At 39.2% G+C, this 72,089-nt stretch overlaps 1 pseudogene; it reads right to left on the reverse strand.

The window, feature by feature from the left end:
• Nucleotides 1–25,147: 25,147 nt before the first annotated feature.
• LOC127489628 (oligosaccharyltransferase complex subunit OSTC-like) lies at nucleotides 25,148–25,582 on the reverse strand (annotated as a pseudogene).
• Between the last annotated feature and the right edge of the window lie 46,507 nt (nucleotides 25,583–72,089).

Consider the following 72,089-nt stretch of genomic DNA (forward strand, 5'->3'; position numbering starts at 1 on the left):
TTGAAAGAGACATGGAAATCTAGATACAGGAAGCTCAAAGGAACACAAGCCAACTCAACCAAAAAAGATCTCTAATGCATATTATACTCAAATTGTCATAAGTTAAGGACAATGATAGAATCCTGAAGACAGTAAGAGAAAAGTGTCACATTACATATTAAAGAAAATCAGTTAGACTAAAATCAAACTTCTTAACAGAAACCTACAATTCAGAGAAGATTGTGATGATATATTCAAAGTCTTAAAAGAAATAAACTTCAAAACAAGAATATTATATCCAACTAAGATCTCCTGTAGAAGTTAAGGAGAATTAGCTATTTCCCAGATAAGCAAAACTGAGAGAATTCACTGCCACCAGACCAGCCTTACAAGAAATCCTGAAAGGAATCCATCATTTGACGTAAACATCATGAAAACCCATGACACTCCCAAATTCACTTACAGTGCAGGTACAAACAGTAGCCAGTTAACAAAACGATGGGTGTTAGTTCTTACCAATCAATATTAACCTTGAATGTATATGGATTAAAATCTGAAGCTAAAAGTTTAGGTTGGCTGAATGGAAAAAGGAAACCAAATGCAACTATATGCTTCCTATAAGAAACTCACTTCAGAAACAAGACACATTTAGACTGAAAGAGAAGGGCTGGAGGAAGATATATCCTGCAAGGGGAAACCAAAAACAAGCAGAAGTAGCTATATGTGCAAGAGAGGAAACAGATTTTAAATAAAAAACTGTAAAACAAGGCAAAGAAATACATTATGTATTGATGAAAGTGCTGATTAAGCAAGAATATATTCTAATTGTAAATATATAGGCATCCAACACAAGCCCACCAATTATACACAGAAAACACTATTAGAACTAAAGAGAGTGATGGATCCAATAGAAAGCTAGTGCAGAACTTCAACATCCCACTGTTATCAACAAACAGATCATCCAGACAGAAAATCAACAGAGAGTTGAACCATACTATTGAGCAAATGGACCTAACTGACATTCATAAAACATTTCCCCCAACAGATACAAAATACACATTCTTCTCATTGGCACATGAAACATTCTCTAGAATAGATCATATATTAGGCCACAAATCAAGTCTTAGTAAATTTTCCAAAAGATTGAAATCACACTATGTATCTTTAAGACCACAAAGGAATAAAACTAGAAATGAACAATAAGAAGAATAAAACAATTATGAATGGCCAGTTAGTCAATGAATAAATTAAGAAGGAAATAAAAACTTTCCTGAAATAAATGAAAATGAGAATACATCATATCAAAACCTGTGGAATACAACAAAAGTAGTATTAAGAGGGAAATTTATAGCATTAAATGCTTATATTAAAAATAGAAAGATCTAAAATAAATGATCTGATATTGTATCTTGAGAATTTAGAAAAAACAAGAACAAATCAAACCCAAAATTTGCTGGTAGATTTATTTTGGCAAAAAAAAAAAAAATCCACACAGAATTTCTTCATAATACTTATTTCCATGAACTTGTTGCAGATCCTTCATATACATCACATATTAATCCAGAAGGAAGACGTTTTCACATGTGTGAGGAAACATGAAAATATTATCTTTCTGTTACCGATTTCCAAGCAGATGTTGGGAATCCGCGGTCATCACACTCTCAGTGCGCTCCTTCCATGCATCCGATGCCTCTCCCACGTTCTATTCATGACCTCTAAAAGCAGTGTGCTCAGAAACATTAGACAAGAGCAAGAAAAGGATCACCAGCAGGAGCGTGGGTAGTTTTTAACAAGCCGGCCTAGAACTGACATACATGACTGGCCTCAGTCTATTGGCCTGGAGTCAGTCACCTGATCACGTATTCAAGAGAAACTAGAAGTTCCATTGAGTTAACTGCCCAGAAAGAATTCAAACACCACAATTCATTCAAACTGGATAGTTTATCAAGAAAATAGTAAAATACATCTTATTATCTCCTTATTTATAATATCTTTGTACCTAACACAGGCATAATGAAAAATATTTGTTAATTTTAAAATATTTATATTAAAATTCAAGTATTTTAGCTTAGTCTGGCAGAGCTTTTTGTGTCTAGGTATCCAATGATTATTTCTTGAACTTGTATTATGAGTTCACAAAGAAACTGTTACCATTTTAACAACTGCAATTATACACACTATATGAGCATTCCATGTTATTTTATTTTATTTTTTTTTGTTATTCTAGGGACTAGTCATGCACTAATGTATTAGCTGCTGTATTGTTAAAATACTGGTTTGGAACTTTCTTATGTAAAAGGTTATGTTCTACATTTTCATATAATTGTCATGGTACATAAACTCAGCACTGTCAAACAGCAACAGATCATTGTTGTCACAAAAAGATATTTCATAGAGATGAATTGTATGTAAATATATCCTGTAATTTGTTCTGTCTTAACATGATTTATTTTCAAACTGAAGTTTAAGTCCTGCATTTTTACCAAAGGAATAAATTGCCAAATCATGATAAAAGCCACTTTTTACAGAAAACAAACTTTATATTGCCTTGTAAAGCAAGCTCAAAATGATGGATTTAGATTTTTTTAAAAAAGATTTATTTATTTATTTGAAAAGCAAAGTTACACAGAGGGAGGGAGATACAGAGAGAGAGATTATCTATCTGCTAGTTCACTCTCTAGATGGGTGCAACAGGCAGAGCTGTGCCAGGCCAAAGTCAGGAGCTTAATCCAAGTCTCCCACATGGGTGGAGTCCCAAGCACTTGGGCCATCTACCACTGATTTCCCAGGCTTTACCAGGGAGCTGGATCAGAAGGAGAGCAACTGGACTGTAAAATGGTGCCCATATGGAATGCTGGCAACCTGCTATGTAAAAATGTTGGTCCTTGAATTTAGGCTTTTTTTTTTAATGGTACATGTTTACAAGTTTACTTATAAAAGGCTGTTATTTTTTTATCTAATATTCATTCTATCTGTATTTTGCAATCATTTATGATTTCCATGATATGTTACATATATACTTATTTTCCAACTGAGCTAAGAATTTTACTGACATTTTATATAATAAGCAGTTTATATTTATGTGTAAGGAATGATATTTATACATTCATTTTTCCTTAAAAGATTCTTAAAACAGCAAACTTACTCTACACATAAAACCATTTGAATGTGTATTCAAGTGCTCTGTTCCAAAGGGTTTTTCAATGCCCCCTTTTATTGTGCTTTAAATAGCAACAATGTGAAAAATATTGAAAGGGAGAAATTGACTACTGTTTGTAGTTTTTGTGTTTCTGTGAAAGGAAAATTATTTACAAAGATGTGCTTAATAAGTGAGTAAAAGATGGATTTTATGCAAACATTAGGATAAATTACAAATATGTCCATACACTATATACCCTTTCTGTCTTCCCTATAGTATCCATAAAATTGTTTTCTATTCTCAGAGGAAAACCTTACTGTTTTATTTGCTCTCCTTAAGTGGCACTGATTCAGATAGTAATTATTTAAACTTGTGTTTTTGCAAGTTGGCTCCCTACTCAGTTCAAATATCTTTAATGACATTATAAGTAAAATCCATTGATCTTACCTTGATCTCTGCTCTGCTTTCCAGAGTTCAAACACTACTATTTTCAGATCTTTGATGTAATTTCCACTTGAGAGTCTCTTCTCACAATGCGCAGTGGTTACAAAGCATTCTAAAGCATGATGTTCGACCCCACTATAAGCTCATCATTATGCAGATCGTCATTTGGCCTGAGCTCAGCTATTTGCTTTTCTGTTCTTAGCCACGTTTACTCATGTGCTGCCTTCAGTTGCCAGAGGGCTCCGAGTGTGGCTGATCTGGGCTGGTCTTGGCCAGGATCTATTGTTTTTAACCCATATGGGATGCCAGCATTGCAGGCAGTGGCCCCACCTGCTATGCCACAACGCAAGTCCCAGAAATAGATATCTTTCAATATCTGTATCTATACTTAGATACAAATGTGTAGATACAGGCACAGAAAGATATATCTCTGTAGATAGATATATATAGATATAGATTAATCTATGTATCCAGTTATATATACATATATCTGATATCTGTAGACATAAATTTATATTATAAATAGCTATCTTATGTATACATAATAAATGTAGAGATGTAAATTTATGTTCCCAATGTCTTTTTATTGATATAAGAATGTTTTAGTTGCTGGAGCATCAAACATTCATAATCATACTTTAAACACATTGGAACACCTCTTATTAGTTTTAATATTTTGACATCCTTCTAAAGAAGTAACATAATATTTTCAAACAATGTAACTTCCAGAGGCATGATATTTGTATTATTTAGTTACATCACATCAGAACTCACTGGACTTGGAGGAAAAGGCATCCTTTCCTACAGGAGACGAACGAGACGAACACAGAAATGTTCTGTTGTTAGCAGGTTGCCTCAGTGTGTGCTAAGTTAGGCACAGAAAGGCAAATGTAGCTTGATCACACTCATGTGTGGAATCTAAAGAAGCTTGTCTCATTGAAGCTGAGAGCAGAAAAGTGATTAGCAGAGAATGGGAGAGCAGCTTGAAAGGGCAATGGAAGTGCTGGTCAGTGGGCACAATGTCAGATAGGAGAAATAAGCTCTGATCTTCTTTGGCACCGTAGGGTGAGAATATAATAGCACTGCTCTGTGTGTCTCAAAGTAGCTAGAAGAGAGGATTTTGAATGTAACTGCCATCAAGAAATGACCAAATTTAAACGAACGGATTTACTGATCCCTCCAAAAGTTTTTTTCCCAATGTGAACATGGATCAGAATATCACATTGGACCTCATAAATATGCAAAAATATGCTGTGTCTTTCAAAAATGATTTTATATCTTCCAGAATACCAAGATTGTAACTTTCTGTTAGGAATCCTAGGGAAGTAACACACCATGAAAGTATATATTAAATTTAAATTTCTGTGCGTATAGTCTAGTTTAATATTATTTAAGAATGTAATGTAAGCTGATGCTAAGTTTTTTTAACTTTTATTTAATAAATATAAATTTCCAAAGTACAGCTTTTGGATTACAGTGGCTTTTCCCCCCATAACCTCCCTCACAGCCACAACCCTCCCATCTCCCACTCCCTATCCCATCCCATTCACATCAAGATTCATTTTCAATTATCTTTATATACAGAAGATCAATTTAGTATATAATAAGTAAAGATTTCAACAGTTTGCACCCACACAGAAACACAAAGCATGAAATACTGTTTGAGTACTAGTTATACTGTTAATTCGCATAGTACAACACATTAAGGACAGAGATCCTACGTGGGGAGTAAGTGCACAGTGACTCCTATTGTTGATTTCACAATTGACACTCTTGTTTATGGCATCAGTAATCACCTGAGGCTCTTGTCATGAGTTTCCAGGCTCTGGAAGCCTTTTGAGTTCGCCAACTCTGATCTTATTTAGACAAGGTCATAGTCAAAGTGGAAGTTGTCTCCTCCTGTGGGGAGCAACTCGGACTAGACTAAGTTACTGGAATTAAGACTTATTCTATGCATCTGTGTGGGGAGCAACTCAGACTAGACTAAGTTACTGGAATTAAGACTTATTCTATGCATCTGCTCTCCCACAATATGGCGCTGGGAGAGGAGAAAGCAGCTTCTACGCAGCTGCCTCTTGCCAACTTGAGTGATGACCTCCAGGAGCTGATCCTGCTCCTGATTGGAGGAGAGCAGCGTACTCGGTGTGTGGGCAGCCGAGTTGGGATTGGCGGAGGAGGACTATAAAGGAGGAGAGAGATGGCATGCACCAGGAACATCTAAGGGGAACATCTAGCTGAAGGAACACCTGTGCAGCCCCCGAGAGAGCCGGCCGGCGGTGTGCCACTCCCCTGCGGAAGTGGGGAATGTGGCAGGGGGAACCGCCCTTCCACGGAGGTGGAAGGGATAGTAGCCAACCCGGGAAGAACCAGCAGCAAACCCGGGGAGGGCCGAGCAGATGAAAGAACAGTGCAGGGTCCTGTGTCGTTCCTCCACGAAGAGGGGGAGCGACATAATGGTGCCGTGACTCGGATATGAAGCCTAGGCAGGGTTTGGTGTCATTCCTCCATGAAGAGGGGGAGCGACACCTCCCTTCAGAGAAAGGTACCTCCTTCTTTGATGGCCCATTCTTTCCCCTGGGATCTCACTCACAGAGATCTTTCATTTAGGTTTGTTTTTTTTTTTTTTTTTTTTCCCCAGAGTGTCTTGGCTTTCCATGCCTGAAATACTCTCATGGGCTTTTCAGCCGGATGCACACGCCTTAAGGGCTGATTCTGAGGCCAGAGTACTGTTTAGGACATCTGCCATTCTATGAGTCTGCTGTGCCATGGGAATCAACGCTTCCCATGTTGGAACATTCTCTCCTTTTTTTAATTCTATCAGTATTAGCAGACGCTAGTCTTGTTTATGTGATCCCTTTGGCTCTTAATCAATCATTATGATCAATTATGAACTGAAAATGATCATTTTGACTAGTGAGATGGCAGTGGTACATGCCACCTTGATGGGATTGAATTGGAATCCCTGGTATGTTTGTAACTCTACTGTTTGGGGCAAGTCTGATTGAGCATGTCCCAAATTGTACATCTCTTCCCTCTCTAATTCCCACTGCTATATTTAATGGGGATCACTTTTCAGTTAAATTTAAATACCTAAGAATAATTGTGTGTTAATTACAGAGTTCAACCAATAGTATTAAGTAGAAAAAATACTAAAATGGTTAAAGTATTAAGTTGTTCCTCAACAGTCAGGACAAGAGCTGATCAAATCCTTGTTTCTCATAGTGTCCATTTCACTTCTACAGGTTTCCTTTTAGGTGCTTGGTTAGTTGTCACTGATCAGGGAGAACATATGATATTTGTCCCTCTGGGACTGGCTTAATTCACTCAGCATGATGTTTTCCAGATTCTTCCATTTTGTTGCAAATAACTGGATTGCATTTTTTTTTACTACTGCTGTGTAATATTCTGTAGAGTACATATCCCATAATTTCTTTATCCAGTCTTCAGTTGACAGGCATTTAGGTTGATTCCATGTCTTAGCTATTGTGAATTGAGCTGCAATAAACATTGAGGTGCAGATAGCTTTTTTTATTTGCCAATTTAATTTCCCTTGGGTAAATTCCGAGGAGTAGGTTGGCTGGATCTTGTGGTAGGCTATATTCAGATTTCTGAGGAATCTCCAAACTGTTTTCCGTAGTGGCTTTACCAGTTTGCATTTCCCACGAACAGTAGGTTAGTGTCCCTTTTCCCCCACATCCTCACCAGCATCTGTTGTTGGTAGATTTCTGTATGTCAGCCATTCTAACCAGGGTGAAGTGAAACCACATTGTGGTTTTGATTTGCATTTCCCTGATGGCTAGTGATCCTGAACATTTTTTCAGGTGTCTGTTGGCTATTGGGATTTCCTCTTTTGAAAAATGTCTGTTTAGATCCTTGGCCCATCTCTTAAGTGGGTTGTTTGCTTTGTTGTTGTGGAGTTTTTTGATTTCTTTGTAGATTAATCCTTTATCTGTTGCATAGTTTGCAAATATTTTTTTCCTATTCTGTTGGTTGCCTCTTCACTTTCCTGACAATTTCTTTTGCAGTGAGTTTGATGTAAAGCTACTTGGTATAAAAGTTCATGTAGAGATTATGTAGAGTTCAGTGCAGCTCTGACCGTTGTAGGCATTATGTTAGTGAAAAAGAAGATGAATGATCTGTCTATTCCTTCCTTGTTGTCACTCTGCCTTGCATAAAGAATGAAAATAATTTTTAATTTGTTTACCTTGCTTGAAAGGCAGACACACAAACACACATAAACAGGGAGAGGGAGAGGGAGATAGAGAAGGGGGAGGTAAGGAGGGGAGGAGAGAGAGAGAGAGAGATGTTATCAACTGGTTCACTTCCCAAATGCCTGCAATGGCCAAGGCTGGGCCAAGCTGAAGCCAGGAGCACAGAACTCCATCTAGGTATCCCATGTGGTAGCAGGAGTCTAAGTACTTGAGCTGTCATCTGCTGCATCCCAGGAGGCATTAGCAAGAAGTTGGATCAGAAACAGAGCAGCTAGAAGTTGAATTAGTACTCTGATAGAGGATATAAGTGAACCAAGGGCTGACTAACATGTTGTGCCACAAAACGTATCTTCCAAAAAGTCATTTTCAACTAAAATTATCAAGAAATTAATGAATAATAAAATACATATATAGAAAAACTTTTAATTCCTGGACAGGTAACACAATTGCAGGAAGAATTCTAGATTATTTGCAATCATAATAAAATGACTTAGGAACAGCAAATTTAAAAAGCAGTCATAACCTTCCAATGAACAAAATGTGGGATGCGAAGTTCATTCTAAGTGGCCTTGTAAGAAAAAACCAACGGCAAGTTACTGAATGTGAATGACATTGGCCCTCCTGAAAGATTATCTAAAAAGACACAAATGCAATAAAAATTTATAATCATGCTTTTATGTGCACATATATTCCAGGAGAAGAAAAATGCTAATTCTGTACTCTCATAAATGGAGATATGAAAGTGTGGTAATTAATTCAGATTTACAAATGTCAGTCTCTAAAGAATATTGTACACCCACACTAACATGACTCATGAAAGCATAATGAGTAATCCATTAATTAACATTATCTGTCAATTTATCTTAAATTGATATGTCACATTTTAATTAATGCATTAATTATAGTTAAGTAATTACAAAAAATTATTGAAGAACATATGACTCGATCTTGTGCCAATTTATTTCATTAAGATCAGCCCTAGCCAGGTAAGGCAGATGATTAATAATTAATAATGAGTTTTTTAAACATTTTAAACTTTTTATTATTATAGATCTAATTTTTATGATATGTTCAGGTTTCCAGGGAAGAATTTTGTAGTCTCAGTGAAAAATTAATTTATCCAGCATAGTTAACTCATAATGGGAGATAATCATCTAAAAGATAAACATCATTTTAGACATCAACCCAATATTTCTATTTTTTTCATAAATCTGAATTAGGTTATATCTTAGGATAATGGCTCTCACCCACAGCAATTAAGAAGCATATCAACACGTGCACACTGAACAGTGAAGTTGTTTTGATTGAGGGATGCACATAAAGGACAGGGAAATAAGGAGGCCACATGTAACAAAGTAAGTTACAATTCTGCAGTTGTTTTTACATTTTGGGGGCAGCCTGTGTGGTCCTTGTAGCTTTATGTCAACATCAGATTCTACTCCTTTTTAAGAGGCCACAATGTCAGAACATTGAAGTTTAAGAAAAGTAAAGATCATGTTACTGAGAGCTTACTGCGTGCCAAGGACTAACTAAGTGCCCAGGGTCTCACACACACAGAGACGGGTCTGGGATGTGAAAGCGAGGTTTCTGTTTTTAATTTCAGAACAAATATGACAATATCTTAAATGACAACAGACATGGCAATCCTCACGGTTATTTCTCCAAGGATACTTAAACTGATTACTGATGCAGATGGCTCAGTCTTGGGTTCAGCATCAGTAACACAACTTCTAGATTCCTAAATGAGGGGACAAATCACACAGTCAGGAAACGATTTTCAAATCTGCAAGTTAGCTGAATACCGATTACTTTACATACAGCCAAACAGAGGGCCATAGAAAGCAGTGCTCACTGAAACCTGGGCAATGCTGATGGAGAGGTCTCACTTTTCTGGAAGCAAAACCTGACTTCAGGAGCAGAAATATGTGTTACATAGCTTATGTAGGAAAACAGTGAACAGAAGAGGAAATCCTTGGAAAAACATTTGTTGGAATATGCGGTCATTAGATTTTAAAGAATCAACATCATTTGGAAAATGATGGGAAATTATAAAGAAAATAGGATATAATGAAATAATTGGAAAACATGCAGTCAACTTCGGTAGAACTAAATCCTTGCTCATCTACCCATTACTTTCCTGAAGTGGGGTAAAACAGTATTTCTTGACTCATCCTTAGTTCCTTCACATGAAAAATAAGAACAGCTACATGATTTTACAGTTAAGTGAAAACCTCTCTCCCTCTTCATTTTCATGCCCTATAATGGTTTTTATATATCATCATCATCTTCTCCCCACTCCCCTTTGTCTTCTGTAAATGTCAATTTTTCTGAGGCTAGAATGAGGCTAAGTTAGTGAGATCACCTACGGCCATCTGACCTCTTGTGAAGTGGCTAATACTTACTGTTCACTGACTGCCAGGAATTCTGAAATGTTACTGATTTAATCTTTGTAACAGCCTTACGTGCTATTTCCACCCCTGTGTTGATACTGCAGTCCTCAGTGCATATCAGCAATTATGCTTCAGAAAGACACGTGAAGAAAGAGGAAAGTCTATTTTTGCTTTATAGTTCCTAAGGACCTGTGATTTTCATAATTGGTTTCTAACCAGGTCTTGCCTTCTTGCTCTGTTCTTTGGAGCTTTTTAAAATGGGTAGTTACTTGCTGCTTTCATTCTTTTGACTGTACTGTGTAAGGTTCCCACAGAATCAACCTTCTTTCTCAAGCTCATGTGATCTGAACACACAGAGACACTGAATTTAAAATACAGACTTATATTAATGAATTCAACAAATTACTGTTGAAAACTTATTAGGAGTCAGGCGTTCTGTAGTGTAAATAAATCAGTACTCTGTAGAAGACCACAGGAAGCTTTGTTGAGTGGGTTCTAGCATTGCAGTGATAGTAGACATTAATTACAGAATTGTAAGAGAATCATTTAGTAGTTCAACAATGAAATAAAAATGTATAGGACATGTATATCAGGGCACTGGCTCTATCTTGGGTATTGGGAAGTTTTCCTGTAGAACAATAATAATTTGAGTTTTCGTCTGAAGTTCTAACTAGGTGAAGGGTTTAGAAGCCAAAGTGTTTCAGTTTACAGAGAATAAAACCCCCAGCACTCTGGAGCAGGAAGACACATTAGAGATTTTGTGAAATAATGTCCTGAATGTCAGGAATCATGGAACTAGTGGAAATATGTACAGGAAGAGCCACAGAGGTAGGCTGAGATTACATTGGATCTATTAGATATATTAAAGATTGTGGTCTTTATTTAAGAAAGAAGAGAAACCATTCCTATGTTTTAGAGTTTATTTGTTCAAATATTTTTATTTTTAATAACTTTTTATTTCTGAGTAGTTTAAGTTTAGAAAACAAAAATTGTGAGGTAGTACAAAGAATTCTCATTTACCCCCACCCAACTTTCCCATTGACATCTCATATTAGTATGGCATATTTGTCACAATAAATAAACCACTCCCATTTTCCTTATTTTTAAATCCAATCTCCCTTTATTCCCACCACCCCTTACAACTCCTAGAAAACATGTTCAGATTTAGTTTTTTTTTTTTTTTAAGTTTCCAAATAAGAGGAAGAATTTGCAGTATTTGACCCTCTGTGTCTGGCTTATTTCACTTAACATAACGTCTACGAGTTCCAACCATTTTGCTGCAGACGATAGGATTTCATTTTTTTTCTATAGCTGGATAGTATTCTATTGTGTATATATGCCACAGCTTCTTTACTTCTTTCATGTGATTGTGGTTTTTCTGGTTATTGTGAATAGTGCTGCAATAAATGTGGTAGAGTAGATATTTCTTTGATACAATGATTTCATATTTTTGGATAAATATCAGTAGTGGGATTGCTGGATCCTATGGAAATTCCATTTCTAGTTTTTAAGAAATCTCCATGGTGTTTTTCATAGTGGCTTTACTAACTTACATTTCCACCAACAGTGCGTATCTGTTCCCATCTCTCCACATCCTTCCAGAATGTCTTACTTCCTCGCTCTTTTTTAAAATACCAGTCATCCTAACATGGGCAAAGTGATGTCCCTTTGTGGTTTTGATTTGCATTTCCCTGATGGTAGATACTGAGCATTTTTTTCATATACTTTTTGGTCATTTAAATTTCTTCTTTTCAGAGTTGTCTACTCAAGTCTTTCACCCATTTCTTAAGTTGATTAATTGTTATCTTACTACTGAGTTTTTTGAGTTCTTGATATGTTCTGGATACTAATTCTTGTCAGATAGGTAGCTTGCAAATATTTTCTCCTTTTCTGTACAATATCTTTTAATTACATTGTTTCTTTTGTGGTGCAGAAGCCTCTGAGTCTGATGATAAATAGAAGGAAAAAGACATTGAAAATGTATCAAAAGGAACCATAGTTGAAAATTTCTCAAGTTTTGAAAGAGATGTGGGCATCCAGATACAGGAACTCTAAGGATCTCAACCAGACTCAAACAGAAACCTTCTCCAAGGCATATTACAATCAAGTGGTCTAAAATTAAGGACAAGAAACGAATCTTAATGATAGAATAAAACACCAATCTACACATAAAGGAAAACCCATTAGACTCACAGCCGACTTCTCAGCAGGAACCCTGCAGGCCAGAAGAGAGTGAGATGATATATTCGAGGTCTTGAAAAACCAACTTCCAAACTAGTACACCGTATCTGGAGAAGCTATCCTTTAGCAATGAAAGGGGAAATAAAGTATTTCCCAGACAAGAAAACCAAGAGAATTCATCACCACCAGACCAGCCCTAGACAAAATCCTGAAAGGAGTCCTACATTAGAAAAAATCATCATGAAACCACATGACAGTACAAAATTCACTAACACAGCAGACACACAAAAAAGAAAGAGGATCCAAGCTTACCGTGATGGAAAGATATGGAAACACAAAGATGATAAGAGGCAAAAAGAAATATGTAACACATAAAACAACCAGTATGCTACCAGTAAAATGACAAGAGTTATTTCAAATCTATTATTATCAATCTTGAATGTGAATGGATTAAATTCCCCAGTCAAAAGCTATAGGTTGACCTAATGGATAAAATAGTGAGAGCCAACTGTATGCAAGACTAGACTGTATACAAGAAAGTTATTTGCCAGGTAAAGATGCACACAAACTGAAATTGAGGGGCTGGAAAAAGGTATACTATGCAAGTGGAAACCAAAAATGACTAGCTCCCAGTGTGTGGATGAGGTGTTCGATGCTCCTCTGCCCCTTGCCGGAACACAATGGATGTCTTTGATCTTTCATGCTGGTAAATGATTCCCGTCCAGATGAGATAAAACACCTTTATTGATTATCCATAGGAGCCAGGCTAAATAACAATAATAATAAAATAGTAATAATAATAATGTTTGCATGGCTTCCATGGAATCTCTATATGTAACATTCTGGATGACAATTTCTGCACTTATTTTGGTGAACAAGCAAAATGTCAATCAAATAATGGAGTTAATAGAAAGAAAAAGACTTGATAACATAAGATAGAATCTGCCTCTGTACTTCTAAAATATAGTTTGCAGACAGAATGGAAAATCTCTTCCTCAAATAACTCTCTTTATGTTGTTCATAAGTAACAATTTATTCACTCAGATCTCCTGAGCTTCCCTCTGACCCCACAAACTGTAGACTTCTAACATTTCCAGGATTTGATGATAGGGTGCAAGACAGAGTCCTCTCTACATTCCAGGACCATTTTCATCACTTTAAGGTTAAACTCATTTCATTTCTGTTGCCTTCTCATACCATTCTGCACACTATGCTAAAACACTAGGTCACTCATCTCACTTTCATTATCTTTCCTCATCTCTCAAGGATCAAGAGTGTAAAAGAAAGATAAGTGAGAAGCAAATAAGAGGAAATTGAACTCTTTGGTTCTGTGCAAGATATCAGAAAAAAGGAATCTATTGGCTAGAAGTGGCAGACATATGATTTTTCAGGTGACATAATGACTCAAATTTTATATCAAATTATATATATATTTACTGGGTGTCTGAGTATTAGCCAGTAAGTGTTGCACATATTGCTTCCCATTCTAAAAATCTATTAATTAAATTAAAGGAATGTTAATTGGAAGCCAGTTTGTTTCTAGAGTTAATGCTGCTAACCAGAGTGTTTCTGTCTTCTGTAATGTAAGCTTGAGTTTCTGACACCTCTACTTGTACATACTGGGCAGCTTACAAGGTCCTGCTAATTTCTACATTCCTCATAAGGTGCAGAAGGGTTCTTTTTTCACAGAAAGCAACCTACAGTGTTGTAGCTACTTACATGGGAAGAAGATTTTATTTTTGGATTACCACTCAGTTTATTACATTAAGTAATTCAAGCCCTAAAGTGAATATTTGATCTAAACTTTTTAGTTCATATTTAGTGTATTGCATAAAGGTAGAAGATTAGAGTAGGTTTCTTCCCTTTGGTTATGTGAAACCAGTCTCTGGAAATATCATCTGATAACTTAATTGCCCAGGATTAAGAAATCTTTGTGCTTATGAGATACTTCAGAATATCTGAGATCCTATAACAATTTATTTACCTTTAATTTGTAAATCTGGCAAGTTTCAAAGAAGATAATTTATTTGAATTTACAATGGAAACCTTCAGTAATTTACTTGGTAAGAATCATTACCTTGAAAAGTATATATCGAATCACTCAGATGATAATAAACATTTCAAAAACGCTTTCCAGAGTGTTTTCTTGGTATTAATGGAATTCTTAAGAAGCAAAACTTGCAAAAATATGATTTTAACTTAGTATTATTATTCTAGTATTCTTAGCAAATATCTGTTTAGTTATATAATTATTAAAATGTTTAGCTCTGTTTCTATTATAAGAACTCAAAATAATATGGCATATAGGTTTTGATGCCATTAAAATGACATGACAAAATTTGGGGGCAGTAAATATTAGACTCTGCAAGTACTGGAAGATATAGTCACTTTTTTTAGTTTTATTTCATGATTTTGGAAACTAGGTTCATTTAGACATATTTCTTATTGTTTGAAGCAGGGGTTTTATACTTAATTTGATCTAAGGCAGTGGTTTATATACCTTCTTCAATGCCTCCTTCTTGAGGTTTTTTCCCCCAATATAATCCTTAATATGTGTTACATGAGGTGAACTGTTATTTAAAGCAAATAAATTATGTTTCAAGTTTTTTTTTTTTTTTTTGAGATACATTTTATGTGGTCTGGTTCACTAGTGACCATTTTATTTTTTTGCTTCTTTTTCTAAAAACCTCTGAATTTGTTGCCCAGATAAAAATCTATATAATACTTAATCTTAGACTCATACATAAATTAAGAGTGATAGGTAGAATATAATTTACTTATCAATTTGTCTTTTTAAAAAAAAGTTAATAAAAAATGCTTGTTAACTTTAGTGAGTTTTTCTCTAGGAATATGCTTTGTCTTAGCATTTAAGGTAATTACTATAGCAAAGCAATCAAAGTTAGATAGATACTATTGTAACTAGCCCAGCATGGGAAATCAAAATCCTGTTTTTCCTGCCTAGCAATTTGCTAGCAAAACAGAAATAAGATCTTAAGAAATTAAGGGTTTTTTGTAGTCTCTTATTTTGAGATAATTTTAGATTTATAGAAGTATTGTAAAAAAAACTAGTACATGAAGTTTTTATATCATGTTAATCTTACTCCTATGTTAAAATCATAACTGCAAGACATAAGTAATTAGCCTTGGTACATAAATGTTGACTAAAGTAGAAAGTTTAATTTTGACCATTATTTCTTGTGAAACTCTTGAACATATCTTAATTTTATTGCAAATTTCTTGTCATTATTTAAATCAGAAATTTATAAATAATTAAAATATGAATTGCAATTAATGGATGTTGACAAGTTGATAATACAACTTCTTAGCAGAACTGCATACTGGCAAAGGAGTGTAATGATTCTACTTCATATTTTATTTTAAGAGATTTTAATTCTTGATAAGTATAACTTGTTTGACTTTTCTTTAGACAGTTCTTTAACCATCAAGTGAAGAGAACATTGAAGAGTTCTTGCAAATATTTTAAGAAAACTTTGAGTTATTTTGTCCTCACTGCCTGCTTTTTAAAAAAGGCATTCATTCCTCAGCCTGAAAAATTCTACCATGCATACATCCACAATAAGTAAACATTTGAAAGCTCATTTCTGAAATGCGGTGTCTGTTTTAAGGCATTTGGGTATGTACTCCATAGCTTTATTGTTTTTAACAGCCAGGTACTCTTTAACAAGTTATTGTTTGATGCAAATTATTTTGACCTGACATTCATAATTGGTATTTGCTTTGTATTCTTTTGCTAATATCATAATTCCAGTTGCCATAGTTCCAAAATGCAAGATGTTGAGAACAGCTAACTTTTAGGTTTTGTTGATAAATTATTTTTGTGTTTCATTTCTCTTAATTGGGAAGTGGCAAGTTGGTATCTTTCCTGACTGCTTCTCAACTGTCCTGTTATTTTACCACCTTGAGTTCATTTGGTATTGTGTGACTTACCTTTTCAGTTTAATTTAGATGCCCACAGCTTTCTAATTCTGGCATTATTCATAAAATGCTCAGCTTATAAAGATTTTCTGCATTGTTACTGCTTGATTTTAAATTCTTATGGATTTTTAAATACAGAGTCCCTTCAAGAATAGTTTTCCAAAGACAGTGTTTTCATCAAAACTTTTTGATGACTTCTTAGTTTTCCAGTTTAGTAGACTAATCTACTTCACGTAGATTAAAATTAAACAAAACCAACAGCCTATAACATTTTTACACTTCTTAAAGATTGTATGCTGGGGCAGTATTTGGCACAATGGTCAGATTGCCTCTTGGGACATCCATTCCCCCGTTAGATTGCCTGGTTTGTATACTACTCCCTCAGTTTCTGAATCAGCTTCTGCTGATGGCAAAATAACCTTTTTAAAAATGTTTGCTAATTCAGATTAGTGATCTTGGAAAAGGCAAGCCTCCTTGAACTTGAGGTACTTTCTTCTCCATTAAAGAGATTAAATGAGTGTATTAATGTTATAAAATTCCTTCATTATGCTCATTCCAATTTACAGTTGGATGTTTATTCATTTTTTGTCTGGTTAACTTTTTCGTGTTTGTGTTCCCTTGTATATTAATAGATTCTGTTTTTGACCAACAATGAAATTCATATCTCTGTTAGATAAAACCTGTACCAAAACAAAAACAAAAACAAACAAACAAACAAACAAACAAAAAAACCGCTTTCCACCAGTGCCTTGCTGATAGTTGTTCATAGTTTTGCAATATAGGTAATACAAAATTTCATCTCCATCTTATCCAGAAAAGAAAGTTTTATATTTTCTACTGCCAAGAGTTCTCAAAGGATTAAATATATAATCTTTACGTGTGCTTTATTGAACACAAATGCAGAATTTATTTTTAAGAGCCTTAATTGAATTGAAAGAAATGACTCAGTAGATGCCCCAGCCAGCCTAAAATCCCTGTTGTCCCATGTGGGATTCTCTTCTCGGCTGTGTTTATTTCCCATGAGGTCTGCCCCTGGAAACCAGTGGCCTCCTCATTCTCTCTTATGCAGCTCTTTATCTGCTGATTTAAAACCACACCCCGGAAGCTGCTGTGGGAGGGAAATCGTAGATGGGCTAAATATTTGTTTGAGGGTCAGAAGCTAGACCTTGCCTGTCTGTCAGATTGTTTCATAACGAAAACTGCCTTTTCTCATGCTTTTAAAATTATCAGATAATCAACCTAGAAATTGGTTTTCAATAATCAAACAATAATGATTCATCCCTAAGATTTGTTTTTGATATTTATGATTTCTTGAGTAAGTTTATGGTGCATAGTAATAGCAGAGACAATTAATCTCAGACATGCATTAACTCTTCCAAAATTAGTAAAAATATCAATGAAGGATTTTGTTGTGAAGTTTTCAAGATATGGGTGTCGCTGTTGGCAGTCTATACTAGTCTTTTTTGTGATCACTCTTTTGCTGCTTTGATGTGCATTTCTAAACCAAAATAATCTGATATTAGAGAAATTATATTCTTTGACAGCCCTGAATTTTCTAATAAGGTTCATGTGTCAATAAATTAGAAATTCTTATTTTCTTTTTTTTTAAATAACAATGTCAAATGGATGATAAATACTAGCAGGCTTGAAATTGCTTTGGAAATGGAGTTAAAAATAAATTTATTTTGGTGCAAAAACTTGAAAGTCCACGCATAATTTTTTTATAATGTGCATTTCCAATGAACTTTTTGAAGACTCCTCCTACTAGATATGTGGTGTCATAGAATCCTGTATGATTTGAATGCTCAATTACAGGTCTAAAAGCAAAGTTTCAAAAATCTACCCCTCACTCTATCTAACCAGATTACTTTCTCAATTTTTTTGAGTTTCAATATGGAAAGTAAACCAGGACACAGCAGAAACTCTACTTTTCTGTCCTGGGGGAAGAGTTAATTTTACTTGCTCCAAATCTGAGGGAAATGCTTTCAGTTTTCCCCATTCAGTGTGATATTGGCTGTTTGTTAGTGATATACAGCCTTTACAATTTTGAGGCATGTTCTTTCTTTACATAATTTGTGAAGGGCTTTTCTCTTCAAGGAGTGTTGAATCTTATCAAATGCTTTCTCTGCATGTATTGAGATGACCATGACCATGTGGTTTTTGTTCTTCGTTCCATTGATGTGATGTACGATGTTTATTGATTTGTGAATGTTGAACCACCCTTGCATTTCTGGGGTAAATACCACTTGATAGTGATGTGTGATCTTTTCGAAGTTGTTTTGGATTCCATTTGCTAGTATTTTGTTGAGAATCTTTGCACCTATGTTCATTAAGAATACAGATAGGTGTTTTCTGCTCGTGTCATATTGGTTTTGGTATCAAAGTGATGCTGGCTTCGTAAAAAGAGGTTAGCAGAGTTCCATCTGGTTCAATATTTTGGAATAGCTTGGAGAGTATTGGAGTTACTTCCTCTTTGCATGTTTTTTAGGATTCAGTAGTGAAGCCATCAGGTCCTGGATTTTCTTTAACAGAAGACTTTCTCTCTCTCTCTCTCTCTCTCTCTCTCTCTCTCTCTTTTTTTTTTTTTTTTTTTTGACAGGCAGAGTGGATAGTGAGAGAGAGAGACAGAGAGAAAGGTCTTCCTTTGCTGTTGGTTCACCCTCCAATGGCCGCTGCGGCCGGCACGCTGCGGCCGGCGCACTGCGGCCGGCGCACTGCGCCTATCCAAAGGCAGGAGCCAGGTGCTTATCCTGGTCTCCCATGGGGTGCAGGGCCCAAGCACTTGGGCCATCCTCCACTGCACTCCCTGGCCACAGCAGAGAGCTGGCCTGGAAGAGGGGCAACCGGGACAGAATCCAGCGCCCCGACCAGGACTAGAACCCGGTGTGCCGGCGCCGCAAGGCAGAGGATTAGCCTAGTGAGCCGCGGCACTGGAAGCATATAGTTCTTCATAGTAATTTCTTATGATTTTTGTATTTCAGTGGTTTAGGTTGTAATGTCATCTTTTTCATCTCTAAATTTATTTTTTGAGTTCTCTCTCTTTTTTTCTTTGTGAGCCCAGCAGTTTATTTATTTTATCAAAAGAACACAACTTTTGTTGATCTTTTGTATTTTTTTTATTAGCTTCAATTTCATTTATTTCTGCTCTGAGACTTACTATTTCTCACCTCCTCCTGATTCTGGGTTTGGTTTGTTCTTGTTTTTCTACATTTTTAAGATGCATCATTGGGTATTTACTTTGAGGCATCTTTCTTTTTTTAAAATGTAAGCACTTAATGCTATAAAAATCCCTCTTAATATTGCTTTTTCTGTATCCCACAAGTTTTGATATGTTGTACTTTCATTCATTTATTTCAAGAAAGTTTTTATTTCCTTTTTAATTTCTTCAGTGACCCATTGATCACACAGTAGAATATTGCTTAATTTCCAAGTGTTTATGAGTGTGTTATTGTTCTTCTTATTGTTAATTTCTAGTTTTATTCCTTTATGGTTTGAGAATCTACATGGTATTTCAGTCTTTTTAAATGTGCTGAGACTTGATTTGTGGCCTAATTTGTGGTCTATCCTAGAAAATGTTCCATGTGCTCAGGAGAAGAATGTGTATTCTGTAGCTGTTGGGTGAAGTGTCCTGTAATTGTCTGTTGGGTCCATTTGCTCAATAGTATGTTTTAACTCTGATATGTTTTTATTGACTACTTGTCTGGAACACCTGTCACTTGATGAGAATGGGATGTTGAACTGATGCACTATTATTTTATTGGAGCCTATCTCTCTCTTTAGGTCTAATAGTATTTGTTGTATATATCTAGGTGGTCTTCTGTTAGATGCATATATATATATATATATATATATTTGTAATTGCATGTCTTCTTGCTGAATTGAACCTTTTATCAAAATATAATGTCCTTTATTTCTTTTTACAATTTTTGATTTAAACTCTGTTTTATCTGATACCAAGATGGCTATACCAGCTTGCTTTTGGTTTCTGTTTGCCTGGTATATCTTTTTCCAACTCTTCACTTTCAGTCTGTGTGCATTTTTGTGAACTTCTAGTAGGCAGCATATAGTGGGGTCCTGGTTTTTTATCCATTCAGCCAAACGAAGTCTTTTGGTTGGTGAATTTAACCCATTTACATTCAAGATTGGGACTGATAGATAAGAAGTAAGACCTTTCATTTTATTGATTAGATAATGATTCTACTTGCTCTGTCAAATAATTTGGTGGTGACACTTGTTTTATGTGTACTTCTTTTTTTAAATTTTACTTGAGTCATAGAAGTTTCATTATTTCATATATGCAGACTTAGGAACATAGTGACACTTCTGTCCCCTCCAACCCATAATCTGTCCCCTCCTCATTCTCCCTGTCATATTCCCATTCTTAATTCTTACAAAGATCTACTTTCTGTATACTTAACAGTCATATAGCTTAGTAACCATACACTTAGTAAAAGAGGTCAGCAAATAATCTGAAGAAAAAAAAAAAAACCAACCAAACAAACAAAAAAAACTGTTCCTAAAGGGAAGCGACAAGACCTGTAAACGATCATCAAATCTAGAAATGTCTATTTCACTCTAATATGTTACATTTCAGGCACTCTTTTAGTTACCTCAGATCAGCAAAAACGATTTCTGTCTTTTTGGGATTGGCTTATTTCACTAAGTTAAATGGTTTCCAGTTGTATCCATCTTGTTGCAAATGACAGGATTTCATTTTTTAACAGCTGAGTAGTACTCCATAGTGTATATATACTATAATTTCTATATCTAGTCAGTAGCTGATGTGCATCTGTGTTGGTTCCATATCTCAGTTACTGTGAATTGTGCTGCAGTGAACATGGGATACAAATAACTCTTTAATGTGCTTATTTCTTTTGGTTTGGGTAAATTCTCAGGAGTGGGGTGGCTGGATCATATGGTAGGTCTATATTTAGATTTTTGAGGTATGTCCATACTGTCTTCCACAATAGCTGCATCAGTTTACATTCCCCCAACAGTGGACCAGAGTACTTTTTTCCCTATATCCTTGTCAGTATTTGTCATTCATTGATTTCTGTATGTGAGGCATTCTAATCATAGTGAAGTGAAACCTCACTGTGGTTTTGATTTGCATTTCCCTGATGGCTAGTGAGCCTGAGCATTTTTCAAGTGTCTGTTGGCCATTTGAATTTCCTCTCTTGAAAAATGCCTGTTCAGGCTGGCGCCACGGCTCACTAGGCTAATCCTCCGCCTTGTGGAGCCAGCACACTGGGTTCTAGTCCCGGTCGGGGCGCCGGATTCTGTCCCGGTTGCCCCTCTTCCAGGCCAGTTCTCTGCTGTGACCAGGGAGTGCAGTGGAGGATGGCCCAAGTGCTTGGGCTCTGCACCCCATGGGAGACCAGGATAAGTACCTGGCTCTTGCCATCAGATCAGCGCAGTGCGCTGGCTGCAGTGCGCTGGCAGCGGCAGCCGTTGGAGGGTGAACCAATGGCAAAGGAAAACCTTTCTCTCTGTTTCTCTCTCACTGTCCACTCTGCCAGTCCAAAAAAAAAAAAAAAAAGAAAATAAAAATAAAAATAAAAATGCCTGTTCAAGTCCTTTGCCCATTACTTAATCAGGTTGTTAGTTTTGTTGTATTTCTTGAGCTCTTTATAGATGCTGGATGTTAAGCCTTTATCAGTTATGTAGTTTGCCAATATTTTCTCCCACGCACTTGGTTGCCCCTTCACTTTGCTGAGTGTTTCTTTTGTAGTGAAGAAGCTTCTCAGCTTCATGTAATCCCATTTGTCAATTTTGACTTTGAGTCCCTCTGCTCCTGGATCTTTTCCAGGAAGTTTTTGCCTATGCCAACATCTTGCAGGGTTTCCCCAATGTTCTCTAGTAATTTGAGGGTATCAGGTTGTGGATTTGGGTCTTTCATTCATTTTGAGTGGATATTTTCATAAGGTATAAGTTAGGGATCTACTTTCATACTTCTGCATGTAGAGATCCATTTCCCCAGCACCATTTGTTAAAGAGACAGTCCTTGTGCCAGTGATTGCTTTTAGCTTCTTTGCCAAAGTAAGTTGGTTGTAGATGCATGAATTGATTTCTGGAGTTTCTATTCTGTTCTATTGGTCTACACTTCTGTTTTTGTGCCAGTATCACGCTTTTTTTTTATTATAACTTCCCTGTAATATGTCTTGAAATCAGGTATTGTGATGCTTCCATCTTTGCTTTTGTTGCATAAGATCGCTTTAACTATTTGGGATCTCCTGTGCTTCCACATGAATTTTAACATCATTTTTTCTATATCTGAGAAGAATTTCATTCTATATCTGAGAAAAATTTCAATTGAGAGCACATTGAATCTGTAAGTTGCTTTGATAGTATGGGTATTTTGATGATGCTGATTCTTATGATACATGAACATGAAAGATTTTTCCATTTTTAATGTTCTCTTCTATTTCTTTCTTTAGAGATTTGCAATTTTCATCACAGAGATCTTTGACATCCTTGGTTAAATTTATTCCAAGGTGTTTAATTCTTTTTGGAGCTACTGAGTATGAGACTGGTCTTGAAAGTTCTTTCTCAACCATGACATTGTGTATACAAAGGCTGTTGATTTTCTGTGTTGATTTTATATCATACCATTTTACCTCCCCTATATATAGGATCATGTCATCTGCAAATAGGGACAGTTCAATATCCTCCTTTCCAATTTGTATCCCTTTGATTTCTTTTTCTTGCCTAATGGCTCTGGCTAAAGCTTCCAGGACTATATTAAATAGCAATAGTGAGAGTGGACATTCTTGTCTGGTTTCAGATCTTAGTGGAAATGCTTCCAACTTTCCCGCATTCAATAGGATGCTGGCCATGGGTCTGTCATAAATTGCCTTGATTGTGTTGAGGAATGTTCCTTCTATACCCAGTTTGCTCATGGTTTTAATCATGAAATGATGTTATATTTTATCAAATGCTTTCTCTGCATCTATTGTTATTTTTGAGTTTCTCTTCTTTTGTAAATCTAATATTCTTCCAAAACTGCTTTCTTCCAGGTTGCAAATATTTTCCTAGTCCTAGTCCTTAGATCCATATGTCTGTCTTAACTTTTTTTTGAATGTTTATTTATTTTCATCTACTTGAAAGTTAGAGCAATGGAGAACAAGTGGAAAGTGAAAGAGAAAGAGAGAGAGAGAAAGAGAGAGAGAAAGAGAGGCAGAGAGGAATCTTCCATTGCCTGATTTACTTCCCAAATGTCCACAACAGCAGGAGCTGGATCAGGAAAACTAGGATCCCCAGAACTCCATGTGGGTCTCCTCTATGTGTGGCAAGAGTCCAGGCATTTGAGTGATCTCTTGCTGCCTCCCAGGATACCTCAGCAGGAAACTGGATGAGAGTAGATAGAGTGGGCAGCCATTCTGGTGGGGAATATAGGTATGCTATGTGGTAGCTTAACATTCTGTGCCTGCTGAGAAGTCTTGTTCTCCTTTCATCTTCTCCACTCAGCTTACCAGCTCCTCTTCATATGTGGTTTCTTCTGCATAGTTATTTAAAAGCCACAGATTCAACACCCGCATGTGAAGATCCTTCTGGCCCTCTCATCTGCTCACTGTGTACATGGAGTTCTTGTAAGTCCTCCTATCCACCCTCTTTTCTCTCCCCCTGGTTCTCTTAGGAAAATCTGGCCCTCCCTAGGTTTTGGACCATGGCATGTCTACAGATACCATCTTCCTCCATGCCTTTAGCTGAACATCATAAGGTCCAACACTCAATGTTAAAGCCTCACAGATTATTTTAAGCTGGGTAATTTATTAGTGGTATCTCAATAATTTTTATGCTTCTTTTATATCTACTTAAAAATATCAATACTCCTATTAACTGCTAACCCCCAAATTGCAGAAACCTTAACTTCATCAATTTCAGCTTCCTCTTTTGGATTCATTCCTACATCCAACTGAATAGCAAATCCTCTTATTTCTATTCAGTGATTTTCTTTAATTTTATTCTTCGTATACCTACTTCTTACTTTTAATACCATAATAAAAATACTGTACTCATGGCACTCCAGTATGTTACTTGTTATATGGCCAATTAGTTTTCTTAAAACTATAGTAAAATTTTTATATTGGGCCTTAAAAATAGAAATACAAATTTAAAGACATTGATTTTTTTTCAGATTTATCTTACAAAATGAACATTTGTTTAAAATTATGTATTTACAAATGTTTATGAAAATCAGAAAGCCTCATATTGTAATTTTTAGTAACAAAATGTACTTACAGATTTTACACCACTAGAAAATATTGCCTCTGAAATATCACACAAACTTTTCTCTCATTTTTTAACTAAAAAATTTTTAATTAGAAAAATTATTTATTTCTGATCCTTTCATTCTATTTTCTGTTCAGGAAGTAGTCATGCATACATATCTGAAATAACACATTATCCCAAGTTCTGTTTAAAGACAAAGCAGTGTAAGGAAAGTTGATCAGCTTTCCAGAGTTCTCGATTTATGGGATCTTATTTCCTGATTTCACATGAATTTCTGAAAAACAGCAATGTCATCTTCAAAAAATGATAAGGGGCTATTAAAGAATAATCCCCTCATTCAATATTACAGTTGTTGGAGTAGAGCATATTTTCTTTAAGAAATGAAAAACTAAGAAGCAAATTCCACTTGCCGTCATTGGTGCATCAGTATAGACCAGTGGGGAAAAAGACTGTGATGAACTTGCTTCTCTGATACCAAGGAGAAATTCTAGACTAAGCTTTAGTATTCTTGTGCTTTCACCTGATGCTTCTTTTACTGCTGCTCGTCATTCTTGTCCACATCATTTATGGAGTCCTGGTGCAATCTTTCAAACTGGAGCAAATCCAGTGTCTATTGATTTCTTCTCAAAGGCTCTCTATCCCAGCAGATAACCAGCCAGTTTCATTCTCATGAGTGCTCTAACCATGAAAAAACTCCATAGGTTGAAGACAAATTCAATGAGTGAAGAAGAAATCTATTGAGTTTTGGGATACTTGGTGCATTGGATTGATCTGTGATTATGAAACTTAAACCTCTCATTGCAACCCGGAAGCTGGGTGCTAGTCTTTCCAGTATGTATTATCCACTAACTCTGTCATTGGCCTCTGTTGAGTGTGCTCATCAGTGATAGAGCCAATACTTGGGGGTTCAACAATCACATCATAAATTATTCCTCTGGTAATGAGGAAGTAGACACCACCTCTAGCAGGTACATCATCATGGCCAAAGGCATGTGTACTTGGGGAGGCTCCTTCAGCTTCAGGCTGGGACACTCGAGCACTAGAAATGGGACTGAGTATGAGGTCTCCATGTTGGTGGTGGCTGGGACAGTGTTGGGCTTGGAACCCCATGCACCACCCAGAAACACTGTTAAAAATGTGAACAGTTATACAAATGATACATATTTATGGCATGCTAGGTGATGTTTCAAAGCATGTATATATTATATAATGTCTCCAAAGTTATATATGCACATTAGCATTATTAGTAGTCATCTTATTGTATAATAGAGGCCCAGACAAACTCCCATCTCGCCTTAACTTAATATTTGTAGATCAGCATTACTCCATCCCTTCCCCCTCCCCTCCTCAATCTCTCATAACCAACAGTACACTTTTAACCTCTGTGAGAGGTTATTTTCTGGACTCCATATATGCGTGAGATGATGTGATACTTGTTTTTCTGTATCATATAAACTTTAAAAATTTAACCATTATTTTCTGTGTATTTTAAAAACCAGTTAAAGTCATTTGTCATTATGGTATTCTTCTAAGAACAGGAAGAGGGGTATAGATCTTCAGTAACATTAAATGTGGAAAAATAAACTATAATGAGGCATTTTGATCCATATGCCTAATATCACAATCATCTAGGCGGCTTTAGGTTTTAAAGATACAGAGCCATACAAAGAGAAAAAAGAGAGAGGAAGGGAGGGAGGAAGGACAGAGGGAGGGAGGGAGAGGGAGAGGGAGAGAGAGAGAGAACCATCTGCTTCTTCACTCCCCAAATGCCTGCAATGGCTCTGTGCTGTGGACTCGATTCAGGTTAGGAGGCTACATTTTTAACATTCAGAGTTATTAGAAAATTCTAAAAAAGACAACTGCCATGGTTTTCTATATTATATCTCTGAGGTTATTTAAGAAACTATGCAGTTTATGATGTACTAAAAAGGACAGTAGATATTGCATTAGTCAGCATTCTCCAGGGAACTAGTATCTCCTTAAAATGTAATGTATTGAAATGAAGTGGACATTTTGAGATTCAGTGATTGTTTACAGCCATTGTCTATTCTGTTGAGAAACAGTGTTTTGGTCTTGTTTCTTCACACTATTTGTTGAACCCTTCACATTATTTGTTTAACCCTTAGTGTAGGGTTAACCTGACAATCATTAAGTGAACTGAAAGTAGATCTTTGCAAAAATTAAGAGTGGGAATGGGAGAGGAAAGAGGAAGAAGTGTTGGAGCATGAGCTGGGGGTTGGGGAGGGAAGTATCAGTATGTTCCTAAGGCTGTATATATAAAATGAATGAAACTTGTATAACTTAAATAAAATTAAAAATAACATAAATAACCATTGCAAAAAAGAATATATACTCATACACATGAGTATGGGAGTGGTCAAAAAGTTCAAGAAAACACATGTTATGAAAAAAAAATCATTGCATCAAAATAATCTCACATACTAACTCTATATAACACATGTGAATAGGACCTAATTTGAGACTATGGGTAAGACATCAGTTTGAAAACAGCCCCTATCAGAGCAACATGAACAAACATCAAATCTGGGGTGAAGTATAGGTGGAAGAATGGAGAAATTACTGATGCTTTATGAAAAGCTGATGGCGACAATGTCCTGAATAAACTGGTGGCTTACAAATGGAAAACTCATTTTAAAAAGGAATGGGATGACGTGGAGGATGCAGCCCACAGAGCAACCTGAGAGGAGAAATTAATCTTTTCCATGACTTCATTGAAGAGGACGGAGGAGGAACAACAGAAGCAATGGCCAATGCTATAGATTTCTTAACTGGTTCAGCATATAAAGTTCTGACTGAAAAAGTAAAGTGGAGCAAACTTTCTGCTTGACTGGTGTCAGAACTGTTGGCTCATATCGGCTGCTGTGTTGCACAGAGATTTCCATGGAAACTTTCAAGTGGGACCAAGACATCTGGAAGTATTTCTTCAAAGAACTGTAGCAGGAGATGAAACTTGGCTTAACCAGTACAATCCTGCAAACAAAGCACAACCAAAGCTATGGTTACCTAGACGTGGGAGTGGTCCTGTGAGACTGTGAGAAAGCAAAAGTGAACCAGTCTCAAGCAGAGTTGACCGTATGCTCAAGGTATTTTTGCTTGTTGACTTTCTTTGTGGGTGTCACCATTTAAAAAAATGCCTTGAACTTGATGGAGCTTACATTGAGAGATTTTATATTCATAACTCCTATCTCTTCATTTAATTTCCCATGGGCAGTTTGAAGTCCCCTCATGTGTGGACCTATTGGATTGGTTTGTGAAAGGCTGGAGAGTTCCACAGTAGTCAGCTGTAAGCTTGCAGCCTGGGGATCTGGTGGTGGGGCTCAGTCCAAGAAGCTGGAAGCCCGCCAACTCAGAGAGGGTGATTGTGATGCAGCCCCAACCCCAGGCTGAAGCCTGAGAGCCCCCAGACAGCTGCAAGTACACGGTTCTCAGTCCCAAGGCCATCAGGGCTGTCTGGTCCCCAGAGGGCAGTCACAGCATAAACACATGCCTGTTCCAGAGGGAAGGGCCAGAAAAGGAGTTGTCCTTCCTCCCAGCTTCCTGCTCTGGCACAGCTGCATTCAGCCAGATGCCTACTCTCCTTGCAGGTGGCTCTTCCCCTCCCAGCACTGGGAGCATTTCACAGACACACCCAGAAGTCGTGATTTGCCAATTATGTAGGCATCCCTCAATCACTCCATCACAGATGTTTGTGACTGTGTGTTAATCACGTACCAAACAATAAGGCTTTTCAGGTTCAAAATCAAGGAAGAGACTATTCTGCATATTATCTGGACAAATGATGATTGGTCAACACTGAGAATTTGCTCCAAATTGTTATTTCTGCAGCAGTGCTGTTTCTTCCCAACAAATTATAACTTTGTGTGCCTTTTAAATATGAGTCTTTTGTATTATATGCTTTTGTACAATCAGCATAAACAGTCAAATGTTGCCTTTATCTCAGACTAATAAATATAATAAAAATGAAGTCAAACCAATACAAATAACAAAATTTGAAAATAATTCTGTGATATACTGTGAATAGTTTGCTTGCTTTTTGCTGTTTCCATCTGCATTCTGTAGTCAGAATTATTGCGAAATATTTTTATTAAACTACTCCAGAGAAAGAGGAATGAAACTTCTACAGTTCATGGATTATGAGATATAATTATAGTTTCTTTATTGTAGCTTATGTATTTTGTATTTGAGATCATAAACACATATAACCGAAGACTATATTCTATCTCACGGTCTCTCTCTTTTTCTTTTGATACCTTTCACTATTCCATTGGCTAAGACAATGCATTGCTTATGGTCACTTGACAAATGATTACCAAACCCACAAATTTGGAATTTAAATACTATACTTCCTATAAGTTATCCTTTGTTGATTCTGTTTATTCCAGGTGATGGCAGTATAGGGCCTTTGCTGTAGTTATCAGATTGAAAGGACAACGCTCAACCCTTCAACTTCTTCCATATAAGAAAAGATGACTCCCTTGGCCGGTTGACACATGCACACCTGGAAACAATACACACATGTTTCTCACTCACACTAAAGCAGTGTGCAAAGAGCAAGAAAATTGTTAGGCTGACAATACATTTTGTTAATCTTAGTAAATAACAAGATAAGTGCATGTGTTTTTATTGCATTTATCTGTTTTTGTCTGACAAGTTTTAATATAAATTCAACATATTTGTATAATTTGATAAACTTGTAGAAATAGGCATTTTTCAGTGCACCTGGATTTAAAAAATAAATATTATGTTCAGGGCTAGGTGAGACGTCAATAAAGCTGTTTAGTTCAAATTTGTCACCTAAGGCAGATGGCACCAGTGCTGTGTTATGTCAGTGACAGTTTTCAAATGGAAAACATTGCATCAAGCTTTGAGAATGCCAACTGGAACTGCAGTAGATAGGCAACTGAATAAAGGACTAGGGAAGTACTTACAGTAAAAAATGCAGATTCACAAACAGCACAGAAAATGGATTTTCAGTGATGTTTTTTAATTGCTGACAAATAAATGTATTTTGACTCCTTCTCTGACCAGAGAGGCACCCAGTAGCCCTGAATTTGTGTTCATCCAAGCAAAAATATGTCTGCCATATACGTAGTGGTGATATTTATAAGAAAATGATTATAAATTATTACATATTGATGTTGACTAATATTGCTGCAATTTTCTGTTATGAAAATTCAAGATTCTCTCAGTTGGTTTTATATTATTCATTGTTTCCCACAGCAGTAAAATACTTGAAGACCTCATTATAATACTTCAGAATTTTAATAACTTTTATACATTATCTTATTAATTGCATTTAACTTTTATCCTTCTGTGTTTGCTGTGGAGTATCCAAGACCCAGCAATATTCAGTGTCTTACTTGAAATCATAGCACTTGCTAGCAGAAGACTTGGGGATATAACTCCATTCTTTCTTCTGCATCAGGCCAGTTTTCTTTCACTGTGCTTTAAAAAAAATGACAAACAACAAGCAACAAAATCTGCTCTGTGGCCTGTTGTGGACAGATTGTCCACTGCAATGAGGATTGTGTCTAGATGAGAGGCACCAGTCAACCATTGGTGGGATGCGTGGGCTCTTCCTCCCTCCAGGTTGCTCTTATCCTGACATTTTAAAGCATGCTTGATGTGATTTCCTCTGTCCTGGATGCTAGAAGGAAAACCCGGGGGCCTCTCATAAAACCTGCCCCCTTTTGCTGCATCCCAGCCTCAACCTCATGTATTCACTTCATAGAAGGACAGTTTTTACAACTTATTTTTGAAAAGTTGGCATTTTTCCACATGAGTTAACATCTTTTTTTATTTTTTTTTAAATTTTTGACAGGCAAAGCGGACAGTGAGAGAGAGAGAGACAGAGAGAAAGGTCTTCCTTTACCGTTGGTTCACCCTCCAATGGCCGCTGTGGCCAGTGAGCTGTGGCCAGTGCACCGTACTGATCCGAAGCCAGGAACCAGGTGCTTCTCCGGGTCTCCCATGCGGATGCAGGGCCCAAGCACTTGGGCCATCCTCCACTGCACTCCATGGCACTGGCCCTGAGTTAACATCTTAAGTAAGGGACAACTTAACAAACTAAAACTATTTTTTGTAAGATTTTCCTACAGATAAGATTAAAAGTAAGTATTCGTTTACCAAAACATGAGTATCCTGCATATAAGATAGGCAAAAACTTTGGAAAAGGAATTAACAGATAAATTTACTTTGGAGCAAAATTTATAAATCTATGCATATGAAGGGTCTCCAAAAAGTTTATAGATAATGCACATTTTTGGCAAATATTCACTATTTCATTAGTTTTTAAAGCTTTTTATTTCAGAATAGTTTATTTTATTTTATTTTATTTTATTTATTTGAAAGACAGAGTTACAGAGCGAGGTAGAGCCAAGAGATAGAGAGAAAGAGAGAGAGAGAGAGAGAAAAGAGAGAGAGAGAAAAAAGAGAGAGAGAGGTCTTCTATCTTCTGGTTCACTCCCAAAATGATCACAACAGCCAGAGCTGAGCCGAACTGAAACCAGGAGCAAGGAGCTTCTTCTGGATCTCCCACATGGGTGCAGGTGCCCAAAGAGTTGGGCCATCTTCTCTGCTTTCCCAGGCCACAGCAGGGGGCTGGATCGGAAGTGGAGCAGCCAGGACTCGAACCAGTGTCTATATGGGATGCTGACGCTGCAGGTGGAGGATTAACCTACTGTGCCACAGCACGGCCCCCAGAATAGTTTCAAATTTACAAACCAAAATTGTGAAGTGGAATGAAGAGTTCCCATGTACCCCACACCCAGCTTCTGTTAACGTTAGCACTTATATCATTCTTATCTGTTTGTCACAAATAGATAATAATTTGATATTGCCTAACTGCCTATTAACACATTTAACTCCTCACAGCATCTTAACCATTATACCAAGCATCGAACCCCAATAGATCTCTTTCCACTGCTTGAATCCTGGAAATGTGAAGTGGGAATGGAAATTAGGACATCAATATTAGCAGATGGGAAATTTTCTTTTTTATTTTTTTGTAAAGCTTTTGGGAAATTTTCTTTTGATTGTTTCTTTTTTTTTTTAAGAGCTGAGTCCCTTTCCCAAACTGCTTCCTGTCTAAAGAAGTTTGGGGACTCTAAAGAAGCTTTTTAATTCTGAACTATTTGTCTTTTCTTAAAAAAGATACATTTTTTTTGAAAGTCAGAGTTATACAGAGAGAGGAAGACACACACACACACACACACACACACACACACACAGACTGTCCATCCACTGGTTCACTCCCCAGATGGCCACGGCAGCTAGTGCTGACTCAGGCCGAAGCCAAGAGCCAGAAGCTTCATCTCCAAATTGAATGACAGGTGCCAAACACTTGGGCCCTCGTCTGCTGCTTTTCCCAGGCCATTAGCTGAGAAGTAGGGCAGCTGGCTAATGAACCAGTGCCCAAATGGGATTCCGGCATCACAAGTGATGGCTTCCCCTGCTACACCATAACACTGGCCCCTCAGTTACTATTTTTGAATATGTTAACTGAGAATAATTAATGTTTTCTTCATGGGAGTAATGGTGAGGATAAAATCGTTGCATATGGAGGGTCTATAAGAAGTTCACAGAATTTGTGTGCTATGAAAAAAATATGCATGAATTTCAACATCCTTGTACCAAAGTAAACTTACCTGTTCATCCCATTTTCCATAAACTTTTTTGAAGTACCCTTATGTAGCAGTAAGAAAGATGCCTGATGTATAATAAGCACCTAATAAATAGTAGCCAATACACTTAGACATTATACATTTTGACTCAAGGATTTTAAATATTACACAGTTCCGATTACAGAATTACAAGGAAAAGAACTGAAATGAAAATAAGGAAAGGAACAATAATTTGTGGTGAGAACAACAAAAGAATTTGGCTTCACCCAACAAGCCTTCATTTAATTTAATCAGCTTCTTCGTATCAATGGCTACTGGTGAAAAAAAAATCTCCGGAATATTTCAGAAAGAGAATACGGAATGTGTACTATAATATGATCCAAATTTTTGGAACAAAACGATTCAAGGTTGCAGTCAATATATAGTGCTTGTAAATTGAAAGTGAATATTTTTCAGCACCTGTGCTTTGTCAGGTGCAAACTGAAACCCATCATAGAAAGATGTAGTACCATCTTTCTGATGGTTGTTAAAGGTGACAGGCGAAATGACTTCTGGCAGTTTCACTCAGATCCCTAGAGAACAAGAGTCAAATTCATGATACAAGCAGTAAAAGAATGTTGTATGAAAGGAATACAGAATTTGACAGATTGAAACACAGTCCCAGTGGGATTGAGCGGAGAGAATAAAGCAAGTCAAATCCTATTAAATCTTCTACAGGGCTCAAGGATTATATTATTCAAGTGGCAATAGTGACAGGGCATTGGACACTGGCTTACAACATCTAAAATTCAGTTCATTCTTTTGATGTTGAGCATCTTAGGGTTTCGGCTCTTGCAGCAATTTTGGCAACAGTTAACTGATTGAAGAATATTTAACCATATTAACAAATTGAAGGAAAAATTCCTTACTTCTTTGACTTACCATTTGTGTGTGTGTGTGTGTATGTGTGTGTGGTGTTTGTGCAAAAGTGTACTTCTGAGAACCAGCTTCCTAATAAGAATTTCCTGAGAGAATAAAAGACAAATGTTTTGAGTTAAATAAAGTTCATTTCCTGTGTAGATGATGATGGTGATGATGATGATGATGATGGTGATGATGATGATTTAAGCATCAGAAATTAAATGGAAGAAAATATTCAGTTCTTTTGGATGGGATTTTGTAATTGTATGTATCTGTATAGTTCTAAGCTTTTTTGGTACTTTAATATCTTCTCTCTTCACTACTAAGAGTTTTTTTTTAACATTTATTTATTTATTTGAAAGTCAGAGTTACACATAGAGAGAGGGAGAGGCAGAAAGAGAGAGAGAGGCCTTCCATTCACTGGTTCACTTCCCAGATGGCCACAATGGCCAGAGCTGCACCAATCTGAAGCCAGGAACCAGGAGCTTCTTCTGGGTCTCCCACGTGGGTGCAGGGGCCCAAGGTCTTGGCCATCTTCTGCTTTCCCAGGCCACAACAGAGAGCTGGATGGCAGTGGAGCAGCTGGGACTCAAACTGGTGCCCATATGGGATGCCGGCACTGCAGGTGGCAGCTTTACCCTCTAGGTCACAGCACCAGCCCATTTTGAAGGTGGGGGAAGATGCCACAACTGCCTATGGATTTGCATCAACACAGTAGAATTTACCCAGTTTTAAAGCTGACTCTGCAAAATCCTTGAAACTGATGAGCATGCATTCTCTCACTTGGAAGCCAACAGCAATGTCTTCCTTGTGTCAAAATTTACTAATATATTGTTTCAGAGGAGAAAGTGTGGTTCCATCTCAACATTAGACTCTGCAGTCCAACTCCCATTTACCATTTACTTTATATAGGTCTGTTTTATAGCTATTTTAAACATCTTCAGGGACTGAGAGAGGAGTAGACTACACCACCTAAAGAGGAATTTACCACAGGTGAACACTTAATTAGTCCCTTGTTCAATAGTATTGACCTCCACTATGGATCTACAATAAAAATCTTCCTATAGTAAATCCTGAACTTGATGCTGCTCTAATTTCTCTTGAAGAAGAGCTTCAGAATCTGCACAGTATAATGTGAAGATCAGAGGGAAACAGTCGACAGCCCAATGAATTATTTCTGATACATTGACATTTCTTTTATCAATTACAGTTTCCATGTCCTCAATTAAGATGCTAAGCCCACACATTAAACTACATGAGAGGAACTTTCTTACATGAGATTGGGTGTTAAAAAGTCATAATATTTACTGGAAATGACAACTTATGACAGGGAAAGCTATTTAACTAAGAAACACCACAATAAAGCACATAATCACCAAATGGTTGACATAATCCATTTTTGACTTCACTTTTTCAAACATATACACTATTAACTGAAAATAGCGATAAAAATTGCAAGTGAGCCATACTCAGTTCATTATAATCAACTAAACATTCAATAATGTTGGTGTTGGGATATTACAAGAAAGAGTTTTGAAACCTGGACTTCCTTAGTCATCCTGTTAGTCTGAGTCAGCTGAGAAGCTGATCTCAAGATGTCATTAAATGTATAATTATTTTAGTAAGTAAAATATGGTATGCAAGGAAATAGGTAGTAAGCTGCTATAGGATGGGCAAGGGAACCACATGGAAGCCTGACCCTGAAAAAGGGAGGGTTTGGGGCAACAGACTGTTATGTAAGTCAAGATGAGAATAGAAGAGACACTGGGGGTCCTCATGTCAGTCTGCAGAAGAGACCAGTGTCTTGCAGGAATGGTTCTGCCTTAGCAACTTGCCACACTCAGTCATGTGAGGGAGTGTTCCACTTAGGTCTTCTGGTTGTCAGACATGGGGTCAACTAGATTTCATTACTTTTTCCATAAGTATTATGAGAAGTAGTAGAGAATTATAAAAGGCTGTCAAAAATATTTGTTTTTGAAAAGTTTTGCTTTTAATTTGTTTTATCCTGTACTTTTTATTGCCTTCCTATATTTCATATGACAAGATGTTTCAAAACGTTAATCAGAAATAGAATTTAAAAATAAGTTTATTTGGGTACATAACGCTTTCACATCTGTGCCTACAGATGGTATTCACAAATTTCATGGAAAATGTATTTGTTGAAAAAAACTATGCATGGATTTTTTAAAAAAATTTACAACAAAATGAACTTATTTTCAAATTTGATTTTCTACATAAATTTTGAATTATCTAAGTAGTTAGAACTAGAAGAGACTTTAAAATATCATACAATAATATGGAGGCCAACCTGAGCATACAGTATACTTATGCTTATGTTCCAACCACCGATTGTGAGATCTTGAGTAAATTATAGCTCTCTGTACTGGGTGTTGTATTTATAAGATTAATAAGTTATTTGTTATCTGCTGAACATTCTTGATGCATACATTTCATCTTAACTATTGATCATATATTCTGGGGTCTGGCACTGTGGCATAGCAAGTAAAGCCACTGCCTGCAATGTCAGCATCCCATATTGGTGCCTGTTTATGTCCCGGTTGCCCTACTTCTGATGTGGCTCTCTGCTTTGGCCTGGGAAAGAAGTAGAAAATGGTGCAAGTGCTAAGGCTCCTGCACCTGTATGGTAGACCCAGAAGAAGCTCCTGGCTTCTGGCTTTGACCTGGCCCAGTCCTGGCCATTGATACCATTTGGGGAGTGAACCAGCCGGTGGAAGACCTCTCTCTCTCTCTGCTTCTGCCTCTGTTACTCTGCCTTACAAATCAATAAATAAATCTTTAGAAAAAATCATATGTTGTTATTAAAATTAGCATAGAAAACATGGTAAAGCATCTCAGTAAGAAAGAGCCTGGAATATCTTTTTCCCATTCTTTCACTTTCAGTCTGCATGTCCTTTGCTGATGACGTGTGTTTCTTGTAGAAAACAGATAGATGGGTCTTTTTTAAAAATCCATTTAGCCAGTCTGTATCTTTTAATTGGAGAATTTAGGCCATTTACATTCAAGGTTATCATTGATAAATAATGATTTGGTCAAAAAATTCCTGAAAACAAATGAAGATGATAATAAAATATATCAAGACTTATGGGATACAGCAAAAGTAATGTTAAGAGGCAAGTTTATAATAATTAGTGCCTACAACAAGAAAATGGAAAGTCATCAAATAAATGAGCTGTCAAAGCATCCCAACAACCTAGAAAAATAACAACAAACCAAACTCCAAATTAGCAGGAGGTAAGAAATATTTAAAATTAGAGAAAAAATAAAGAAAATTGAAACAAAAATTACAAAAGATCAATGAAATGTTTTCTTGAAAAAAAAATGAACAAAATTGATGCATCATTGGCCCAACTAACCAAAACAAGAAAGACCCAACTCAATAAAATCAGAGATGAAAAAGAGGAGGAAACAATAGATACCAGAGAAATAAAAAGAATCATCATGATACCACAAACAGCTATATGCCAACACATTGGAAAGTCTAGAAAATAGGCATAGCTATCTGGACACATGAAATCTACTAAAATGGAGGCACAAAGGCATAGAAAACCTAAGACCAACAACCGAGACAGAAATTGAAACAATAATAAAGACTCTCCCAAAAAAGAAAAGTAAAGGACTGGATTGCTTCACTGCTGAATTCTACTAGGCTTTTAATTTTTTTTTTTTTTTTTGACAGGCAGAGTGGACAGTGAGAGAGAGAGACAGAGAGAAAGGTCTTCCTTTGCCGTTGATTCACCCTCCAATGGCCGCCGCAGCCGGCGCCCTGCGGCCGGCGCACCACGCCTATCCAAAGGCAGGAGCCAGGTGCTTATCCTGGTCTCCCATGGGGTGCAGGGCCCAAGCACCTGGGCCATCCTCCACTGCACTCCCTGGCCACAGCAGAGAGCTGGCCTGGAAGAGGGGCAACCGGGACAGAATCCGGCACCCTGACCGGGACTAGAACCCAGTGTGCCGGCACCGCAAGGCGGAGGATTAGGCTTTTAATTTTAATGAAGAACTAATTCCAATTCTTTTCAAGTTATTTGAAACAATTCAAAGAGAGAGAATTCCCAAAAACTCCTTCCATGATGGCAGCATTACCTTAATTCCAAAACAAGAAAAAAGATACAACAAATAAACAGAACTATAGACCAATATCACAGATGAACACAGATATAAAAATCTTCAACAAAACATTAACTAATGAAATAACAACACATCAGAAAGATTATTCACCCAGATCAAGTGGGATTTATCCCTGATATGCAGGGATAGTTCAACATCTACAAATCAGTAAATCAGTAAACTAAAGGATAAAAACCTTACGATTATCTCAATACATGAAGAGAAATCATTTGATAAAATATAACATCCTTTCATATAAAAATCTTAAGCCAATTGGGTATAGAAGGGACATTTCTCAACACCATCAAGGCAATATACAACAAACCCAGAAAATGCCAAGGGTCACTGGCTATTAGGGAAATGCAAATAAAAACCATTATGAAGTTTCACCTCACTACAGTTAGATTGACTCTCATAAAGAAATCTACAAACAATAAATGCTGAAGAGAATGTGGGGAAACCACTACCCTGATCCACTGTTTGTGGGAATATAAACAAGTACAAGCCATTATGGAAAACAGTGTGGAGAGTCCTCAGAAATCTAAAAATATATCTACCGTATGACCCAGCCATCCCACTCTTGGGAACTTACCTGAACAAAATGAAATCAGCACATGAAAGAGTTATTTATACTCCCATGTTTATTGCAGCTCAAGTCACAATAGTTAAGATATGGAATCAACCCAGATGTCCATCAACCACTAACTGGATGAAGAAAATGTTGTACATATACACTATGAAATACTATTCAGCAAACAAGAGAAAAAATCCTGTGTTTTGCGACAAAATGGATACAATTGGAAACCATTATACTTAGTGAAATAAGTCAGTCTTAAAAAGATAAACATCATTTGTTTCCATGATCTGTGGTAATTCATAAAATATAATATTACTAAATTTATAGTATACTATTACTAAAGTTAAAAATGTAGTTTAAATGAATGAAATTGACATTTTTCTAGCTGATGATTGTTTACAGCCCTTGTCTCTACTGTTGAGGAACAGTGCTTTTATCTTCTCACTATTTGTTGAGTTGTTTATTTAGTGTAGGGTTAAGCTTATGATTACGAAATAAACTGAAAATATGTCATTGTAAAAATTAAAAGAAAGAATAAAAATGAAAGAGGAGGAAGGGTGGAATCATGGGTGAGAGGGAGAAAGGGTGGGAAGTGTCACTATGTTCCTAAATCTGTGTCTTCTACATGAAATGTGTTCACCTCATATAAATAAAAAATATTAAAAAAGAGTGCAAAGGAAAGCTTTGCAAGAAGCCAGTGAGAACAGCCTGGCATCAAAACCACTGCATGACTGTCTTGACCCTGCCCCTCACCCTCATCTTCTCATCAACTTCCTGTGAAGTCTGTACAGTAGTCCCTCAGTATCATCAGATTCCACATTTGCAGATCTAATCAACTGTGAGCTGAAAATATTATTTTTTAAAAAGATTTTAAAAATTTATTTGAAAGGCAGAATTACAGACACAGAGAGGGAGAGACAGAGAGAAAGGCTCTCCATCCGCTGGTTTACTCCCCAGATGGCTATAACGGCTGGAGCTGGGCTGATCTGAACCCAGGAGCCAGGAGCTTCATCCAGGTCTCCCACATGGGTGCAAGGGCCCAAGCACTTGGGCCATCTTCCACTGCTCTCCCAGGCCATACGCAGAGAGCTGGATCAGAAGAGGAGTAGCTGGAACATGAATCAGTGCCCACATGGGATGCCAGCCCTGCAGGTGGAGGCTTAACCTACTACATATGCCACAGCGTTGGCCCCAGAAAATATCATTTTATTGTGATTATTCTATAAACAACTATAGCACTTACATTGTACTATAAGTAAGAGATGATTTAAATGTATACAGTAAGATGTGCATGTTTGATAGGCAAATATTATAACATTTTTTCTACGGGATCTGAATATCTGCAGCATTTGGTATCCATGGGGTCATGTTCTCATGGACACTGAGAGATGACTATAATTACTAATTAGTTCACAGGTAGGAGAAGGGTACAAAGGAAGATTGAATTCATAGGTCTCCAATATGGGAAAATGGAAATATTCCTTTAAATAATATAATCCAATAATAACACTTCTTAAAAAACACCTAGTTAAAAATCATAACAGATTCATATTCAAATGGAAGAGCTAATGTAATGTCATCTCTATATAATATATATATATATAATATTACTAAAGTTAAAAAGAACTCATAATTCATAGCAAGCAAAGTGTTGTATGCTATTTTAACATTAGGCTAATTACTGTTAAGTTTTATTTGGGAGGCTTTTGTTGTTGTTGTCCTTATGCTCCACTCATATTTTTGTCCACATTGTGTACACTTCCATTGTATGAGTCAATGGCCATATCGTATGTGGCTTATAAAATCATTTTCTTGGTTGTGTTGTGTTGTGTTGTATTGATTTAGTAGTATTTGCAAGTTTACAAATAATCTTAAACTGTGAATATATAGAGATCTACATACTTCAAAAATTTCACGGAAAATGTAATTGAAAGATAAATTTATTTTTGGTGCAAAAAAGTTTGAAATTCATACATATTTTTCAAAAGAAAATTTATTCTTGTTCCCTCTTGGGATGGCCTCTAGCCACACACAGATTTATCAAAAAAACCTGGGTGTTTGCTAGAGATAGCCCAGAGATGCTCCCTGTCTCCAGTGATACAGAATGAGACCACTTGCTGATTGGACAATACCCTGGCTCCCTGACTGGTTGTTATCCTTGACCTGCTGATTGGTACCAGTTTCTATCCCTGTCTTCCTGAATGTCCCCTAGAGTGGCTTTTAACCCCTACCTATAAAGACCAATCATAAGTGTGTATACCCATGATCCTTTCCACCCCCACTGATTGGACATGACACCTTTTTTTTTTCCAAGCATCTTTTTGTGTGATAAAAAGCCTGCATTTCCAAGCGACAGGGGCAAGTCCTCCCTTGGAGGCTCCCTTCTGACTGCTGTGTTAGGAGGCTCCCTGCTCTCAGTAAAGCCTTCACTCCCACTCACTCTTTCCATCTGCATGGAAATTCCTCTTTGGTGTGGGACAAGGACTGACTTTGTCCTCCAGCTGTAACAACACTAATTGGGACACCCACATCCTAGCGACTTAACCGGAAACTCAGCCATGGTCCTGATTCCAGCTTCCTGCTAATGCACACCCTGGGAGGCAGCAGTTGATGGCTCTAGTAGCTGGGTTCCTACCACCCACAGGGGGAACTGAGATTCAGTGCCAGGCTCCTGGCTTCAGGCTGGCCCAGCTTCAGGGGATGCAGGGCTTTGGGAGTGAACCAGCAAATGGGAGGTCTTTGTAGATTTCTTCATCCATGTGTCTGTCTATTTCTGTCTGTCTGCCTTTGAAGTATATAAAATAAACTTAAAATGATTACCATAAATAGGAAATGTGTTTTAACTGAAGACAAGGATGGGTCATTTCACAATGATGGCACAGGGTTAGTTGCTGACCCAGAGAAGCTCTGCCTTTTGGACAGACTAGTTTACCAAGTCATTTAATCTGTAAAGTCACTGGAATCAACATTTAAGCCATAATCGATATTTTATCAAATGTGCTCATATGCGAAAACCACATCCATATGGCATTTTCACTTTTTATCTTATCCCCAAAGTAATTACTCTGCCAGGAGGGACCAACTTACACTAATGAAAATGACACAGAGACAAAAGTGTAAGTATGTCATTTCTGCCGTGCTTGGTACAAGGAAAAAGCACTCCCCTGAGACTCTGTAGAAAAGAGAGGCGTATTCCAATGGCACATCTGATGGTCTTTTCTCAGCAATAGAATCAGATCCAGGGCAGAGCCATTATGGAGATTTGGCCCTTGTAGAGGGATGAAGGAAATTTAAAAGTACCCTCAATTCACTTCTGGTTGAATCCTTGGGGTTACCTCTTGGAAATGAAAATTTCAGATCTATAATAGAAGACCAATGGATCTGGAATTTTGCATTTATTAGATTTTCTTTATTAAAAATTCTTTACATCTATAACAGCTAAAATTCTATTCTTGCCTTCAGTTATATGCTTAAGATTATATTTTTAAAAAGACAGAACATACATTTACTATAATTTTAATGAGGAGTACAGAAAATAAAGTGAAAAGCGTAATCATTTTCCCCTAAAGAAGATAAAAGAAAAATAAAGCAATTTAAGGAGACATAATAACAATTTCACATCTTATGTGTTCAATAAGGTAGCACATAGACACCTAACAATACGTACTCATTTTCTCCAAAATATTCCAAAACATGTTGTATAACTGCTAGGTAATAGGCAGTATTACTGCATATCTGTGGTGTAGCAGACAGGCCCTAGGGTGATTCTCAGTGTTTTCTACCACCCGAGGAGCCACGTATAAGCCCATTGCTGGAGTACAGGTGGCACCTGTGACTTCCTTCTCAACAACAGAACATGGCATAAACAATCGCCTGACACTCCTCCCTTGGTTTGTGTTCCATAACAATGCTACTGGGGCACCTCCTGTGACGACATCCTGTTATACGAAATTCTGTCTTAGACTGCTCAGTGGGGGACTCTCATTCTGTAATCAAGAGTGTGGGATTGAGGCAGAAGAGGGGCTGAGGACCCTGGACAGAGAATCTGAGCTGGTCTTGCTTTGGCTAGCCTCTTCAGATGCCCCAGGAGAGCTCAGCTTGCAACATTGTGCTCAAAGGCACTAAAGCTTCAAGAACACACTTTGAGGCATATTTTTGAACTTTCCTTTCCCAGTGACATCTGTTTCTTGAGCAGGAAGGGCCCTTTTAACATCCTGGACGCTCCCCCTGTGCCTTGCTTTCAAAGCCCTGGCAAACCACTGCTCAGCAAGGCTGTTTCCTTAGGGAAGTCTGCCTTCCCGCTGTCCCTTTACTGGTCACAAGTAAAGAAGCTTTCCCGTGAGCAGTCTCTGCTGAGGCTGATTATTTGGTGACCTCCCGAGGATACAGACCCTTTGCGTCCACTCACAAAATCGGAGAAGCCAGACGGTTCTGTCTTCAACCTCCGATCAGTTCCAGGGAGCAAGGCAAATAGCAGTGGCTGCTTCTACACTGCATAGTCACTCCCAGGAAACACCTGCTTTGTCTTAGTGTGGGGTGACTTGGGAAAGGGAGGGAACCACATGACATCTGCAGCCCATCCAGGGCTCACTCATTCACCAAGGTTCCCTTTGGTGCCTGGCAATGCTGAGTTGCCCACAGGTGATGCGCCCAATTGGAACCATTCCTGTTCAGCACCTCACAGAATCAATGAGTGATTTCGGATTGTCACACTAGTCAGTGTCTAAGAGTTACTGAAAGTGAAAGCCAGGACAGGACAGAATGCGGTACAGGAAAGCGACAAGCTTTTCCAAGACACTGTGATGAATGTCTCAGGTTTGGCTCTGGGAGATTAAAGATCACAAAGGAAGTGGCCCAAGAAGTCTCCAGATGAGGTTTCGGGGTCACTGGACAGATGTGGGGCCATTTCACTCAGGTTTAGAGGCCGCCACAGGGTCCAGATGAACATTAGCATGATAGGGACAGGTGTTGTGCCACAGTTGGTTAAGCTGCCACTTGGGATGCCTGCCTCCCATGATGGATTTCTGGTTAGATTCTTGGCATTTTGCTCAAATCCAGCCTACTGCTAATGCTCCTGGGAAGGCCCATTTTCCTGGGTTCCTGCTGCTAATGTGGGAGCCTTGGCTGGAGTTCCTGGCTCTGTTTTTTCCTGGCCAGGCCTGGTTGTTGCAGGAATTTGGGGAATGAACCACAGGATGAAAGATCTCTCTCTCTCTCTCTCTCTCTCTCTCTCTCTCTCTCTCTCTCCCCCTCTCCCTCTCCCTCTCCTTCTTCCTCTCCCTCTCTCTTTCCTTCTCTTGCTCTCTCTTTGTATGTCTTCTGCTCCCTTTTTGCCTTTCAAATGCATAGATAGATAGATAGATAGATAACTATTTCTTAAAAACAAAAAGGGATTTTATCTTTTAGGACTGAGAAAAATTGTGAAATGTTGGTTTAAATCTGTATTGCTCCCTGGTTTTACTTCTGTAAGTTTTAAAAGATTTATTTATTTGAAGGGCCGGCACTGTGGCACAGCAGGTTAAAGCCCTGGCCTGAAGTGCCAGCATCCTATATGGGTGCCGGTTTGAGTCCCGGCTGCTCATCTTCTGATCCAGCTCTCTGCTATGGCCTGGGAAGGCAGTAGAAGATGGGCCAAGTCCTTGGGTGCCTGCACCCATGTGGGAGACCTGGATGAAGCTCCTGGCTCCTGGCTTCAGATTGGCGCAGCTCTGGCTGTGTGGCCATCTGGGGAGTGAACCAGCAGATGGAAGACCTCTCTCTCTGTCTCTACCTCTCTCTGTAACTTTCTTTCAAGTAAGTAAAATAAATATTTAAAAAAAAAATATTTATTTATTTGAAAGGCAGAGTTAGAGAGAGAGGATGTGAGAGACTCACAGAAATAGAGAGAGAGATCTTCCATCCACTGGTTCACTTTCCAAATGGCTGCAATGGCCAGAGCTGGGCTGATCTGAAACCAGGAGCCAGGAGCAGCTTCTGGGTCTCCCATGTGGGTGCAGGGACCCAAGCACTTGGGCCATCTCCTGCTGCTTTCCCAGGCACATTAGCTGGGAGATAGATTGGAAGTGAAGCAGCTGGGTCTTGAACTGGTGTCCATTTGGGATGCTGGCACTGCAACAGCGGCTTAACTTGCTACACAACAGCGCCGGCCCCAACTTCTGTAATTTTCCTTTGGCAATGCATTCCCTATGTTTTGAAATCTTTGCCAGTTCTCTATGCTTGCCCAGTTGGGTAAAGCGTTTTTTCCCCTTCATGCATACTGGAGCCCCAACCCCGTGCTTGGCAAACTCCCTGTCGGTAGAACCATGCTTGTCTTTGTGGGTGGTGTGGTGCCTGTGCCCTCATCATCTGGTGCTTTGTATGCCCCAGGATGAAGAGAAAATTCGATTGAGAAAGAAAGTCCATTCCTTCTGAAATCCCCTTAATGGAAGAACAGATCAGTTGCTGGAAAGTGACAGCACTCCCACTCTAATCCCCTGACTCTATGGATAGCCTTCTATATATGGGGCAACTTGGCCGGCACTATAGCCCTCCCTTCTTGATGGCATGACTGGCATATGCTGGTGTGGGACCAGCCAGCAGCCTGGGGGAGGTAGGCATCCCTCCGTCAGGTGCCAGGTGGGGTCGGGGTCGATAAGTGTGCCTGTGAAGTTCTCCATCTCTGACTTGTATAATTGACAGGCATGTGTTAAGGCATGAGAACCAACCCTGAGAAATCCCTGGTACTGATAAGCAGTATTTTTGCAACTCTCAATCCCACCTGGGCAGGAGGGCAAACTTCAGTGACCACAGCTGCTCTGGACAGGGCCAGGGAGGAAGCTGACGAGCTGCACACTGATTAACCTGCTAACCAGAGGTGCAGACCAGCTGAGGAATCAACAGGGATGGTCCCAAATGGGGTCCTAATAACCCAAAGGGCCTACAGAGACTAGAGCATCCTAGGAATAGGTTGCCAAGTGTAGTGTGCAGAAATAAGCACACACACACACACACAATGAACAGAAGTAGACTGAGAGGCACAACAGAAACCAGGAAACAAACCTCTGCTTTCTGAGAGCTAGCAGAGTGTCACAGTGAACTTCTTGGGACCCTGCGGCCCAGGAAGCTGAGTAGTTCTGTACACCTGCTTCATACTCAGAGCGCTCTGGGCATCAGCAGAAAGCTTTGGAAATTGGCTATTGGTCATTTGGCCAATCACTCCCAGTTGGTGGAGATTGATCTTAAGGCTTACACAAACCAAGATGTGGCAGGAGATGAGAAAGATGACAGAGAGATGTGAAGGCAATTGGTCTTGTTGGCCATTGCTCTCCAGTCTGCCCCAGGTAACTTGGGAAGACAAGGAAAACTGCCACACATAAGCTACCCTGGCACCCAACACGGTCAGGAAAAGGCCACAGCAAAGTTAGGGTCTCCCCAGTGTGCATCCTGCAGGCAGGATAGATGCTGGGAATTGGGCATCCAGCCTGCTCCCAGAGGGGAGGGCTCCAGATAAAGCCAGTTCTGTTGGACTTCCCTGGCACAGACGATGGGCAGGATCAGGCTCCCTGACTGGTTTCTCATGACAAAATCCTCATCTCCCCTCAGGAGCTCCTGTTTGCCCTGGACACAGAGGAGGAGAAAGTTGAGTTTTTGCAGCATGAGAGGTTCACTCCTTTCACTTTAGGAGATACCCTTGGCCTCGTCCAGCAGGAAGTAGCTACAGAACAATGACCTTCCTTGTTCACCCATCAAGCGTGAGGTGTGTCATTTCCCAGGGGGCGTTTTGTGACCCAGTGTAAGACAAGAGTGGGGCCTGGAACAAGGGCACTGTTAGACAAGAGTGGGGCCTGGAACAAGGGCACTGTTAGATAAGAGTGGGGCCTGGAACAAGGGCACTGTTAGACAAGAGTGGGGCCTGGAACAAGGGCACTGTTAGACAAGAGTGGGGCCTGGAACAAGGGAACTGTTAGACAAGAGTGGGGCCTGGAACAAGGGCACTGTTAGACAAGAGTGGGGCCTGGAACAAGGGCACTGTTAGACAAGAGTGGGGCCTGGAACTAGGGAACTGTTAGACAAGAGTGGGGCCTGGAACAAGGGAACTGTTAGACAAGAGTGGGGCCTGGAACAAGGGAACTGTTAGACAAGAGTGGGGCCTGGAACAAGGGAACTGTTAGACAAGGTGGGGCCTGGAACAAGGGCGGGAATCTGGAACAATTCGCTCCCTTGAACTTCTTTTTCAGAGCATGTTCCAGGAAAGCTTCTGTGCTCAGTGGGGGCCAGACAACTGTGGACACAGGACAGTCACAGCCGCAAGGGGCCAGGATGAGTCAGGTTTTTGAAGCTCCCACATATCCAGATGTAAAATACTAGAGGGAAGGCTTTCCCATGCCTGATTTTCTACATCCTGGGCACTCCCCTAACCCTTGCAATAAAAGCCTTAGCCAGTTGGTTCTCAGGGAAGCAGGTTCTTTAGATAACTGCTTTCTCACTGTCTCTTTGCTTGTCACAAGTAAATCAAGCTTCCCTGCTCGGGGCTGATTATTCGGTGACATCTCGAGTGAGCAGTAGTCTTGCATCTGGACTGGAAGTGTGAACTGTGGCCACGTGTGAACTGCTCATGGCAGGGCCTTGAGGTAGGCAACTGTGGTTAGCATAGAGAGCCTGGAGGGAGCCTCTAGCTCATAGATGACAGGAAGCTGAGGCCCTGGCTCAACCAGCCAAGAGGAAGGGGATGCTGCCAGCTACGTCCATGCACTGGGACGCAGATAACTCTGCACTGCACCTGGCCAACATTTTGGCAGCCTTCTTGGATTGGACCCTGAGCAGAGATCCCAGGTGAGCCAAGGAACTGTGAGGTTAAAAATATGTGTGCTGCTTTAAGTCACTGCATTTGTGGGAGTTTTGTCATACAGAATAGAGAATGAATACCCTGTGGACTTTGTGCACTGTTTCATGTGTGAGTGTTAAATATTCAATTGTAATTGTCATAGAATCTGTGCATGCGTGCTCGTACTTCATCTGAATCAGTTCTCCTTTCTTTTCTTTTTTCTTGTTGACAGGCAGAGATAGACAGTGAGAGAGAGAGAGAGACAAAGGTCTTCCTTGTATTGGTTCACCCCCCAAATGGCCAATCTGAAGCCAGGAGCCAGGTGCTTCCTCCTGGTCTCCCATGGACGTGCAGGGCCCAAGCACCTGGGCCATCCTCCACTGCCTTCCTGGGCCACAGCAGAGAGCTGGACTGGAAGAGGAGCAACCGGGACGGAATCCGGTGCCCCAACCGGGACTAGAACTGGGTGCTGGTGCCGCAGGTGGAGGATTAGCCTAGTGAGCCACGGTGCGAGCTAGTTCTGCTTTCTTTTCATGTCACATTAACTGAGTAAAGTACTGCAGCAATCATTTGGATCAAATGCTCTGGTCAAATCCAAGTAGTAGCTAAGAGGCATTAATTAGCATTTGAGGCAGTTTTGAGCTCTGATGACCTCTGTCTTGAATATTTTCCACTTGTGAATCACCTGACAGTTACGATGTGGCTTTCATACAATGGTACTAAAAAAGTTTGTGGAAAAGTAGAATTAAAAGATGTTTATTTTGATGCAAAAAATTTTAAAATTCACATTTTTTTCATAATATGCATTTCCAAGAACTTTTTTAAAAATGATTTTATTATATTATTTATTTGAGAGGTGGAGTTACAGGCAGAGAGAGGGAGAAACAGAGAGAATGGTCTTCCATCTGCTAGTTCACTCTCCAGATGGCCACAAAGGCTGGACTGAACCGATCTGAAACCAGGAGCCAGGAGCTTCTTCCAGGTCTCCCGCATGGGTGCAGGGGCCCAAGGACTTGGGCCATCTTCTACTGCTTTCCCAGGCCACAGCAGAGAGCTGGGTTGGAAGAGGAGCAGCCGAGACATGAATCGGTACCCATAGGGGACTCCAGCACCTCGGGTGGAGACTTAGCCCACTATGTCCCAGTGCTGGCCCACCAAGAACTTTTTGAAGACTCCTCATATGCATAGATTTCAAGGAGTTTTTGCATGAAAATTAACATGTTTTGCTTCTGTTTTCATGAACTTTTGAGGTACACCTGTACATGTCCACACAAAGTAATCCCTGAAAGGCCCAGAAAGACAGTGAAGCACTGCTCCAGAGGCTTTGCTATGAGCCACAAAACACTTGCATTAAATCCAGATATGAAAATAAGAGAACATTTCAGCATCATTCCAGAAAACACGTGGAGGACAACAAAAGGAGAGCTCAAAAACGTGAGGATGAAAGAGAGATCCCATGTTGGGGCCAGTGGCTCCCATGAAGTGACCAATAGACAGGAAAGAAAGAATCAGGATTGCCCAGAACAAGTCCATTAGGCAACAGCCTGACAACAGCCACTGCACAACTTGGAATACAGCAGGTAGGAACTCAGTAGCGAAGAATCCTGTCCGTGTTTATGGGATGGAAAAATTCCTATCGGTTGTCTTCATGGACCATGAAGCAGATGGGCTTGTTTCTGGGTGAAGGGGAGGAAGGAAATTCTGTCTTCCAGAACCATCTAGAATACCACATTCTTTGGAACATTTCACAGTTTTCAATTCTGTGGCTTCTCTGAAAATTCCTCTCTCTCCCTCTCTCTCTCTCTCTCTCTCTCCCTCCACACACACACATACACACACACACACATTTCCAAAATATATTTCCTCAGTCTAATTATTACTGTTGGAAAACAATATTTATTTTTATATTTAATCTGTTTGCAATGTTATTTATTATTTAAGTTGTAAATGAAACCTAACTACAGGATATTTTTGAGGTTGTCAGCTGTTGTGAAAAAAACAATAGCAGTGACAACTTTGTTTCTTACTCCTGCCCTCCCCACAGAGGGAATCACTATTCGGAATTCTTTACATATCTTTTTGTGTTTTACATTTGTGTGTGTGTGTTTCACACAATATTGTCTTTTATTTAACTGGTTTTGGGCATCATGTAAATGATATATTCTTGTTGATTTTCTGAACTTTGCGGAAAATCTTGAGACTATCCCAGATTAACATTCATTTTGATTTTACTCTGATATATTCATCTCTTAATTGGTTTAAGATGTTTTTATGTTTGCAGATACATGGTGTTTTAAATCTGTTTGACTGATTACATTATAATTGTATAAAGTGTATTTTATAGATCCTTTGACATTTGCTTCACCTCGGTTTATGGCACCTAAAATGTTCAATTTTTACAGATGTGCACTTGAGAAAAATGTTTTGTTTCAAAATTATTTGGTTCAAGGGATCTACTTATTACTCCATGCCATATTATTGCTACTTTTTGTTACTTTTATCTATCAGTACCAGAGAAAATTGTCTTGAAATACTGTTTTGTGCTGTTAGATTTATTCACTTTTCCTTTTGACTAAACACTTGTTTTTTTTTTTTTTCCTTATAAAACTTTGGTAGTGATTATACATTTAGAATTGTTGCATTCTCCTGCTGAATTGTTTTATCATTATCTCTGTAAGTATATTTTTAGTGTTACCCTGAGTTTTTTTTTTTCGTGACTTTTTAAAAAATTATATTTAAGGTAAACAAATTTCATATATACAGATTTAGGAACACAGTGATATTTTTTTCTATCCTTCTACTTTCAAACTTCCTATATCTGTTGATACTAAGTTTTATGTATTGAAGATAACATATAGTTATATGATGTCTGTTGTCTGTCTTGAAAATGTCTTTTCACTGGCAGGATGTGTGAAGTTAGGGTGCTTCAAAAAGTGGGATTACTGGAATTGTGGAAAATGGAATTAAGTGATAAGTTTAGGGTGGCCATTCTGCCTAGCAATTAAAATGCCAGTTAGTTGTCCATGTCTTGTATTGAAATGCCCAAGTTTGAGTCCCTGCTTTGCTCTTGAATCCAGTTTACTGCGAATGCACACTTAAGGGATAGCAGAGATGGTTTAAGTAATTGGGCCCCCACCAACCAAGTCGGAGACTTTAATTGGGTTCTCAGTGCCTGGATGGAGCCTGGTCCGGATGCAGCCATTATGGGCATTTTGGGAACTCTCTCTTCCTATTTGTTGCCTTTGTCTTTGTCTCTGACTTTCTCTCTATCTCTCTGCCTTTCAATGCTACATACAAGAAACAGAAAAGGAAAATCCACTGCTGTATGCCTAGCACCACTCCCAAAAGTAGCGAAGGAAGATGTGTAGTATGTGAAGGGGCTACGGAAAAGATGGAAAAGCAGTTAAATTTATGGATTCATGAGATGATCACTGATTGAAAAAAAGTGTATGGACAGCATTATTGTGAAACTGAAAGCTGAAATTTGTAGTCAAGTCACTCAGGAGCATTTTAAACACTTCTTGGGGAGTGTTAGCTGATGCACATTTCAACAGGTGATTTGGCGGTAAAGATGTCAAACTTGCAAGTGAGACAGGTTGTGGAGATCGGTGGGCTGTAGAAGCATTCTAAATACCTGCCAAGTGTCCCACAGAAGTAGGGTTATGTGGAAGAGCAGACTTGTAATACCAATGATGTTGGCTTACTTTATGGTCATCGGCAAACCAACCTGTATAAAGCAACTGGACCCAAAGTCCCAGTTTTTAATATTTCAAAGGTCAGAGATTGGTGTCCATTAGACCAAAAAAGTGCGTGGCATCCAGGTATTCTGGGTTTGGTTCCTCAATTCCTTCATCCCCGAAGCTGAACATTGTTTGCATGAAGAGTGTATTTTTTTGGTACAGTGCACATTCACAGTGCCGTGTGTGTTTCCTGTATAGGACTGTACAGTAGGTACCACTGCGTGTGTTTACTGTGTGTCAGCACTGCATACATGTGGACGTGTACTGAGTGGGAGAGTGAATGTAGTACAAGCCAGCTGCCATAGAATACATTACACAGAAAGCCATAATCGGAAGATTACTTCATTAGAAATAAATGTGTGTGTATTCATAAGAAACATGTATTATAAAGAATGTTTAAGACAAACGCATGTGAAAAGATATATTGGTAAGCTGATGAAAATATTGTGGTCAGCAGCTCACAGGCGCCGTGCTCACTGCTTAACTTGTGCAAGATGACTTACAGAATGTAACCACCCACAACAGTGACAGTCAACCATATTATTAGTTATAATTGCTACTGTGATTTTTATAATGTGGGATGTCTTCAAAGTTCATGGAAAATGTTCAAAAAATTAGTTCAAAAAATTAAAAAGAACAAAGGAAAGAAAGGAAAGAGGAGGGAGGGAGAGAGGAAAGTTTCATTGTACTCTTAGAACCGTTGAAATTCATGAAATCTGTTCTCTCCATATTAAAAAATATATTTAAAAAGTAAATAAAATAAAGTATAAAAATAAAATAAATAAAAAAATAAAAACTACACATGGATTTCAAATATTTTGCATCAAAATGAACTTATCTTTTAACTTCATTTTCCATGAACTCTTTGATTCTTTATAATTTTTGTATTTACTTCTGGGTTACCAATTTATTTGCTCAACTTCCCTTTTCCTATAGCAGAGTTTTCTGTGATTTATTTTCTTATTTAATTGCATAGATTCTCTTAATGAATCTCTCTTGGTGGTATATTTTCTAAGTTTTTGTTTAGGAAAAAATTTGATTTTTTTTCAAGATTTATTATTTGTATCAAAAGTCAGAGTTACATAGAACGAGAGAAGGAGAGAGAGAGAGAGAGAGAGAGAGAGAGAGAGATTCCAGGTGGCCACATTGGCCAAGGCAGAGCCAGGCCAAAGCAAGGTGCTTCATCTGGGTGCAGGGGCCCGGGTACTTGGGCCGTCTTCCATTACTTTCCCAGGAGCATCAGCATGAAGCTGAATGGGAAGTGGAGCAGCTGGGACTTGAACCAGTGCCCATATGGGATGCTGCCCCCACCAAGGGAAAATGTTTTTATTTCATGTTTTGTGATAAAAAAAATTTTTGTGGAATTACAAGTTAGGGTTGAAAGTTATTCCTTTCCTAGTACTTTAGCTATTCTGGCACTGTTCTCTGGATACTATTATTGCATTTAAGATCTCTACTCTTAGTCTAATGGTGCTACATTGTATGTTCTAGGCCACCTGATTTTCTTTCCTCCTACAATTCAGATTTTCTCTTGTTTTTGAGGTTCTTCACTTAGGTGTGTACTATGTCTCAGCATTATGCTTCCTGTATCTGTGGGGTCATGTCCTATTTTTATATACATGTACATATATATTCACACTTATATATAAATACTTATAGATGTATACCTCTCTTTAGCCTCTTTTTTTTTCCTTTGGTGTTTCTCAACTACTCCACTTTCCACCTCCCTGTTCTTCATTGGAAGTATTTTCTTCAAACTTCTCTATAGAGTGTGAAGGTATTTCAAAAAGTTCTTGGGAAAATGGAATTAAAGGATAAATTTATTTCTGTGCAGAAAAATTCAAGGCTAGGCAGTTTTTCCATGATATGCATTTTCCACTAACTTTCTGAAGATGTCTCATACTCTCTTTTTGCTGTGTTTAACTAGTTTTTCAGAAAAAAATCAGTTGAGTTTTTATTTCAGTGTTGATACTTTTACTTCCAGAAGTGCAATTTGCTTCCTTTCAAATATGCCAAATCATTTTTATTCTTTCTTCTTACTCTCATTTTCTCAATTTCTTGTTTTTTTTTCATTATGCATTTCAGATGAGGGAATGTAAAATCAGCATATGATAAGTTCAATAACGGACATTTTGGAAAGGTTCTGTTGGTTTTTGTTGTGAATCTGATGTTTGTGTTTCTTTTGGTAGTACTCTGTTATGAACTGATATTTGTGTTAATTCAAATTGTGGCAAATCTGAAGGCCTAAACTTGGATGTTTTATCTAAAATGACCTATACTTGCTGCTTTGTGAGCTACAATACCAACCTGGGATTGTTTCTGACTTCTTAATAACACAACCAATGCAGGAATTTTTCATGTATACTTACATCTTCATCCACACAGTATGCAAACATGGCCGTTAGTCACACTGCAATCTTGTCTGTTGTCTGTGATGATTTTTAAAATAGATTGCCCTTACTTTGTGCAGAGTAGCAGAGTGTGAAAAAATGTGTGCTTACATTGTAATTTATTTACGCTCTTATTATTGCTAGCAGTTCCTTCAAAATATAGATTGTGTCAGACTTCTGGCAGAGGAAAGCAATGCCTAGTGGTCATCCCAATTTCCCTGACACATTGCTTTTTTTCTTTTTAAACAAGATGTTTTTATTTATTTGAAAGGCAGAGTGACAGAGAAAGAGGGAGAGACAGATTTTTCCACCTGCTGGGTCACCCCCCGCAAATGGTCACAATGGCCAGGACTGGACCAGGCTGAAGTCAGGAGGCAGGAACTCCATCCGAGTCTCCTACATGGTGCCTTCCAAGAGGCACCAGCAGGAAGTTAGATTGGAGTCTGAGCAGCGGGCACTTCCACCAGAGCTCTGATATGGGCTGTGAGCTTCATGTATCAGTGACCTAACCCTCTGTGCCTCAGAGCCAGCCCCATCTTGACACATTACCCAGTAATGTACAAAGTAGCCAAAGATTTGCTTGAAATGTATGTACCAAGTATTTTTCTTAAAGTAGAATATGCACATGTTTATGCATATGTGAAACCATACTACATGAGTATATTTAAGGAAAATTTTGAATGTTAGTTTTTTTTCTTCATACCATTTTTTTAAACTCTTCTATTTAGCGTAAGGTTAACTTTATGATCACTAAGTAAACTGAAAATAGATCTTTGTAAAAATTAGAAGTGAGAATGGGAGAGGGAGGAGGAAGAATGTGGTCAGGAGAGAGAGTAGGGGGGATTCATGTTCCAAAATCTGTAATTACGAAAATACGTGAAAAAAAAAAAAAAAACCTGAGGAGTGTTTCTTACCCTTCCTGCAACCATTAGGCAGTAGAACATTTCAACCTCCTACAAGGCTTCCTTGGATCACCTCTCAACCGCTAACTCCAGTGGTTTCCACTGTGACTCCTCACCAAAGGTGATTTTATCGGACTTTTGAATGATATTAAGTGGTATTGTACAGTATGAGAGGTTCTTCAAAGTGTTTTTTGGAAAATGCATATTATGAGAAAACTACCATGCATAGATTTCAATTTTTTTGGGCAACAATCTAAACGTGGGTTTTTTTTATCTTTTAAAAATTGTTTTTAGGGGTTTCTTCTATCTTTTCAAAGTGCTCCTTTGCCAGATTCTGTTTGGAAAAGAAAGACACCAACAGTGCAGGAAAAAAACCCGTGAGTCAGATGGAGAACCATTTCACTTAGTGGAAGTAATGCAGGCCGCATTTCCAGTGGTGACTCCTCACCTGCTCTGCCTGTTAATCCAGTTTCCAGCAGCTCCTGAGAACTGGAATGTGTGTCACAGGTAGAGGATGTGGTAAAGGAAAATCTCCGATTCTGAAGGGTGAGTTAGTGCAGCATCAGTGTGAAAATGCTGCTAACATCGCCTCAGTTATTATCTATTTGTGAGCAATACTTCCAAATGCTTCGCATAGCAAAAGGTTTTATAGCTATGTTAAATTCAAGAGAGTGCTGAACATTCATGCCCCAAATGAATGGGAATTCAGTTGGTGCAGGTTTTCAACCTCATAATTACAAGAGATCTAAAAGTAGAAGTTAGTTGAATTTCTATTTATTTCTGTTTCTGCATCAACAGCTTGACTTTAGAAACTTAAAGAAAAAAAGCTATATTGTGCCCAAATATTTCATTATCGTGTGACATTAATGATCTTGTAAGTAGGTTAATTGTAGATTCCATTGTAGACTCCCTTTTGAGATACTTCTGCTCAGTGTTCAGAGCCAGGAGAACAGATTTGGTTCTAAAGTGCACCCTGGTATTTGTGAGATTTTTTTTAAACTTCCTTAAATTCCCAGGAGTTAGAAATGAACATGCAAGTACAGGCTACTTGAAATCCCCAAGAGGTTTTATATCTTTCTATTACTCAGTAAATTAACTTTGAGTTCTTGTGCAGCTTTTGCTTGAGGCAAATCCCGTGATATTTCCTGTGTTTCCATATGTAATAATGACTTTAATGATTTATTCCCATACAATGCTGCGGACAACACTCGGGCATTCACACACCTAATTTCCAGGGGTGGAGTCTCTGTGGGATCAAGGACCCATGAATTAAGAAGCCCTGATGTAGCAGGTGAGGGGGCTTCCTGTCTCAAGCCCTGATAAGGGGACCCAGTGGTGTGTCCACTCTACCTGAACACTTCAGGTTGGGGGGACCTGTGATTTGAGACTGTGGGGGTGACACCACGGTCACTTTTCTAAGGCCTCATTCTACCATCAATCTGAAAACCATTGAAGTTTAACCTGAAACTTAAATTTGATGGCCTCCTTTCAATTCAGTCTCCCTACTTACAGATTTATCAGTTTTCGGAACTCAAATTACTACAAGCATTTCACATGCAAGTACACCTTTAACATTTTTCTCTCATGGTTTGGAGAAGAGAAATATGAATTAGATGTGAAAATGAATGAAGAAAAAAAAATTGTCCCTAAAATTCCTCTGACAGTCTCATGAAAGAAGCCTTAGGATTTTCTGGAAAAGTCTATTTTAATGGGTTATATTGCTGAAGTAGTTGGGAATTCAAGGTTACATAATCTAAGGGTCTACTTGAACTTGTAAAACCTCCTTTACTGTAAATTCTATATTTCAGAAATTTGATATACAATAGAAGGTTGTTCTTACCCTTCGCTTGTGTAGTTTGTTTGTTATTGATCGGATCAGTGCGGTGTACCGGCCGCACCGCCCCAGCCGTGGCAGCCATTGAAGGGTGAACCAACAGCAAAGGAAGACCTTTCTTTCTGTCTCTCTCTCTTACTGTCCACTCTGCCTGTCAAAAAAAAAAAAAAAAAAAACAAAACAAAAACAAAAAAAAATGAAAAATATCAAGATTAAAATTGAGCAAACTTCTTTCTTATTATCATATTAGATTTTAAATATTTTTCTTAAAGCTTTTAAATCTGCACTTGTCATTGTAGCATACATGTAAAATGCAAAAGGTCTTTGAAGCCTGAAATGTCTGGTGACAATATTAATTAAAAATTGAGGAATTGAATTTCATTTATGTATCTCATTTTTAAGAGATGAAATGATCAAATACACTTTGATTTTGCTATGTGTGGGACATTTCAAACAAATTGAAATGTTTGGTAAGTACTGTCCATATTTAAACAAGATACCATGTTGATACGTAGCACTTAAGGGAATTAAGTGTTAATTAGTGCTACAGATCGATGAGACCTTTGCATGAAAAGCACACAGTAAAGTTAGCTTCTTGCATAGAGCCCTTACGTGGTTCTGTATTGTGTTGAACACTGTCTCTACCCAAATTCTTATCCATCAAGAACCTGTGAATGTGACTTTAACTGGACGGAGGCTCTTCATAGATGTTACTGGATTACAGTGTCTAATCCAATGACTGATGTCTGTATTAAAAAAATGAAAATGTAGACATAAAATCAGACAGTGGGAGGATGGCTGTGTGAAGATGGAGGCAGACTTTTAGAGCAATGATAGCCCATGCCAAGGAACAGCAAGGTCTGTTGTCCAGAGACAAAGAAGGCTTGTCTCTGGAGACTCTGAAGGGGATATAACCCTGCACACACATTGATTTTGGACTTCTAGCTTCCAGAACTATGAGAAAATGCATTTATTTTATTTTTATTTATATATAGGGAACACATTTCATATATAGTTTTAAGCATAAAGATAATTCCCACCCCATGTAATTTTTACATGTAAGCGTTCTGTGATCTTCATAGTAACATGAAAATCTTCTAAAGGGGAGGAGATTGAAGGTAAGGATGACTTGATTTACACAATCTCCCGGATCAGGACCTTAGAAAAAAAGTAATAAATAAACTGTACAGTGAGAACTTTCATTTCATGCCTGTCATAAACTGAACATTATCCCTGGCATGAGAATGCTACCCCAGGATGTCTCATCTTCCCTGGGTTTAAAGTGTGAAGCAAGGCTGCTGCTCGCTTCTGGGATGAATGTTTGTTTCACCCAGGATGAGAGTGAGACCTGCTGATACATCACTGAAAAAATGGCAGGGTGTTTTTTTTTTTTTTTTTTTTCTTTTTAAGCCAGCAAAGCAAAAAGCAGCAGGAAGGAAATTCAGAGTTGCAGAATAAAATCATGTAAGTATCTTGTTTGGTGCCACTGAAAAGTAATTGGATTTGTGAATACCAGGCAAACAGCTCAATGAGAAGAAAATGATATGCTGATGTGTTGACATTTGAGCTTGCCTTGTAGTAAGAAGGAAGAAATAAGCCTTAAATTTAAACCTTGTGGAGACGTTTACTCCCCTTTTGTGACTTATTGCACTGGCATCTCTCTTTCATATAAATTAGTTGAAAAGGGATCTGAAATAGATCCTGATGTATTTAGCCTAATGGTAAGTGGGATATTTGAATATGTTAAATAGAGGATAGAGTGTCAATGGGAAAAGAGTATTCATTTCACAGAATTGTTAATAATTTAGTATGTTTTAAAGTGTGATGGCCAAATTCAAACTCAAGTAAAGATCTCAGTTAACAAGATCTATTAGTTATTGTCATGATGACTGCACCGTCAGTCAAGTAAGCCATTCTCAGAAAGAAATAGCTTTATATGGAAGGTGATGGAACCCTGTAGCATACAGCTGGGGCATATCTGTGTCATCCTGGAAACATTCGGTAGTTAAAAGTTAGGCATTTATGCATAATGCATGCCTCTGATTCACATCTGCATTACCCAGGGCTAGTCTGTTTCCACTGTGCATCATTCTACAAAATGTATGCAATCCTCCAAGTATGCAAGAGAAGTGGCGGTTCTGGGTAGGTTTTTATATCAATGTGATTTTGATTGAGCTATTTAGCAGTTGCTGGGAAACAATGCTCTTTATTGTTCTCTGTTGCAGATCTTATATCAAGGTAAAAAAGCTGCATGCTACACTCCCATGTGGAAGGGCTTGTTTGAGCCTAGGCTGCTCCAATTCTGATCCAACTTTCTGTTAATGTGCCTGAGAAGGCAGCAGATGATGGCCCAAGTGTCTGGGCCTCTGCCACCTATGTAGGAGACCAGGTTGGATCTCCTGGCTTCTTCTGGCTCTGGCCTGGCCCAGACCTGGCTTTTGCAGTCATTTGGGGAGTGAACCAGTGGATGAAAGCTCTGTTTCCCTCTCTGTCAATTTCCTGCTTTTAAAACAACCAAATAAATAAATACAATCTTAGCCTTAAAAAAGAGAAAGAGAAAAAGGGTGTAATTTTTCATACTTAGGAAGTAGAGTTGACACTTTTGTAAATAGGTGACTCAATAGTATCTTTGTTATTTTATCCCAATATACTAACAGCAATGGAACCAAGTGGTTTGGTTTTGATATAGTATACACTTTGAAGCATGGGTTGATAAGATGTGAGGCTGAGGCAGTGGGAAGGGGTCAAATAACAGGCGGTGTTGCATTCCATGTTGAGTAGATTGAGGTGAAGCTGACAGATGCAGGCTATAGCGAAGAGTTGGATGGCCGATGAAGGATCTTTGAAAGCAAGTGTCGTGTTCAAGTTCTCTTTTAGGAAGGCCACTTGGTCTACATAATGGAGAATGGATGTTGTGGCCATGTGGCATAGGGAATTGGGTCAGAAAAGAACAAGAACTGTTAGTTGGTTATTGCAAGAAGCCTGGAAAAAGACTTGGGAGTGGGGGAACCAGACTACCATGTTTCAGTTTATCAGTATCAAAAGCCTTTCATTTCCTGTGATAACTGGAGTGATCCTTCAGGAGCACTTAGACAAGGCAAATAGTCCAATGCTGCTATTACTCAGTAACAACAACAACAAAAAATACTTTTCATGAATTGTAAGTCCTTCGTTGCAATTTTAATTCATTTAGGTAGGGTTGCTGGATTCCTACTATGTGCCAGGTACAAGCTCGTGTCCTGAGAATATAATTGAGGAAGGCTCATATGGTTCCTGAGTCTCTGCACTACCACATGGATGATCTAGGGGGTGATGGAATGAAACGCTCCCAGGGAAGTAGGGGACAATGCAGTTGGCATCATGGAAGGGGCCACACACACAAACACACAATCTATGTGAACATTTGTGTGTGGTGGGTTGGGTTGGGGTGGGGCAGGACTATTTTATCCAAATACTTTTGGTTGAATACTGTAATTAATACACAATTCTTCTTAAGTGCTGAAACTTAACTGAAAAGTGATCACTGTTAAATATAAGAGTGGGAATAAGAGAGGGAAGAGATGTGCAATTCAGGACATGCTCGAGCTGACTTACCTCAAACGGTAGAGTTAGAAACATACCAGGGGATTCCAATTCAATCCCATCAAGGTGGCATGTACCAATGCCATCTCACTAGTCCCAGTGATCAATTTCTGTTTACAATTGATCATAATGATAGGACTAAGAACCAAAGGGATCACATAAACAAGAATAGTGTCTGCAAATACTAGCTGATAGAATAAAAAAGGGAGAGAATGATCCAACATGGGAAGTGGAATACACAGCAGACCCATAGAATGGCAGATGTCCTAAACAGCACTCTGGCCTCAGAATCAGCCCTTAAGGCATGTGGATCTGGCTGAAAAGCCCATGAGACTATTTCAGGCATGGAAAGCCAAGACACTCTGGGGGAAAAAAAAAAACTAAATGAAAGATCGCGAGTGAGATCCCATTGGAAATAATGGGTCATCAAAGAAGGAGGTACCTTTCTCTGAAGGGAGGAGAGAACTTCCACTTTGACCATGGCCTTGTCTAAATATGATCAGAGTCGGTGAACTCAGGGGGCTTCCATAGCCTTGGCAGCTCAAGACAAGAGCCTAGGGTGATTACTGACGCCATAAACAAGAGTGTCAATTTGTTAAGTCAACAACAGGAGTCACTCTGCACTTACTCCTCATGTAGGATCTCTGTCCTTAGTGTGCTGTACATTGAGATTTAATGCTATAACTAGTACTCAAACAGTATTTTTCACTTTATGTTTCTGTGTGGGAACAAACTGTTGAAATCTTTACTTAATGTATGCTAAACTGATCTTCTGTATATAAAGAGAAATGAAAATGAATCTTGATGTGAATGGAAGGGGAGAAGGAGTGGGAAAGGGGAGGGTTGCGGGTGGGAGGGATGTTATGGGGGGGAAGCCATTGTAATCCATAAGCTGTACTTTGGAAATTTATATTCATTGAATAAAAGTTAAAAAAAATAAAAAAAAAAGAATCAGGAAAGGATCTTTGAAGGTCAAAGTTAATAAGGAAGATTAGGGGTTAGTCAGGGACAATGAGAGGAGAAAGGAGAGTTTGGGCAGAGAAAAGAGCAAGAACAGGGAGACAGCCCAGCCTGGAAAAGGCGGTCCGTGTTTCAGAAGGGAGACCCACTGAGTGCTTCATGCCTTTTCATCCCAGGGAGAACACACACTCCTTCAGGGCAGAGGCCTGGGGTCACTGTGTTGATCTGTCCTGTCTGGGTCTCTTTAATATCCAGTCTACATGGTGCATTGGGGAGGGCAGCCTAGGTATGGCCAAAGCAACTCCTCTTGATGTGTCCCTCTTGCCAGGCTTGGGGGTTGGAGGTCCCTGGGAGCATTCATGGGGCCGTTCACTGCATTTGTGCCTTTTCTAATCCTGTGGGCCTTGCTGATCTGAACAGGCCCTTGGCTGTCCCCTGTGAAAATACTGCTTGTCCACCTCCCCCAACTCTGGTAACCAGAACATTGAGGGCATCACCTTTGCTCGATGGGTTTTCTGGGACTTGAACTCAGTGTCTTGACTTTATGTAACCAATGCACTTGTTTCCCCTGAAATAGAAGCTTCCCTGGAGATCCCACACTTGCTGCTCCTTTTCCTCTGCCCTCCCATGGCAGCACTGCCCTGCCTGCTGTTTATCATGAGGTCTGAGAAGGAGGTTTAATTTCCAAACTATGCAAGGAAGCTCTTGGGGGCGTCATTCACTGCATCGCTGACTTCCGGCCCAGCACAAATTGAATGCCATGCATGCGTGCTTATCTGCCTTTGACAGCCCCTCGGTGGCCTGCTGCTCGTCACTCGGTTGCCGGGGCTGCCGCCATCCCCAGCCCCCTCACTTCGTGCCTGTTAGTCCCTCTCCTCTCCTATCACTGCCACTCCTCTCCTTCATCCAGGGCTCACTGTGGAGTCGGCTCTCCCTCCTGCTGCCTGCAGCCTTCTTAGCAAATGCCAAGACTCCTAAAATGCTATGGGACAGTCTCCAAAGAAACACCACTGCTGTGCCCTGAATAGCATGTTTTAATTTGAGTGCTGACTGTGTCCAAAGATCTCTGAGTGTATGCTCGTAGCACCTAATCAGACAGTACGGAGTGGGCATGAACAGGGAAGCAACGATGTGTCAACAAAATCTGTCCTTTCAGGAGAATAAAGCAAGAGGAGTGAGGGGGAGAGCATTTTAAAAGTACAACCTCCATGTTTTTTGAAAGGCCCAGGGATAACTCAGAAGATTTTCAGAATTGTTGCTTCAGAAATTAAAAGTTCATTTGACCTTTGAACGTGACAACCACAGTAGGCCCGAGCCTGCCAGGACAGCGCCATGGTGGTGGTTGTCCATAAGCTGGCTTATTTGTTGAGCAGTTGCTTTTCCATCTTGTAACTTCCTAGTGCCATGTGGGACAGCCCCTGGGGACTCAGGAATAAGGAAGAGGTACTATCCCAAGGATGTATGACCACTAAGAAATTTCTCTCGGGAGCAGGCATTTGGTGCAGCCATTAAGGTGCCACTGGGACATCCCCCTCCTATATGGGAGTGTCTGATCCCATCTTCCCAGGCTGTAGTTCAAGAACCCGGGTCCCTGCCATCCAAGTAGGAGACCCAGACTGAGTGCTTGAGCTCCTGCCTTTAGCCTGGCCCAGCTCCGTCTGTCACGGGCAACGGGGGAGTGATTTGACAGATGGAAGATCTTTCTCTCTGTGTCTTTCTCTCTGTATCTCTCTGCTTTTCAAATAAAATTTTTGAAAGAAACTTCTGTCAAGTAGAAGGTGGTTCCCGCATGAATAAGAGAGCCAGAAGATAAATGACCAAGAGATGTTATAGTTATAGGAGAAAAAGAAACACGCTTTTGGAGGTGGGATTCAGGTAGGGTGCCACGAGGGTTGTCGCAGTGTGTGTAAAAGGGAGTGGACACCTGGGGAACGGCCCTTCTTCACCCAGCCCTGGACAGCTCCTCGCAGCTCCCCTAAGCTCACACAAAAGCTGCTGCCCGGGTCTGTTTTCCTCCACATCCACTGAGCTGTGGCCATGGCTGTTCTCCCAAAGGCTTCACAGGGAATCTAAGACGGAACTCAGGAGGGCTGTTTGACTTCTGCCTGGTAGTACATTTGACTCAGAATTTCCTTTGGTGGTGACATTTGCTCCTGCTGACAGCAAGAATAATTGCTGCACAGGAGTGTAACTGCTCTTGCTCCATTTTTACAGTGTATGCAGTCGTGGCCCACGAAGATTTTCAGACCATCTCCCAGTCTGGGAAAGGAAAAGCAACTTGTGTTCTGATACCCAACCCTGCAGCAGCTGATTGTGTCACTGATGGAAAAGTGCTTCTGGGCTGATCTTGGAACTTCAGATGACAGCAGGTAGAATAATTTCTTTTTAAAATTGTATGAGTGAACTGTTTTATGGAAAAGATACAACTATACAATGTGATGCATTCATAGTTCAGATTATTCTCAGCTATTTGGGTGTTTATCCTATTGTCTTCTCCTACGTGGAGACTACTATGTATAATTTACTATTTTCTTCCCTGGTTTGGTATTTCCATTTTGGAATAATGGTATTATAGACAAAGAAATAGCTTTCGCATTAATGTATTCTATTATCTAATTCCATTGACATGACCAATTTCAACTGTTCAAGATTCAGAAAAAAAGGAACTATAGTTTTAATCTTTTAAATATATACAAGGAGACTGTGACTTCCCAGTAAATCTACTCTTCTCCCTGGGTTCCTCCTAACTAATTCTATCAGGTGGGTGAGAAATGCAAACATGCTGATGAATCCTGCTACTCCTCCTCTCAAAAAGCATCCCCTGTCGGGAGCCTTGTGGTTTCCCGGCTCCTGCAGTGTGGCACCTGATGGAAGGCTGCCAGTCTCCAGCCTTCGCAGGATGGTCACGGATGCTCACTGCAGCCTACGGGCTTCTCACGTGTTTGTGTCTCAGAGGAGGTTCTGCTGTTGTCTGAGGCTGTTGTCTGCTGCTTGCTGGAGGCTTTCACCTGGATTGGTTCTTTTTGTAGCTAAAACAAGGAGCCCTGCTTCCCCCAGCAGGGAAGAACCACAGGGAGAAATCCTGGAGCTCAGAGGGCAGGACTCAGAGAGCTGGCCCAGTCCCTCACTGTCCGCATTACCTCAGTACCAACCGCGTCCTAGAATAGTGGGTAAAAACTTCCATTTATTTCCTCTGGTCAAACAATGGAATCATAGATAGAAGGTACATTAACTAGATGTGGACTACTCATTCTCTCTCTCTCTCTCTCTCTCTCTTTTTTTTTTTTTGACAGGCAGAGTTAGACAGTGAGAGAGAGAGAGATGGAGAGAAAGGTCTTCCTTCCGTTGGTTCACCCCCAAAGTGGCCGCTATGGCCGGTGTGCTGTGCCGATCCAAAGCCAGGAGCCAGGAGCCAGGTGCTTCCTCCTGGTCTACCATGCGGGTGCAGGGCCCAACCACTTGGGCCATCCTCCACTGCCTTCCTGGGCCACAGCAGAGAGCTGGGCTGGAAGAGGAGCAGCCGGGACAGAATCTGGTGCCCCAACCGGGACTAGAACCCATGGTCCTGGAGCTGCAGATGGAGGATTAGCCTAATGAGCCACGGCGCCAGCCGGACTACTAATTCTTAACCATGATCTACTGGTCCCAGTTATGATCATGAGGACTTATTTTGAAGATAAATATTGATTGTCAATGCTTTCATTACCTTTATGTTTTGAATGAATGATGGATTTAAGACTTTTACTGACTTCAAGGTTACTGAAAATTCAAAGATCAAAGGAAATAGTTTTAGATTGCTATCACTTTAAAGAATTGTACTTTGAGTTCATACCTTGAACATTGCTCTTGGGTTACTACTGTTTTCACTTTTGACAAAATTTAGAATATGTAGAACAAATTAGATTCTACTCTATTTTCTAAAACCTAAATGACTGGTTGAGCCTAAGTGTAACATCTGACTTATTTATCTTAGAAGCAGAGCAGACAGACAGAGCTTTTATCCACAATTCTCCCTCTGAAGTGCCTGCAGCTGCTGTTGCAGGAGCAGACCAGACAGAAGCTGGGAGCGGGAAACTCAATCCATGTCTCCTATGTGGGTGGCAGGAACACAATCATTTGAGCCATCCTGCTGCCTTTTAGAATCTGCATTAGCTAGAACCTGGACTTAGGATCTGGACCTGGGTCTCCAATATGGACTGTGGATAACTGTTATATCTTAACCACTAGACTGAATGCTACTACCCACAAATTATTTCCTAAATTATTTAAAAGACAGTAACATAATCAAGTGCAGAGAGAGAGAGAGAGAGAGAGAGAATCTTCCTTCTGCTGGTTCATTTCCCGATTGTCCATAATGGTCAAGATCTGGGCCAGGCTGTGGCCAAGAGCTGGGAACTCCATCCAAGGCTCCAATGTGAGTGGCCAAGGGCCCAAACACTTAGGCATCTTCTGCTGCCTTCCCAGATGCACTAAAAGAGAGCCAGATTGGACACCAAGCAGCCAGGACCTAAACAAGTACTCCGATATAGGATACCAGTGCCACAAGCCACGGCTTAACCCAATGGACCATAACACACTGTGCCAAAATGCAGCCCCATAGAAAATATTTTAAGTAATAATTCACTGAAGTTAGAAAACTGAATATAGAGCTGTTTGCCAAATGAATGTTTATGTTAACTCATGTTCCAAATATAGGTAGTCTTAGCAATAGGCAGTGGTATTCACTGCATCTTTATCTCAAACATGCATGGAAGACCTCTTGTGAAAAGTGATGACAAAAGTGGCCTTGATTCTTCACAGATCTCTGAGTTTACACCTTTGCAATATGACTTTGCAGATTTCTCATGGATAGTTGGAGCATAATTGTCTTCCTCTTGAATCTTGAATCTCATCTGTCATTATAACTTCCTTTTATTGATAGAATTTGGTGGAACTGATAGTATGCCTGCTCTGAGCCTTGGCCACAAATCATCTTTGTAATTTGATTCTTTTGAAATTCTACTATAGGGGCCGGCGCTGTGGCACAGTGGGTTAATGCCCTGGCCTGAAGCGCTGGCATCCCATATGGACGCTGGTTCTAGTCCCGGCTGCTCCTCTTCTGATCCAGCTCTCTGCTATGGCCTGGGATAGCAGTAGAAGATGGCCCAAGCCCCACACCCATGTGGGAGACGTGAAGAAGCTCCTGGCTCCTGGCTTTGGATTGGCACAGCTCCGGCTGTTGCAGCCATCTGGGGAGTGAACCAGCGGATGGAAGACCTCTCTCTCTGTCTCTACCTCTCTCTGTAACTCTGTCTTTCAAATAAATAAAATAAATCTTTTAAAAAATAAAAGAAAGAAAGGAAATTCCACCACAACCATATAAATAAGCTCGGATTGGCATTACTAATATGGCACCCATGCCCTGGCTGCCAGCCAGTCACTTACAAGATGGGAATATACTTTCTTTGACTAACCAGTCCCTTGGTTATTTAACCAAGTTGAACACAGGGCAGATTAAAGCTGCACTTCTGTCACAGGGCAGATCCAAGCTGCAGACCACAGAATCTGACTCAGTGTAGCACAGCCCCCCACCTGGCATTTCCCTCACCTGTGCCAGCCACAGGGGTTGCTGTTAGCACACTGCCAGCTGCTTTGTGTCTTTGCTGTTCCATAGAGTCTCTGTTCTGCTCTGTAGGATTCCACTGAAAGCTTCTCTTCAACTGACCCTGGGAACGTGATCCTTCCCTTGGTTTTTGGTCTCTTCCTGTGGCTAAATCCAGAGTGACTCTCCCTATTCAACCATCTTGGATCTCCACGACTCATTATTATTGTATGTGAACAACAAGACACTCACCTATAAAATCACTGGAAATTCCTTATTGCAAAAAACAGACCCACATGCATTGTATGGATAATGTACACCCTTTGGAATCTCATTTAGCTTCAAGCAAGGACTGGGCCTGTTAGGTCAGTTTTTCAGCCTGGCAGACAGAAGGAGTAGGGTAAATGCCTGTTTTACTCTTGCTTGGTGAAACTGACATTGCACCAAGACACCTGGGCTTACAACACTAATTTTATTACCTTATTAGGCTAGTATTGTGATTCTTCTGCATCAGATGAAGATTGACCTCCATCCTAAAACAAAGCTGTCATTGAAAAGTCATAAAACACAGGGGGAATACACATATGAATCTTTAAGAATAGACCAGGGAAAATTTATTTGCAGACTAAGGAAAATGCATGATTAGTATTTAGAAAGAACTTTTCCCACAGATTTCTGCCTTTCAAAAGCAGAAGAGAGACCATCTATTTCTTACCCAACCCTGTTTTTGCTACTCTAAAAAACATCTTACATCAATCAGGGGGCAAAACAAAGGATGGGAATCCAGTTGTAAAAATATGGCAGGGGCAGGCGCTGTGGCTTAGCGGGTAAAGCTGCCGTCTGCAGTGCCGGCATCCCATATGGGTGCTGATTTCAGTCCCGGATGCTCCACTTCTGATCCAGCTCTCTGCTGTGGCCTAGGAAAGCAGTAGAAGATGGTCCAAGTGTGTAGGCCCCTGCACCCATGTGGGAGGCCTGGATAAAGCTCTTGGCTCTAGATCAGCTCAGCTCCAGCCATTGCAGCCATTTGGGGAGCAAACCAGCAGATGGAAGACTTTCTCTCTCTCTGCCTCTCTGTAACTCTGCCTTTCAAATAAATAAATAAATAAATCTTTAAAACAAAAAAGGTATGGCAAATGAGAAATTGCAATAAAAACACGAGGGACTTGTGATATGTATGTAATGCATGCGGATTTTACTGCTCAAATCCATTTCAGGGGCTTAAAGTGTATAAGCTGACCTTGGAACTCTTCATTTACAAGTGGATATGCTTTCAAATACCATTCTACACAGTAAACCTTCATTTAAAAACGTCTGCTATGAAGGACCGTGTGATCTCTTACAAGGAATAACGCACAGGACATCAGTCTTTCTCTGGTGGAGAGGGCCACGTGGACATGTACTCACAGGGTATAGATTCTCTTCATCCTTCTGGGTCCACATTTCCTTAACAGCTTTGTATCATGTTTGTAATACAGATTCCTTCCAAGACACCCCTGTGTTATCACAATGTAGATAATAGAGGGATGGTGTTGGTGGCATCTCTGTGACATTGTGGGGTACTGACTTGAATGTGTAAAGGTCTGACCCAGCATGCATTCAGGCCTGTTTCTCTCCAGAGAAGCCCTTTCTTCCCGTGAATTCTACTTGGTCTTTTTTCCTAATGACATCTCATCCTCGATTCTGTCAAACCTCACCAGAGTCTCAAGAAATGGTTTGCATTGGAACTTAATTTGTGGGATAGCTATGATCCAAAATGTTAGCCTAGGCACACACACACACAATGCCAGTAACGTGGCTGAGACGCTAACTCCAGAGACAGTTCTAGTTGTCTCCAGTCATGCTTTCCCTCTGATTTTTACTGAGATTCAGATACAGAAGTGGAAATTTACGTGATAGTAGATTTATTTGCAGAATGAAACTCAGCCTTAGGAAGAATTAGATGCTCCATTTAGAGAGAACATCTGGCCTCTAAATTGCTTTGTTATTCATCACCTTGTTTTTGAGCACGACTAGCAATGCTTGTCCTTCATGCACTGCAAGTAAAAATCATTATAAGCTCAGTTGAAAAACTAAACTATAACTTTCTCATTGACTATTCTATCAACCCACATGCAATAGGGAACATGCTAAAACCTTGACAGGAATGAAATAGTTAATAAAGGTTTTTTTTTTTTAAATTATCATTGCAGAAAAGAGTATGGGATATCCTATTTAATTCAATGCAATTCAATGGAATGCAAAAACACATTTATTGAGTGCGTGCAGAGTCAGTCCCTAGTTGGTTGAGGCAGTGAACTCTGGCTCTATTTCTTACCTATCACAAGTAACCATACTTGTGATGTGAGTCTTAAGTACTTAGGATTCCTTTAACTAACTCTGAATCTGAAGTATCTGTCATGATTGCAGAATTTATGAGTAAAGTAGGGATTGGGCATAAATCACACACACACACACACACACACACACACACACACACCTTTTACCACCCACTCAGAGTTGATTTTTTTTTAATTTCAGGCTGAGGGAAAAAGAGGAAGATGGAGAGAGAGAAAGAGAGGACTGGAGGGGGAGAGAGAGGCAGTTTCCTTCTGCAGGTTAGCTTCCCAAATTCCTCCAACAGCCAGAGATGGACCAGGTTGAATCCAGCAGTGGGGAACTCAGTCTGGGTCTCCCATGTGGGTGTCAGGGACCCAAGCATGTGAGCACTACTTGCTGACGCTGGGGTCGGGAGCCAGAGCCAGCGCTGGAACTCGGGCCCTCTGACGTTGTGTCTTAACTGCCAGTGCAAACTGTTATCCCCAAACTGCCATTTCCTCCTTTCCTTTGAAGCAAAAGGCTATTATTTCTTGGGAATAAGTGTTCAAGCAAGATCAAGTGAGAGGCATGTTTGGCTCTCATGTCTTCCCCACATCTTGTCCCATTGTTGGGGCATCAGAATGGCTGTGGTTCCCGTGACCCCAAGGTCTCTGTGAACAAGTGTTTCAGAAGGTGTTCTTTTTTTCTAAGTTGGATTTTGAAAGAGAACAGGGTATCATGTTAAAAATATCTGATTTATTTCCTTTTTTTTTTTTTTTGCTTACTAGCTACATGAATTGTGGTTAATTACTTAAAATGTGCCTGAGTTTCATTCCACCATGGTGAAAGGGAGCTAATGAAATCTATTTCCAAAATTTTAACCAACATTTCTACTCATAAGTTATTACTGGAAAATTGCAGGTGCTTAATATATGCTCAATGAAAAATGCTTTTCACAAGTGAGTTTCCCAGTAAAATGTAGAAGGCAGCAAAGATTAAATGCACAGAAGAATATAGGAAAAGACAGAGGTGAATAGTCATTTCCCTTCTCTTTGGCACACATACACACAACACCCAAATGGGAACATAGCTCTGGAGTAATTACTGTAATTATAAAGTACAATAATTGCTTTTCCAACAGAAAGAGGCATTTTTGCTTCTCTATACTGTCCCATCTCTGAAATAGAAGTCCATGACAAATTTCTCCTGGTATATGTAGGTATTTTATTTATGCTATTGTTTCTGAGATTTGTCTTCTATGATTTATCATGTAATATTCTTCTCAGCTAAGCTTTCAAACAAGGAGGTAAGAGATTAATAAATAGTAACACAGTAGTAGTCATGGTGCTAGGAAGACTCAAATGAGTGATGCTTTATGTCTCTAGTGTTGTTTTGATGATAAATTGGCCATTCCTAATACTATTAAGTATTGGGTAATAGCCATGAAATGGTTCACACTTAGAATTTATATAACAAAAGAAAGCTGGACCAATGCATAGAAAATATTCTGTTTACTTTGAAAATTGTACCATAAATGGCTTCCTTTTCTTTGTCCTTCTGTAGTATTGATGATTTCATTACAGCCATTATTTGTTGTGTTTTGAGTTATGCTTAATTATGCACCTATTTTTTGCTGAATGAAGATACAGAGGTCAAATCAGGGCAGCTTCATCATCTAGAATGGTTGTGTAAATAAGGTGTTCAATGTTTGTTGACTCACTGATTAGTTATTTGACTAATTCAGCAGTAATGTCTAAAACACTGAGGGACGCCATGTTGCAAATTGTGAGGCACTGTATCATCTGTATCTATGGCTTTGTGACTTAGAACCTGTAGATGGGAGAAGTTAAAGTTTCTCTGAAATAAAGTTTTAAAAAGTATATAACCAGTGGTGCCGGCACACCGGGTTCTAGTCCCAGTCGGGGAGCTGGATTCTGTCCCGGTTGCCCCTCTTCCAGGCCAGCTCTCTGCTGTGGCCAGGGAGTGCAGTGGAGGATGGCCCAAGTGCTTGGGCCCTGCACCCCATGGGAGACCAGGAGAAGCACCTGGCTCCTGCCTTCGGATCAGCGCAGTGTGCCGGCCGCAGAGCGCTAGCCGCGACGGCCATTGGAGGGTGAACCAACGGCAAAGGAAGACCTTTCTCTCTGTCTCTCTCTCACTGTCCACTCTGCCTGTCAAAAAAAAAAAAAAAAAGTATATAACCACTGAATTGAGGAAATGTGCATTCAAGTGTGTCTTGAGTTTTTTCTTTCATTTCATTGTTGTACGTGTGCCTCAGAGCGAAATGGACACCACTTACTTATTATTTTTAAATAAAGGAGCTATAGAAACGAGTACCTGTATTTAAAAAGTGTATTCAAGTTGTTTTGATTATTTGTTCCTCTTTTGGTTGAACTAACCAAATTTGAAGTGTTAATGTAGTTTCTCAGTTCTCTCTAAGAATGGGATACAGCAGAGTGAAAATCCTCTTACTTGAAATCCATTTCTCTCCTTTGTGTGGAAGGAAGCTTTTACTTCAAATAGGTGGAGAGGATTATTCTCAAATGCGATAAGGACATTTCAGAACTACCTCAAATCTGAATTTTATTGTCAAATTATCTCTTGGTCGTTCAAGCTCCAAATTATTTCACTTACTTTCATTTGTGCAAAGGATATAGTCTTTTAGTGATAGTCATCTGGTGGCAAGTTTAAAACTGTAGCATAATTGTGATAAAAAAGACAACTCACTGTGTGGTGCTGTGTACTTGTTTTGAAGGCAGCCTGGTTGAAATCTCTTTCTTACTATTACTTGCCTTAGAATTTTCCTCAGATTACACCTCCCATTGCTGTAGATAAGCAAATTAGGCCACAATGAGATCAAATTTAGTTCTACATGCAGAAACTAAAGAAGAGCAAATAGAGAGGGGATGGAAAATGGGGATGGATCACCACAGTTGGACTTGAAGCACTAGAGTAGCTATGATGCCTTGGGAAGTCCCGATGTGTCTGTGGGTCATGGAGTATTTTTATATTTAGTTCACTTGCTTCACTAAATGCGCTGCTCTTTTCTGTCCTTTTCTGGCTCTGCCTTCCAACAGTATACAGCTGCTACATGGAAGAATCCCACATCTGGGTAACCTGGCTCAGATTATAGCACCACTAATCTGACGTCATTGTGAACAACAACATGTTCTTGATGCATTAATTTGCCATGCTATTAATAACAGTATATTGCTAGATATCACATGTAATGTACCCCAGTATTGTTGAACCATGGTTTAATTTCTTGACCCATCAAATACTCCAACTGAAAAAACAAAATAATCTTATGAGAAATGAATGGATGACTTAGCAATGATTGAGTTTGAAATTGTAATTGACTGTGTGGACCTATCTTTAACTCTAGATTTAGCTCTTAGCCTAGGTCAGACTCTTGAATTTATTTATTTATTTAGTATATGTTTGTCTTTCCATTGGTCACCACAAGTCAGATGTCCCACTGATCTGGTTACTAGCTCATCCAGACAGCTCACCAACTGTGTGTTTTTGGCTCCCTCTCTGTTTTGATGCTTGCTATATATCCTTTGCAATATTCATTGTCTTCACTGATGAAAAAGGCCATGCCTAAAACATAATTAAAGATGCCGATTCTGATTAGATTTGAAGGAATTTCCATTTCAAACTGGGATAGAACAAAGAGTTTACAGAATAGTATACAATCTGCCTATTTACATTTTCAATTTTATTTTTAAGAAGACTTTCCTTTTAGAACAGCTTAAGGTTAACAGCAAAATTGAGAGGAAGGTACAAAGACTTCCCATGTGTCCCTGCCCCACACATGCACAGTCTCACTCATTGTCCACATAGCACACCACTGTAGAACACGTTGCAATTGATGACAGTTTCTGGACACATCAGTGTTCACAGTTTACATTAAGGGAGCCACTCTTGGTGTTGCCCATTTTGTGGATTTGGACACATGTATAATGGCAAGTATTTCCATACATACACAGAGTATGTACAGTTTGGCACATGCTCACTTGGACTTACCCCTAATGGTAGAGTTAGAAATGTGCCAGGGGATTCCAATTCAATCCCATCAAGGTGACATGTGCCAATGCCATCTTACTTGTTGGAGTGATCAATTTAAGTTGATCGGGGGGATGGGATTGAGTGTCAAGGGGATTTCATGGATGGGACCAGTGTCTGCAAATAGTTGATAGAATTAAAAGGGAGATAATGATCCCACATGGGAAGCAGGAT

Source organism: Oryctolagus cuniculus, chromosome 8, assembly GCF_964237555.1.
Source record: "Oryctolagus cuniculus chromosome 8, mOryCun1.1, whole genome shotgun sequence".
NCBI classification, from domain to species: domain Eukaryota; kingdom Metazoa; phylum Chordata; class Mammalia; order Lagomorpha; family Leporidae; genus Oryctolagus; species Oryctolagus cuniculus.